Below are 72,089 nucleotides of genomic sequence, written 5' to 3'. Positions count from 1 at the left end.
CCTGTTTCACCAGTATTAGGGGTGCTGCCCAAATACCTGCAAATTACAGTAATAACACTTCCTATCTCTTCATGCCACCATGACAGAAATAGTCTTAAAAGTCTGCAAGATCCACCTCATCCTGTAGGATAAGTAACACAAAACAGTCCAAACTCGATGATATTTGGTAAATAGGAGCAGGAAAAAATAAAAAGAAAGAAAGATAAAAGAAACAACAGAACTGGAATAAAAATGAGTCAGAATAAAATTCCCAGGAGGCAGTGCTGGCTGGTGCTGGCATAATTTTAAGGAACATTCTTATTTTTAAAAAGTTGATTGATTAAAACTATTTTTAGTGCTCACACTGCACTGGATCATTCGGGTTCCTTTGCTTATGAATTGTAAAACAAAATGAGGCAGCTGCACTTCAGAAATATACACCTCCCCAGCAGCACAACAAACACGCACACCAGAAGCAATATTTCAGCCTGAAAGACACCAAGTTGGCACATGCATTTGGAGACGGGGCTGGCTGCAGAGAATTCTTGTTTAAGGGAGGATTAGCCTGAGTTACTGGAATAATTGTGTCCCATGAGTTTGCTATAAAATAACCATAAGAGGACTCCAAGCCAGTAGAAGCCCCAAAGGGGCCTTGGACAAAAGGCTGCTCTGCTGGGCTGCTGCACTTTTCTCACCCCAAAATGTGAATAATTCCTGCACAGCCAGAGGTCAGGAAGCTGATTTTGGGGTAGAGCTCCTGGATCTGGCCTCGCTAGACAATTTCTGGCTGAAGCACAGCACGTGGCAGGGAAGAGCAACGGCAGTGATTGGGTTTTACAGATCCCTGTCTCACACCGGGAAAGCCCCCAGAATAGGAGGGATTAGTGTTGCGTGGGGATGTAGCACGAGTACGTGCACCCCTTGAGCTGCTTTTATGCCTGTATCATCCTTTCAGTTTGAAGTTTAATCCCCAATAGCTGCGACTTGCTGCTGTCTCCTAACAGCACTGCAAAGCAGTGACAACAAGCTGGGAAAATGAAGCTGTCTGACAAACGAGGCCTGACAAGGACTTGGAGTTAACTGCTTTTAAAATAATTATGGCTCCAAAAGATTGGTTTGAGCAAGGTGAATTATTTAAGGTGTGTAATGAGATGGATTTTGCCTCCTTTTATTGCTGTTGAATGATCTGTGAACAAGCTTTGATCTCTGCATTACAGCTGTTACCAAGATTTGACAGGAAGGGGGGTTACCTGAGGACCACCAGCCTTTTGCGGCAGTGGCTCAGCTGCACAATACTGACTTTTCCCTGGCAGGAAAGGTACCAGCTTCTCGGTCCTTTCAGAGCAAATCCCTTCAGTGCTGCCCCGAGTGCCAAAAAACAGAAGAGGAGGTGTCTAAAAGGCACGAGGGCAACATGGGCACTGAATGTGGCCACTGTGTGGCAAGTCTCCGGCTGGCAGAAAGCTGTAATCATCACACAAACCTGTCCCAGTGGATCTCATAACTCCCAAACGAGATCAGCAATGAAATCAAGGAGATACAAACCATTGCTATACCCAAAGCTGAAGGAAAACCTCCACAGGCCAGCCCACCAGTGTGCATCACCCTGGAAACATCCCCCCTGTCTGGGTTAAATTACTGCCTGTTACTGCCCAGAGTGATGATGGCAAATGGATTGAGCACATTGTTAAAGCAGCCTTAACTGCTCCAAGATGCCCTGAGAGGAAACAAGGTTGTATTGATTAAAGTGACATAATGGACTTTGGCACAGCTTGGGAGCTGCCCTCCGAATTTTCATTTCTGTTATATGATGGAAAACACCATCTTACATGGCTGAAGTTCTGCAGCTGGAGCCCCTGACCCTGCCAAAGGAGTCGGGATTCACATGGTTGTCCTGCCTACAAGAACTCCCCCAAAGCCCTTCAGTGGTGCATTCAGATCATCCAAGAAAGCCTCTGTTCCTTCTGTTTCTACATATCATGATAAAAACCCTCTGTAATTCAAAGCCACAATAATTCCAAGGTGTTATTCCTGACGGCGCATGGAGATCCCAGGGCCAGAGATTGAGTCCCCACCTCTTCAGCCACAATAAACCCCAAACGCCCACCACAGCCCATTCAGTCACCGAATCTACTAGATCCACCAAAATGAGGGGCTCTCAGGCTCACTGCATTCCCAGCCATCATTTACCCAGCAAGAAGACAAGGACAGGAGCAGTGCTGTGCCCAGTCCCCTCTGCCTGAGTGACTCACTCGATTGAAATACATATAAGCACCTATCCAAGCAGTGACATGTGAGGGTGGGCGAACAGAGCAGGTAATTGCTTGAGGGAGATGGGCATGTGGGTGAGATGCCAAATACTGGGGGTCAGGGAGGGCAGAGAGCTGCATCTTCGGGGGTGGCTCAGTGCCATGGCAACTCTGGGCTGCAGCTTGGCTTCCCAAAATGATGCTGCTGGGAGTGAACCAGTTTACACCAATATCAGAATGAATTAGATAGGCTGGGGAGGAGAAGCAACCTTCCTTTGTGCCCTTGGTGCTGAGGAGCCAGACATGTCCCCTGCAGGGGACCATGCAGGAGACAAACACTGTGGCATCCCCCTCTGAAGAGGATCAGTGCAAAGATGAAGCTGTTCCAGGGCTGCAATCCCCCTGCAGACACATCACCTTCGCATCCCATTTGCCTTTTCCCTACACGTGTCCACAACAAAATTAACGTGGTTCCCAGACGGTGCTCAGCTAAATTGCTCCACCAGTTCCCTGCCTCAAGAGCACAACCCCTAGGAAGTCAAACACAGCTGGAATCCTGAAAATAAAGAGAAGAGGATGGCACTGTCTTCTCTGCCTCATCTACCCAGCCAGGGAAAAAAAATGCTTTACAAGAAAAAGCAAGCAAATAAATTAAACTTCACAGAAGAGCCGTGTGGTGGGTAAGAAAAATCCCCTTTTACAGATGGGAAATATCAGCAGGAAAAGAGGTTGGAGGGGTGGCTTGCGAGGGCCAGTGCTCCTGCTTGCACACCCAATTTGCACCCACGCAGTGTGGTACAAGCCAAAGAAGACAAAATCCAGCCCCAAGCCAGTGGCACAAATTAGGGTGGGTGCCAGGCAGAAATTGCACCCCACCCTGAGTCTCCCAGGTCAGAATAACTGGCATAATGTGAGTAGGGACAGCTGGACCTCAGGCTGTGTCTGCATTAGCAGGATGATAGCTAGTAATTTCCCATGAAAATACCACTTTTGTGGATGTGGATCTCACTCAAGGGAGTATCAGATCAACAGCCTTGCTCTGACCATATCCAAAGACTCCCTCAGGTTCTCAAGGGCAACAGAAAGACCAAAAGGGAAAAGATGCTGGAAGAGAAGTAACTGTACTTTTTTTGTTTTTATTCCTCTGACAGCATCAGAGCAGCCTGGGGTGTTTTCAAAAGTCTTAAATATTTCATTTATCATCAGCATTGGTCCCTATTTTAATGAGCCAAACTGCACCCAGAGAGGGACATTTCCACCAGCCTGATCTTGTCTCCCTCCCCTCAAATGTTTCATGTTAAAATTGGGTCACCCGCATTACAGTTTTGTTGCCTTTTAAAATTCAATATGCCCCATAGCCTTTATCTGGGATTTCCAAATATTTGCAGTCCAACGAGATCAGCCCGAAGGAGAAAGGTAATGACACAGCAGGGGATTTCTTGGCCCATCTCTGCCCGTTTCCAGCCACACAGCTTGTGTCTCTGCCAGGCAGGAGAACACCACCATTACAATAATAATTACTACAACAGCTAACGAGGCAGAAACTCAGGGCATGAATTATAGAAGAGCTGGGCCTCTCCCTCCAGCCAGGTATGAAGTATTTAACAGCTGAGAAGGGATGATGTGCTTTAACAACACTGCTCCAACTCCCGCTCCCAAAACCTGCCCTGACACCAGCTGCCCAACGATCCAGCAATTCTGTGCACAGTTGCATCTTCCAATGGGATGCAACCACCAGCTGCTGAGCTGCTTTGGGCTGAACTTCTGGGATTTTTGACAAAGCCAAAACACCCTTTGCATAGAGGGAGAAATAATAATAACAACAATCATCATAATCATAATATAGAATCACAGATTAGTTTGTGTTGGAAGGGACCTTAAAGATCATCTAGTTTCAATCCCCCTGCATGGGCAGGGACACCTCCCACTAGACCAGGTCGCTCCAAGCCCCATCCAACCTGCCCTTCAACACTTGCAGGGATGGGGCAGCAACATCTCTTGGGAACCTAAGCCAGTTTCTCGCCACCCTCATACTAAACAATTTTTTCCCCATATCTCATCTCAATCTTTGTCTTTTGGCTTGAAGCTGCTCTCTCTCACTGTATCATTACATGACCTGATAAAAAGTCCCTCCTCAGTATAATAATAATAATTATTATTATTATTATTGTAATGGTAATAATAATAGCAAAGCAAACAGAGGTAGGGTGAGCCAAGGACAAGAACAGCACAGCAAGGGGAGGGACCATGAGCCAGCCCAGGATGGAGCCAAGTGCTCCCCACTGCAGCAGCATCTTGCTGCCCCCAGCTAGGGTGCAATGGGATGAGTCAAGGAGCAAACCCCAGAGAGCAGCAGCAGCCAGCCCCAGCACACCAGAACAAACCCAGTCCTCTGCTCTCACACAGTGAGAATCGATTCTGTCAACATCAGGGCGGGAGGATCCGATAGGAGCGGAGGCAGCGAGGGCAGCTGGGCTGGCTCCCGTGTTTGCAGCCAGGGTTGTCACCCTGCAGGTCCCCAAGCCCCAGCTGCTTTGCAAGACCAACTCTCATGGCCTGGCAATGGGTTTGTCAGAGATTTGGTCAAAGGAAGTTAAGACTGACTGGTTTGGGTTGTTGTTAGTTTTGGTTTTTTGTTTTTTGTTTTTTTTAACAGTCTCAGCACCAATACCAGAAGCTGCCCTTCTTGCCTCCCACAGCTAATGCTGTGCCATAAACTCTGCTGCCAGTATTGATATCAATATGACACTGGTGTCTATGTAAATATCACTTGGTAACAATAATGTCAACACTGTGGTCCCCAGGGTCAATAAACAGCAATACCAAATGTCATCCAGCTGGAAAGGATTGAGTAATTGGGAAAAGATAATGCAAAGGTAAAAATCAGGGATACATGGATTGGGGTATGTAGTTTGTTTAGGGGGAGAAAGTAATTTCACTGTGTTCAGAACTCTGACAGCTCCTGGAATCAGTCCTGCTGCAACTCTTGCTCTTCACTGCTGCTGTGGCCATGGGTTGCCTGGATGTTCTCTCTGCTTTTGTACTTTAACTGGGCACAAAACCTGCCCCTGTGCTCCCCATGGCCCATGTCCAGCGGCTCCTGGGGAGGGGAAAGGTGTGGGGAATGGACACTGATCCTGCCACCCCTGCTTAGGGCTTGGAGGGTGGCTTCAGAACAACAACATGTTTCTGACTTGCCATCTCTAACATCTGCTCCCACCATGTGCTGTGCTGGAGAAGATGAAGATGTTCAAGAAGTGTGGCTGTTCCACACAAGAGACGCCCTTTTAACCTGACTGATGATGATCAGACGTTTACATTGTAACTACTCCTGCATGATATCCGTGGGCAAAGTCATCCCAGCCCAACCAGTCTCTGCTCAGGCTCTGCACAGCTGTGACTGGCCTTGGGAAGGCTTTCAGCCTCTGCCGAGCACCTTGATGCACTCACCTTGAAAGAGTTGCAGCCCAATTTTGAATTTTGCAGTGGTTCAGCCAATCCCATGGCACTGGGTTTGTCTGGATTTCCCCCCTGTCTTTGGGATGGGAGCAGCCTTGATGCAGCAGCAGCTCTGCCAGCAACCAGTTCCTGTCCCAGAGAGACACCACAGCTGAGCCCTTGGGACTTGCTCAGCTCCTGGTGCATCCTGCGCTGGGCTGTCTATGGGTCTGGGCACGGATGGAGCTGATTGAGGCAACAAGTGGCACAAATAAAGGACAATAATAACCACAACCATTATAAGCAGATGGGACTTTGGCATCTCCCATCACTTTCCATTCACTGCCTGCTCACTGTCAGCAACCTAAGAGCTCGATCTGCTACAACACTGAGTGTTGGGAACGATGGTGCCGGTGCTGGAAGCCCCCAGGGTAACATCCACATTTCCTTCTCTCTGTCAGGACAGCTGCATATTTTAATTCACCTATGAGAAGCTCAAGTCCTAATCCCAAAGAGCTCAAGTGCTCCTGCAGCCAGGGTCTTGTGATAGATTTGCATAAGCAGCAACATCCATCACGGACAGATAAAAGTCCCTCATCTCAGCGCCGCAGTTTGATGGATTGACCTGCTCTGTTAAAAGACAATCTTACTGGCAGAGCAAAGAGGGTTTGTTGTTTTGTTGTGGATTGGTTGTTTGTTTGTTTTTTTTTCCTAACTGCAGTATTGGAAAAAAAAAAAAGGGAGGAGGAAGAAAATAAAATCCCCAGCCAAACACTTCATGTTATACTTGGATCCAAGGTATATTCTTCTGATAAACAGACGCAATTATTTTTCAGAATAATTTAAGCAGCTTTGATTCAAGGGGGAGTTTAGACTGACATTTAAATGAGCTCATTTAAACTGAGCTGTTATTATCAGTTAGTGATTTTGACTTACTGCTTTAAATAACTCTGCGTGCCACGTTTGCAATGTAAGAACTCCCCAAATTACAATAATCTTGGGAGGCAAAGGACCTTAATGACTGAACGTCATGGGAGGTGCTCTGGGCTGAGGCAGGTGATGGGCTCCCTGCACACACAGTTACATTACAGTGCCAGAGCAGACACATGGCAGCATCCCAGCAGGATGCTTCTGGTCAGGGAACTGTCACAGTGTGTTTTGAGGAAATTTGGAGTTAACTCTCCTCTCTGAACCCTCTCACTCTCCCCAGAACCTTCATATCGCTGTAGGAGCATTTAGGGTGCATGGTTAAGGTTTCCTCTGACAAGCTCCAGTTTGGCTGCATGCTTCAATGCTTTCTTTCTGCTTTGCTGTCCTGGATCAGCTGATGAATGGTGGGGTCTGGATACATCCCACTAACCAAACTTGATTGAACCCCAGGGAAATACCAGAGCAGCTGAAACTTGAACCTTTGCCCCAGGTGGGAGCTGAACCTGAACTGTGGCTTCCTGGGGATTCCCCCGAGTCCAGTTAGTGAAAAGGACTTTGCTAGGAAGCTGCTGGTGTGGAGCAAAGCCAGCTGGAAATCCATCCTGAGGGTTTGTTCCTGGTAAACAAGCCATGTTTGTCTCTGATGCAGCTTTGGATGCCTGGACTAGCATTCCCCAGTGACTCCCAGGGTTGCATCAGTCCCTACCCCTTCCCTTGGGCTGACACAGGGGGACAAATATTTCTAGATGACTGAATTCATCTGAGAGCTGTGACATCCCATCTGCTCTCCCTGCAGTTTAACAGTTAAGAAGCAAATATAAATACATCCCCTCCCCTTTCCCAAAGATATTCTTTTTGGCTTTTCTGTCCAGGGACTTACCAGCCTCGTTGTTGCGGCATCCCAGAGCCTCCTGATCTTTTATGGCCTCTTTGCAAGAGTAATGTATTTACATGCATCTGACATGCAAAATAATCTTTCATCCTCTCCATGTGCTTTTCCTCCTTGGCACAACTCTCCAGTTTTATTCCCTTTTATCTGAGCCAGAGCCTGTGCTGGGATGACAAATGCAGCCCTTACTGCCAAAGGACATGAGGCATATTTTGGATGCAGCATTTCAGAGTAACAACCCATCCCTGATGCATCTAACCCAAAAACCAGGGAAATGGCCCCAGTTCTCCTCCTGGGAGCCTGCAGGATGCCCCACAGGGACTGGCTACAGAAAGTGGGGGGACAAAGCCACACACTGCAGGCAGCATTGGGATGGTACTGGCTGCATCAGACATTGCAGGTCCCTGTATTTCAGCACAGGTTGTTGGAGCTGAACCCATTAATACAGTAAAACTGAGGAGTGTGATGATTTTATAACAAACTTCTTGAGGTTATGGAATATAGAGCATCCACCCCCAGATGTGGATGGGAGGATCCAGATACTGGTACCTCCAGCTACTCAGTGCTCATCTATCACAAGTGCATTTAGTACTTACATCCACACAAAAAGTTCAACAGGAAACACCCTCTTCAGTGCCTCCAAGGGGGATAGGGAGAAACCAAGTTATTTTGGTGCACAGTGATGTACACATTGCATCATCTGTGAAAAAAACAACGTGTAAGCACCTGTTTATTATCCTCACAGTGGTGCTCAGGTCCCTTGATGTGTGGGACCTGTTGCCAGGCCCCAAGGATGGCTTTATCTCAGCCTAGACCTGTTTGATGCACCCAAGAAGGGTGTCTGAAAACACCAGATGATGCAGAAACTGCTGCCTTCCACTGGGTTGTCCTGGCTCTGGCTTGGATCACACTATTGCTCTGACTGTCCAAAAAAATGGGAAGCTAGAAAACATTTTACCCAGCTGCAGTGGCTGGGTTGGAAATGTCAACTCCTTTCTTCCTTGCAAAAATACTCTGGCCATGTGAGGGAAGCTCTAGGTTAGGAGCTGATTTCCAGGCACTTCTGTAAAAAACTTGTTCTGAAGACAAGCCAGTCTCCAGCAAAGTAAAAGCAACACACCTAAACCCCACCTCTGCTAGGGATCAAGACTGGGTGCTGCACCAGCGTCCTGGGAGAGCAGAAGCTCCAAACGCCAACAAGCCAAATCCTGGGAGCCTCAACCAATCTCCTTTTGCACCATCCTCCAGATGCTCACTCCCACCCAGCCAGGGACTGAAATCCTGCTGTGGGGACCACAGGGCCAGGGCAAGGGGATGCCCGGTTGCTCTGGGATGAGGATGCTACAACTGGAAGGGACAAAGGTCCCTAGAAGTGACTTTTGCAGCCACCTGCAGCCAGCTGTGACCTGAACAGCTGTTCAAGCCAGCCCCACCAGCATAGCCAGGCTCCTTCAAATCAGGAAAAGCCCCTCACTGCCTTAATTTTTCTCTCTGCTATCTCTTGCTTCTGCCTCCAACTGGAACATTATCAAAGTAAATAAATAGTGGATCTCAAGATGCAGCTGACAGAAGAAAAGAAAACATGCTGGCCATCCCTGTGGATCTGGGGGAACACGAGCCAGTTCTCAGCAGACTTTCAGGCCACACAAGGTTCAGACACACAGTCTCTAACCCAGACCTCCACTGCTTGTCTGTCCAGCCCAGCTCTGATGGAGAGCTAGATTGTTCTATAGCGTTAAATAAGATATTAATTTGTTTATTTGTTTATTCCAGGGCTTTTCCCTCCCCTGCCTCTTATTTTTTTTAACCCCCTGCATGTATGAACAGAGCCTGGTTTTGCATTTGCTAATGGTGCTCCATGCTGCTCAGCATGGCAGGGAGGAGCATGGGGCTCCTGGAGTGGGAACTGTGAAGCCTTCGTATCCCAACACTGCTGCTACTCATTACCCCAGCTCCTCATTACTGTAATGCTGATTAGCACATTGCTAATGAAGCAACAGGACCAGGGGGGGATGAAGGCAAAGCGAAGGAGAAGGAAACCCTAAGGGAATAGTACAGGATAGAGTAAGGAGGGGGAAAAAAATAAATAAAAAATTATCCCAGCCAGACCCACTAAGCACCATCAAGAGCTGAGTGAAGCCAAGCCCAGCACGGCTGCTGCTCTGCTCCCCCTGCCTGCACTGTGATCCAGCAGGAATGGTCCCATCCATCTCCTGCTCACAGCTGACAAGTGAAATTGCTTCATATCCTCCCCAAAATGCGTGGAATGAAATGGAGATCTATTTTAACACATATTCAAAGGACCCTGTCAAGAAGTTTAGGTCCAAAATGAGAGATCTTCTAAACAAACCAACCAACCAAAAGACTTAAAAAGCTTGATATTAATAGAAAAGTTATTGGTCTCCTGCTTTTTTTTTTTTTTTTTCTTCACACAGCAGTAAAAGAAAAGCTTTTTAAAAATTCCCCCTTCAGTGTCTGCAATCCAAACAAACCAGCATTATTGTGACGCATGAGAAACTAGCCCTAGGAGGAGCAGAGAGCAGGAGCTGCAGAGAAAGTCCTTGGAGGGCAACTCCAGGAGAGGTGATGGAAAGCTCTAAGCCCCTTGTTCCCCTGCTTTTCACCCTTGTCCCCAAGCTCTCCTACTTCAGCTTGGCAGACCCAAGTGGTCTCTCAGCCTGGACTCCCCAGAAGGATGCTCCCACACACAGATGGATGAAGAGACCCCCTGTTCCTTCCAGGGCCCTGAAGCTGTCTGAAAACCTGGCATCAAGGTAGGGAAGAGCAAAGAAATTTGAGCTTACAACCATGAGAAACGTGGGTGCAGTGTACAAACGGAGTCGTCCTTGTAGGAGCTAATGTAATGTCTGTCCTCCAGCCCCAGCTGATGAAAGGTACAAGCACTGGAGAAGCCATAAAAAACCCACTTGTCTAGCTGGGTCCCATGTTGGAAAATGAAAAGGAGTTGTAATCTACACTTTAAATGAGTTAATGTTCATGAAGTGCTCTCACATTGGCACAGGCAGTTGTCAGAGCCGACGCAACAACATGCTAATTCAGCTCTGCAATCAATGGTGCCTTTCTTAGAAGTGACTCAGTAATTATGTTGAAATAGAAATTAGTTTTTTAAAAAGATAAACAGCTGAAATTCATTACCTGCCTCTTTCATTATCTGGAGTAAATTGGTGATATTGGCAAATGCAAGAGGTCTCTAAGGGCTGCTGGTAGACAAGATGCAATGGGGAATGGCATGATCATAAAATCATTAAGGTTGAAAAAGACCTCTCAGATCATCAAGTTCAACCATCAACCCAACACCACCATGCCAAGGAAACCATGCCCTGAAGTGCCATGTCTAAATGTTTTTTTTGAACGCCTCCAGGAATGGTGACTGCACCACTTCTCTGGGCAACATGTTCCAATCTGGAACACTCTTTTCAGTGTTACCCAATCTAAACCTCCCCTGGCACAACTTGAGGTATTTTCCTCTCCAAGTTGGATTTCACTGGCATGAAGAAGACTTACAGGACCAGAGGATGCAATTATAACCAACAACTCATCAGGTGTAGGTCTGACCCAAGTTGGGCAGTGATTGTGTTCCCAGCACTGACTGATGGAAGACATGAAAGCGAGATGTGCTTGCAGGGAACAGTGAAGTTTGGGCCAAGGGACACAGGGCTGCAGCCCACCAGCTTCCCTCCTGATCCATCTCTAGGAGGACATTAATTTAGCAACATCTTGCTAACAGAAGAAAAAAAGATCAGTTAAAGCTCTTTGGAAAGATTGCAGCAAACTATGGTCTCTCCTTGAGAGATAATTACTCGTCTGGTTTCCCTGTCTAATAAACACACTTTGGTACTAACGAGGCCCCTCCTCAGCACCACTTACAGCTTTCAAAAGAGCGTGTCTACAAATTACTGGGAAAAAAGATCACAGCCCTGGGATGCACGAAGCTTCAGGGGAAAAAAAACCACAACAACAAACTCAACCTCTCAGCTTCTTCTCAGCACACAGACACAAACAGGGCAGACGGGCACCGGGCTGGGCTGAGCATCGGGGGTGCTCCAACTCACTGCATCCACCCTCGCCGTGTAGGAAACCTCAAGAGTGCTTTGCAGGGAGCTCACAAGCCTGAGTCAGGCTCTCAGCAAGGGTTATTGCCAGTGAAGCAGAAGAATCAGTTGGAAAAGCAGGACTGGGAGAGGCTCTTGAAATGGCACTCAAAGCAGAGGGTGTCTGGGGTCCCTGAGAAACACTGGCAGCCTGGGAGCACTGGGCTCTGACCCCCCTGCTGCCTGTGTTGAGGCTCCTCCCGTCCTAAGCAGGACTGCAGTGAGCCAAAGGAGAACAAATACTGACCTGGATGCTGAAACCAGCTTGTGGGGGGTCATTTGGCTGCTTGCTGCTTTTTGCTCAGGCTAAATGGTTATAAAACTCAGTGGATGTTTGCCCTGGAGAGCGAGAGTGCCCAGCCAGAGCGAGGTGAAGGCTGCTGAGAGGCTCTGGGAACTGGGCTTTAGATTTTGATAGAAATCAACTGGGTTTAAACTGGCTCCTTTTTGTGTTTGCCTCCTGTGAGTGCTGCAGGGAAGATGCTTTTTGCTCAGGGCACTTTACAATTAAGTTGCAATAACGATCAACACCATTTAGGGTTTAGTACTTGGTCAAGCACATCTGTAAACCTGTCCAGCTCTGGCCCTAACCCAGCAAAACACTTAAATGTGCCTTTTCATGCAGATTTCACCCAGGATTTTGGTTAAGGAGCAGACAGGGCAATCCATGGAGGGTGAGTCTGGTGCATCAGGAGGGGGGGATGCAATGCTGCCTGACGGCAGGGAGGGAATGGGGACACTGGTGTGTGATGGGGCAGGAGGGTCATTCCCAGGAGGTCATCCATGGTATTATTTACATGGATTTCAGAGCCAAGTCAGGACCAAGGAAGCACATGATGACTGTAATTGGTGCCAAACAGATGATTAACCTGCATTTCTCGAGTTCTGCTAGTGCACTTTTTGTCATTTCAATTTTCTTCTCCTAAAAAGTATTGCCTTGGGTTTATTTTCCAATAGGCAATGAACCCAGGGCTTTAATCTTTAATTGGGCAATTCTGAGCAATGAGAAGTTGGCATCTTGTGCAGGCAGGGCAACAGGACTGAGCGAAAAACAACCCACATCTGGTGTTTCTCCCTTTCAATAACAGAACAAAGATAAAACATGGTGTTCAAATAAAAGCTAAAGGCATCAGAGGAAGCAAAGAACTGCAGAAACATCTCCAGGCTTAGCACATAAAGTGGGAAGCAATAAATACAAACTCAAAGCAGTGATTCCCACCTGGGGCTGAACTCTTCTGGAGGTGTTCTGGGTTGTATATGCTCAACCTCCGTTTCTTGCATGAGAGAATTGTCCATCATGATGTGGATGTAAAAGCAGCTGTGAGACAGGCAGGAACTCGTCTGCAAGCACAGACAGGCTGGGAAAAATGAGAAAAGAAACTCCCACGAAGCAGCATGGGCAATCCATTTGGAAAGACTTGGAGCTGCTCTGCTGGGAGAACTTGTCACATGGATTTAGTATCAACATAATTAATGTTCAGGTGATTTAAAGTGCACACTAAACCCAGGGAAGTACCTAAGACCTTTTTTTCTAGGTGAATTCTGGGCCTTTTTAACATTTGCTGACTGAAAGAGTCAAAGATTTAGAGAGCAAGAAATGGTGCTTGAGTTGTCCTTGTAGGAGCTAATGCAAAGTTTCTCCTCCAGTCCCAAGTCAGCTCTGCTGCTTCCTGAGCAGCCCAAGAGCTTCCACTGGCCTCACTTTTCTCAAAAAGGAGGATATTTGAAAGTGCAGACACCAGACCTTCAGGCTCTTCCTAATTTCTACTTGTGTGTCTTCTCCTCTGGCGATTTTCAGAAAGCCCCAACCATCAACACAGATCCAACTGGTTATGCTGGCTGTGTCCAGTTCTACAGCTTACTACCACACACACGACATCCTTGCTGATGTTCTTTCTAAACCCATTTTTTGCCCTGAAGTCATTAGAAAGTTCCCAGTCTGTTTGCAAACAAAACCCAAACAGTACAGTAACAACACCATCCTCCACACTAAAATCAGGATACTTTAAAAAAATCGCTTGTACCTGGCTACAAGCAGCAAAAGCTCTTCAGCCTCACAAGAGAACTTGCCACCACTTCCTCTATCCATGACTTAGGTCCCATAATCCACTTTTCTCCACCTAAAATATTGCACTGTTTTTTGACACCAGACTCAGCACAACAGACTTGCTGCAGCCTTTGGTTCCCGCTGGGATATTTCCCAGCTGATGGAAACGATCCCTCTCCCTGGGGTAGGATGACATGGTTTGGAGCTGAGAGCTGTAATTTTTAGTATTGTTCCTCTCCTGCCTGTGTTGGATACCCTGGGCTTTGCTGTGGCTGTTGCAGGGCTGCGGCGACAGCGAGATCCGCTGGGCCGTGCTGAGCAGCCACACAACTTGCTCAGAAAGAAAAATATTTTCCCGTCTCCAGATTCTGCATTGAGTAAAAATAACTCTCAATTGCCCTCTCAATTAGTTGAGCGTGATGAAGGGCTGAAATGTGCATCTAATTGTGTCTTTCTTGCCTCAAATTATCTCTGAACAAGCGGCTCGGTCCCTGCCAATTCCCTAGTAACACTAGGCTGTGGGGTCTGCAGAGGGAAGGGAAACAGGGTTTAGGGGGAAAAAAAGCAGAACAAGAGCTTGCAAAGGCAGAGGAAGGGAAAGCTCAGGCCTATGGTGCCTAGAGCAGAAGTGGGGTGCAGAGCTGTGCAACCCACTTTGGAAGGAGCAAGGCTGAAAGTTCAGAAGATGCTCTAGCGCTAAGGCACCTGGAGAAATATATTTCAGTTTAAAACAAATTCAAAGAAAAAAAAACCCAAACATTTGCTCGTGGACTCGAATTCATTAATTGTAACAGAGTTAAATTTGGGAAGTGTACCGTGTAGGCCAACAAACTGCTGGAAAATATTTAACCAGAGAATCATAGAATCACAGACTGGTTTGGATTGGAAGGGACCTTAAAGATCATCCCGTTTCTATTCCCCACCATGGGCAGGGACACCTTTCACTAGACCAGGTTGCTTCAACCTGGCCTTCAATGCTTCCAGGGATGGAGCAGCTGCAGCTCCTTTGGGCGACTTGTGCCAGAGTCTCACCACCCTCACACAAAAGAATTTCTTCCTAATATACAATCTAAATCTTCCCTCTGTCAGCTCGAAACCATTCCCCCTTGTTCTATCACCCTTGCAAAAAGGCAGTTGATGGGCAAAGTCTTCAAGGCCCATCCAGGAGAGGGTCACCAACACGGAGCCTCTCTGCCAACACGTGACTCCCTGGCTCTGCTTGCCCCTTAGTGGCCCTGAGCCACTCAGAGGAGGTGACACCCACACTGGCTCCCAGGCAGCCCTACAGCAGCACTTTCTCTCTGGCTGCTGTCTCTTTTTTTTTCTTCTCTGAATGATGAATAACGAGACTAAAAATGCAAAAGAAAGTGGAATGACAGTCAATTACTGCCTTTGTGATTAACCAACCGAGAGCTCAAAACAGCACTTGGTGCCCCTTTTAAGGAAAACCATTCTGCCAGATCCCATGATGGACATTTAAACAGGAAGACAAATGATCTGCTGATTTATTTTCTTTTTTTCCCTATATAATCACAGCTTCCTAAATGTTAATGACTCCACATCACACCTGCTGGTGGTACCAGCCCTGCTCCCCTGTGTGTGAACAGACATTGCTCTCACTAGTGGAGGTGTTTGCTGAGGGAAGGAGCCCCCAGCCCTTTTCAGATAAAGGGGAGAAACTCAGCTGCTCAGCACTTGAGGCCTTCAGTGTGGGGTGACAAAGCTGGGACAAAATGCAGCCTTCCAGGAGCCAGGTCTGAGCTGGCAGCAGGACCTGGGTGCTGTGGGGGAAGTTGAGTCCCATGGCAAGTTCCTGCCAGCCTGGACCAAGGGCAACCCACCCTTTCCCTGCAAATGAACACCAGCAAAAAGGAGGAAACCCTCTCTCAGGAGAGAAGGAAGAGCTCCCAAGACAAATCTTTCCCCAACATCCAATTAAAGGTTTCATTATTAGCACATCAGGAAGCACGGGATACCTGAAGCCAAGGAGGTCTCCCTCCTACATCCAGGTCTACCAATAGCTCCACACCTTCAGATCACACACTGAACTGACACAAAGCTCATGAAACTTCCCACCCAGCACCTGCTAATCAAACACCCCGAGCCAGCACTCTGCCCACATTCCAAGAAGAACACACAGGATCTCCATTCAAAGTGAGCAAAGCATTGAAACCCCATTATTTCACTGCCAATTTCTTCTCTTTTCATTCATTTCATAAAGAAACCAGATTTTGATGAAATTAGTTTTTACCAGCCCGAGCACCTACCTGTGTCACTCTGCCTGGAGTGCATTTCCCCTCACCCAGTGCTGCTTTTTGCCTGTACAATTTTTTCTTGTCAAACATTATTTCTCTTTATCAGACCTTAGATTGGTCTTGCACAGCTCAGAAGGCTCCAACCCGTGTGTCACTTCCAATAAAACATTCTGAAGGAAGGCACCATTTAGAGATGCTTTATGAATATGTATTAAATGATTATTAGAAGCAATGACTGTGCATTCTTTAAGAGCTTATTGTAAACCGTTCTGCAATAAAATACATAAAAAATAAACTCTCAACCACTGAGGCTTTAATAACCTGCAATAAAAACACATATCAAGGCTTGTAATGCTGCTGAGCAGAACTATGTGCAGTTCTAAGGAACTAATTTAAGTCTGTTTGACACCTTCAGCCTGCAAACTTTGGAAGAGAGCTGGGGGAGCCACTCCTGCTTGTGGGTGCTCAACCCCAGGGGTTGCAGGAGCTGTACCACAGAAGGTGAGTCTTGGCTCAGGAGCTTTAGCTCAGGGATCCATTGCCCTCTGTACACATCCCTGAAACTTCAGTGACCAGCTCAAGTTCTCCATTACTCTCATTAAAAGTTCAATTTATCAACCTGCATTTAGCACAAGAGCAAATGAGGAGCTGTGCACAGCAAAACCTGAGTTTTGCACCCTGCAGTTTGCAGGCACAAAGCAGAAAACACTGCTGAGATCAACACGTGGCACAAAGCTCTCCACTGCCACCATAAATTCTTTAGAAATATTAATATTAATAATTAACAACGTTCCTCTGCATTATCTCATCCCCCTCGATACAACTTCCTTGTCTCACAGATTTGAAAGTGCATGTGAGTGACATACAATGTGAATACTTAGGGACAACATCTAAGTAAATAGATAAAAGGATCCCTCCCCTTCCTTTATCCACCTCATCATTTATTCTGTTCTCACGTTCACCACACGGTTGTTTTGCAATGACAAAGTTGCATCTTTCACAAAACACAGAAGCACAAGTCCATTTTGAATCGTGACTAAACAGTCCCTTGAAGGATTAAAAACAGGAAAAATCTGAGGTTCCCCCTCCCCCCCCCACTGTACCCAGCATATTAAATCTGAGATGAAGGCCACAGAACCAAAGAACATTTTGAAACTACAGAAAGTATGTGCCAAAGGAGAGGGGGTTGTTTTGGGCTGCAGGGGTGGTCAGAGAAGAACTTTTTTGTTTTTGTTGCTTTAGTCTGATTTGAAGAAATAGATTGAAAGAGCAAGAACAGACTTGGACTACATCCACAGCATACATCAGGGGTAGACAAGGTGCCTGCTGTGCCAAGCTAGATCAGCCATTCAAAACCTGTTCTCCCTCTTTCCAGGTTCCAGAAACCATGGGCATCACGCTCAGGCCTCCTTGGGCACCAAATTACTGGTTCAAAAAACTATGCTACCCTGTTCATTTAAAAACTAATCAGCAAGATAGATTCTTCCCTGTGCCTAAAGACAGCAGCTCTGGGAACCTCAGGGAAAAGCAGTGGGTGAAACCAGCAGCACATAGAGCAGCTGCAGAGGATCCCACTGAGTCCTCACGCTGTCCTACTTCACGTTTCATCAGCATCATCAGCAGAAGGGAATGACTTTGGTCTCCCCCTCCCTTCAGCTCTCTTATCTGCCCTTTGCATTGCTTTAATCTGTTTGCTTGTTTGTTTGCTCTGTCTCTCCAGCTGGAGACAAGAGTTTGAACTGAAAAATATTTGCATTCCAGTTCAGAGTCATCACAAAGGCCTCTGGACCTCTTCCTCCTAAGACATGGAAAATCTTTGCGTTTAAGACCCACTTGGTCGCAGAAAACCCAAAGAAACCCCTCAAAGCCACTTGTCTATGGTGCTCAGGGATTAAAATGGATATAAACCCTGCAAGGCAACAGGTCTGGGTGAAGCAATCTGAGTCTGCTGCTCCTGGTACATTTCTACCCTCCTTATTTCTTTAATTAAAATGGAACTGCTCCATTGTGGCGAAAGGAACACAAGAGCCTGGTCCCTTTTCAAGGAATCCCAAAAATATTTGCAAGGGAGCTCTGTTTTTCCTTGGTTTGCAAGAAGCTCATGCCTACTGAGCAATTTTACTAAAAATACTGGGAGTGTTTTGACATTGAATGGTGCCAGAAATACATCCCATCCGCAGCGTAAGGAGGGAAGCATATGCTGAGCTCCATTTCAAGGTCTTCTCCAAAAGCTGGGCTGGGAGGTTGGGGGTGGAGAACACGCTTTAAAATAGCATTTTGCAAACTTCCAGGAAGGTTACTGGCAATAGAACACGTAATTCTGGAAACGTCTTTGCAATTAAAAATGACTAACTGCAAGAGAAGGATTCCCCCTGTTGCCTCGTTTGGTTTTATCACCGTGGTGCCTTCCCCTGCCTGCGTTGTGCCCTGTGTCCCACACAACACCACGTCCCCATGCACTTGCACCCTCAATCTGCTGCTAAATTGCTTCTGACAACCCACCCATCACTACTTAATCAGTTGTCATCTTTAAGTGACAAATTTGTCTTTCCCCTTTCCCTCCTCCTCTGTGGTCCATCACCAACTCAATCAAAGCTCAGTGGTAAAAGTTAACACCCACATCGAGACAGAATCAGATCCAGCCAAGGGGCTTTGCCCTGTGATCTTCTGGGCACACAAAGACAGATCCTGTGTTCTAGCTCTTCCCTACATAGCACTAGAAACAACTGATTTTCATGAAAATGGAAAGTGCTTCCACGCAGAAGACCCCTCAAACCTGGTTTGTAGCTTTGCATCACATTTAGCATCTCTCCCACAGCCTCCCCCTGGTCCAGTTACAAACTACAAGGGGGGACAACCAGCTTTTGCAAACTAGTTTACACTGAAGTTTTCAAAAAGATGACCTGAAGCAAGAAGAAGCTGAAGCCCTGCAGAGAGGAGGAGTTGGTCCATGCCCCGTCTCTGCAGAAAGGCACCTCAGCTCTGAATTTGCAAAGAATGATTACAGCCCCAGACTCACTACTTCAGATTTCTGTGTCATTGTGGGATGAGGGTTTCAGTGCAACACATGGGAGGAGAAATAGCAACACTTCAACCTTCTGGGTCTCATCGATACTAAGATTTGGGAAGGAAAAAAAGGCAGGAGCAGTTGGGCTTTCATTAGGGACTCAAGTGGGGAGGAAGAGGAGAGTCTGAGAAGGGGACTTGGATTTCTCTGATGTTTCATCTAAATGGAAGGTTACAGACTGACAGCTCCAAATGAGGAACTGCCAAATGTTGGCCTCCTCCTTGTCACAGCCTAAGAAAGCATGACAGAAGCGGTGGGTGTGAATTTTAATGTTTTATTTTGCCTGATCTTAGGAGAGCTTCCCTTGTTTGCATTTGAAGTTCCTTAATAAATTATTCTGACTGCACTTTTTTCTCCCTCCAAAGAGCAACATCTGGGGTGTTACAACAATCACTCTAATTTTCAGCTACCTCAGGAGGATGGGAATGGGTAACAAAGAGCCTCCCTGAAAGACCTCGATAGCAAAAGCTATCCTTGTGTCCTGAAATTTATCAGCAGCCTTGTGGAGCACAGTTCAAATGACATTTACAGAAGTTTTGGGTTTTCGGCTTCAGCTCACCAGAACTCAAAAAGCCTTAGAAAAATTAAAAAACACTCCCAGCTCTCACTCCAGGCTGGGATGTACCCTCAGCAAGGGGCCCGAGAGGGAGGTTTGACATTAGCAACAGGACCCGGGGCTGCCAGTGCGGTCCTTGGCCTTGGCTGCTTATCAGCACCATGCCTGGTCTGCTTGGGATGTTTAATTACATGGATGGATTTTCTGTGCCAGCTTCCTCAGACTGCAGGGTTTCCAAAGTCATTAAAATCTTCAAGCATTTCCAGCAGAACTGGGGTCAATGTGCACATTCCACAGCGGGGTGGGAGCTGGTCCCCAGCTGCAGCACCCAGCTCTGTTTCCCTTGCAAAGGCAGCGGATGTCCAGAGACCTTTGCCCCATTGGGTGCTGCCCTGAGGTCTTGTGGCTTCCAGGCAGGACTCAGAGCTTCACCAAGCAACCTGCCTGCCTGTCATTTTGGCAGACGATGGGTGGCACTGTAGGTGACTGTCAGTACCCTGAGCTGTCAGCATTTCTGTAAGGAGCTGGGCTGCAGGAGCTTGAGCACCCCTTGCTCACACAGGCTTTCACAGCACACAGCCCCTCCTGTTGCCACCAACCCACATATCAAAACCAATCCCCATGTGCATCTTTACACTAAATCAATGCTTTTTTTTTTTTTTAGAGCAAAGGAATGCCTAATTTCTGCAATCACCTGGGGCCAACCAGCTGTACTGGCTGGGGCCAAACGGATCATAGAATCAGAGAGTGGTTTGGATTGGAAAGGACCTTTAAAGGTCACCTAACCCACTCCCCTGCAGCCAACTTCGTCAAGATAATACTGAAATTATACCAGCTACGTTCCAGCTCAGCAGACAGCTCCTGGCTCTCAGCAGAGCACCTGACCAGCCAGCTGTGTCCTAGGGATGAAAGCAATGACCAGTTTGAAGACCTGCTCCAGCCCTGACCTCTTGCCATTTCAACTCATCTTCATAAATGTGCCAAATGCATCCCTTGCGCTCAGACCACTTCTGGATGGAGCAAGCAGGGCCAGTTCCTCTGTCACATCACCACAGCTATTTTTTCTCCCTGTAAAGCCTTTATCTTTTCCATGGTGTTTCTCCTTTTTCTACTTTAAGAATCAATCCTACTGAACAAAAAAGCAGCAGGTCTGATTTATTGAACCAGCTTATTTCCCTGGCTCTTACTGTACACTCTGCTTCAGATGAACAATGAATAAGCTTAAAGAACAATACTTACTCTTAATTAAATGGTGCTGCAAAAAAGTATGCATTGGTCTTGGCCCATGGCCACACTGCTTAAGATTTATTAAATTTGACAGTTTAATACGCTCTGAATATCCATGCTCCTTCATAAGTAGTGCTCAGAAAACAGTTTAAATATGCTTTCAATTTAATTATACTTCATGCCTACTACCCTGGTTGCCAGCAGACTGGTGTGCCATGACCTCGCCAGCAAAGCCCTTGCTAGGAAGGGAGGGCAGTGAAGCCACCTCGGGTGGTGGAGCTTGGCACAGAGGTGTTCAAAGCAGCTCTGACACAAGCTGGCAGATCCCTGGAGCACACAGAGGCTGGCACACAGAGTGGCCACCTCCACATAACCTTGGCCAAGGCTACCGAGGTGGCCCCGCTGGCAGGGTCCTGGCAGCCCATCGAGCTGTTTCAGTGCCAGGAGCAGCCACAGTGGTGATGAAGCTCTGAAGTGAGCTGGCCCAGGGCCAACATCCTCCCACCATTGGCAGCCCCTGGTATTTCCCTGCTCAGAAATGCCTGGAGAGGAGCGGGTGCAGAGACCTTGCTCACCAGGAGGACTTGCTTTTCATGTTTCCCTGCAGCACCTCTGCTTCTGCTAAGAAAGGGAATCTAGTGCCCAGAGATATCAACACTGAGATATGGCCTTGACTCAACAGAATACAAGACACATGCCACACTTCAGTGCTTAACGTGCAGTCCCCCTGGCTGCACTCTGAGTTAAGGCTTCAGAAATTCAACCTATGTTTAAGAGAAAAAGCCCCAGAGGGTAGTCTCAGAATTCACAGAAATAAGGACTTGGAAACAATTTCTCACCACTACCTGGAGATGTCTTTGAAAGTTGACAGCAAAGCACCAAGGTTGCCAGCACTCAAATCACTGTTAGATTAATTATTCCTGCTTTTGGAAGAGGGATATCTAATTTAATCAAACACACTTCAGAAAGCACTAATTGCTGTGGAAGTGACTATCATTTATGTAAAGGGCAACTACACTCAGAGAAGCAGAAAAAGTGGCTTTTGCTTTTATCCCACCACCATCACCTTCCATTATTTCTGACAGCTACTAATGACACCGTGGACATGGAGAAACAACCCCATAGTTACAAACCATCTTCCAGGGAGCCAGAAAAATGAGGCTGAAGACATGCCACAGTATTTCCCTTTGGTTTTGTGAGCTGGTGGCAGTCATGGCAATGAGACACAGTTTGATGGGAGCCATCAAAGTGACAGTGAGCTTCTGGGATGCAGGTGGAGAGTCCTGGTGCCAGCCTGCAGGACTCGTGCACCCTGTCCCTCACAGCTGAAGACAAGCACTTAATTTTTCCTACTAATTTCTTTTCTCTGCTGTATTTACAGGTTTCTGCCATGTTCCATGGGTTCATTGCCCACCCCTGCTGCGGGCTCAGCTGCTGGCACATCCCTGCAGCACTGGCACCATCAAGCACCTCGGAGTGATGGGAGCTGCAATGGTGCTGCTGCCATCCCAAGGGCTTTGCAGCAGAGTTAATTAATGGTGGACACGTCCACAGCCGTGGCAATGCAGAGGCCACCCCACCCCTCCTCCCATTGCTGGTCACCAATGATGTTTTAAGCAAGGACATCCCCATGACATTACGAGCTCCTGCCTCATGGGCAGGGAAGGCGGTGCAGCTTAGCGTATAAGATCCAGAAACGGGGCTAAAACTGATTGAAAAAGGCTCTCCTTTTCCACCCATTAATTGTACTTGTACTACAGTGACCTTTAGGGAGAACATGGGGGTTGAAATAAGGACTGCCCAAACCAGCCCAACAAAATTCTTCCTTTTATGGCCCAGCAGCCTCACTCGGTGCTAAATCCAATATACTCTGGGAAACCGAATTGCCCAGTGTCGTCACAGCCTGGCCTTATTTAATCACTTTAAAAGCCACAGAGACAGCATTATTCTGGATTAGAGATGAATAAGACTTTTAAAACCAAACTCCAACCACCCCAATCTGCTCACAAAAAAACACATGACAATAAGCAGAAGTCAAATCGTTGCTATCGAATACACTCTAAACCAATACAACTTGCAAAGGCAGAACTGCCAAGCCATGGGAAAGCTTGTGGAGGAGACCATCTCTCCCAAAGCCACAGCATTTCTAATCACTTATAGGACAGAGAACAGGTAATTTGGGTCAATGTTTAAGACATTAAACCATTGCTACAAGCATTTGGATTTAATGAGCTTTGGGACTTAGCAGGCAAGGGATAAAGCTGCAGAAGTTTCTATACTTCCAGGGACGTTCATTCTCCATACAGTGCTACAGCTGGGAAGCCTCAGAGTAGGGCACCCTTCAACCCTTTTTGGGACTGTTCTGGTAAAATGGAACGTGGTGAATAGGGTGAAGACAAAGGGTGACTTTTTCAAACACCCAGGGGGTTCAGGAAACCAAATCTTGCTGGAGGGGACGCAGGCACTCGGAGCCCATCCCTGCAAGGCTGGGGTGCAGCAACAGAATGATCTGCCCTCAGCTCTCATATTTTCCTAGACAACCACTTAATGAGGCACACCTCGAGTGAGCCTACCCTGCACAGAGACACCATTAGGTTGGCTTTTTCTGGATACTCAAACAACTAAAATACTCAGAGCAGCCCATCCCTCAAGTTGCATATCCCCATGCTGGAACCTTTAATGGAATAATAAAACAAGTGAGTTAAAAACAAAAAAAAAAATCCTCATTTGTGGGCTTCACATGTTAATTTAGATCCCCGGAAAAAATCAGAGGGTTAAAGAGAAAATGTCATCTCTCAGAAGGGCCTCTTGGGGAGAAGCGTGGGAGAGAAATGCTGCTGCTTCCATATGGTTTTGTGCAGGGTGCCAGGAGCCAGCTCTGCTGCTGTGTGTGAGTGGCCCGGGTACCTCCATGCCACGCTACAAAGCTTGGAGAGTCACTCCAGAAACTTTCTTTGCCATGACCATGCATGCAGGGAAAGCTGAGGGAGCTCCTTCAGCCACCTCCTGCGGCTGTGTGAAACCTGTCCCTGCTGAGCTCCTGGCCAGGTTAACAAGACTGGGGACATCTGTGCTACTCTGAGATGGAGCCAACAACAACCCTTCTGGGGGTCTTCTGGCTGTTGCAAAGCCACATTTGCTGGCTCCTCCTGCTCACTTCTGATGCTGCTGGGCTTATATTCCTACTAGTGAGTTGTAAATTGCAGAAATACCCCCTGGAAAGTCAGACCCTCAAATAAGCACAATTTTCCTGTGTCTACACAAAGATGCATAAGTTGTATGATGTTTCCTCCAAGTGTGGGTTGACAAGGACAAGGGGACACTTTATGTCCCACAAGAAGTCCTGCCTTATGAGTGGGGCTGGTAGCAGCCTGTGATGTCCCAGCCAGGACCAGTAACTTGCCAAAAGACATTGGGGCATTACTGGAGCAAGGCGGGGACCAGCCATGCACCTGCTGTTCCCAGGCCACTACAGGTGACATCCAGCCTGTCCTCGTGTCACCAGTCCTGTCCCTTACTTGGGTGAGCAAGACCAGAGAGAACTTATCCAGCCCTGACAAAAGTACCTTGAGACACAATGAATTTGCACCAGGATCCCACTTGAGTTGTACCTCACAGTGCACGTAAAGTTATTTTAGACACAAAAACATCACAGGGTTTTGTTTGCTGTTACAACTGGAGGAAAATAAAGTTATTAGCTCTGTATTTTCTTAACAATTCTCTTGCACAACCATCTGAAAGCTGAAGCAGCGCTATTGGTTTTAATCTTCATGAAGACCTTTTGTACCCTGTGTTCCTCAGGCCTCCCCATGCCCTCCTACATCTGCAGATTTCCTGATTTTCATCCAGAGCCTTTGGAATTAAAATTTAAATTAAAAAACAAACAAACAAACAAAAACCAACAACAACAAAGGTAGGCTCATTGTGTCCCATCTTTTAGGGATACATTTCCAGATCCATAATTAGGAATTTCTTATTTACTTGCTGTGGGATGACTTTGAAAACCCAAACTCTTACCTCCTCTGCTGAAACTGAACATTTTGGCCAATTCTCCCTTCCTTGCCACCTTTTCCACATCTTTGTTCAAATGGACACAAGGAGCAAAGCCTCATCTTTGTGCAAGAATACAAGTCAGACTCTGAGCTCTGCTATTTCTGACATGCTACAAAATGGCATGAAAAAAATATATGGAAAAAAAAAACTCTGCAGAAAATTCCTTCTAAAACTTTGAATTCTTAAAGGAAAACCCTGAACTTCCCAGTGAAACCAAATTCAGAAAAGTATTTATTTCCCGAATCCCCCTCAGGATTTTTTTAAATTGACAGATTTGGGGAAGCACATCTATCAATTGAGAGCAAATGAACCAATTTCACTCAAAAGAGGTTGAGGTAAAAAACTCCCCCAGGTCCTGCAGTCACTGAAATTGTCTTTTACCTCAAAATCTTGGCTCAGCCTGTGCCTGCAATACCGCAGAGCGGCAGCAATTTGATTTTACAACCAACACTTGTTCTGATGCTCAGATCATCAATTTCAAAGCCCTTTAAGATTGCCAGATGATCTACATCAATATTATATATTACTGTTATCAGCAATGAGAGTAATAATGCAAAAAGCCCTATGGTCACACAAAGGAACTATCACAAGATGCCTTCTGCAGGAGGCTGGAGAGAAGTTAGTGGTGTCCTTGGCCATATGGTTGGGATATAAGCCTAAAGCTGAGGCTTGGAGAAAGCCCAGCTCCCTCAGAATTTAATCCAGCTCTCTGGGTCCCCAGTTGTGTGTAGGAGTGAATGGCTCTGGTTCTCACTGCTGCTGGGCAGTGGCATCAGGCTCCTTCCCAAAGGTTCACCACAGCATTGCAGCATGATGCTGAAGGCAAGACCTGCTCCTCTGGGTCATCCATGAAGAGAGAATCTTTTAATTCTTCAGTATAAAAGCAGAAGGTATTAAATTCCTTCTTGTAAATAATAGAAAATCTCAGGTTGGGAGGGACCTGCAAAGGTCACAGAATCACGGAATTGTTTGGGTTGGAAGGCACCTTCAAAGGCCACCTAGTCCAACCCCCCCGGAGTGAGCTGGGACATCTTCAATCAGACCAGCTTGCTCAGAGCCCTGTCCAATGTGTCCTTGAATGTTTCCAGGGATGGGGCAACTACCACCTCTCTGGACAAACTATGGCAGTGTTCCACGAGCCTCATAATAAAATATTTCTTCCTTCTGTCTAGTCTGAATCTCCCATTTTTTAGTTTAAAACCATTTAAAACCATTCCCCTGAGTCCAACTACCTTCTCCTCATAAGGAGTCTAACACTTTGGGGACAACGTTTTATCTGTCTGCACCTCACATGACCACTGCTCCAGTGAAGTAGTGGGTGATGCTGCTGTGACCACCCCATGGCCAGACAGGAGGGCAGGGTGCAAACCACAAAGCCAGCAACTTGCGCTTTAGAAAAGCTTTCTAGAGTTTGCTGTTCAGACACCCCAGTGTCCCCCTGCTGGTGAGGATCCACCCAGGGTTTCACAAAGCTGCTTTCACACCAAAGAAACAAGAAACTCCCCCCAAAGCCAAGAGCTCTAGCTGGAAGATGTGTGAGAGACTGCAGCCACCAAGCAGAGTCCTGCTTCCACCACCGAGCCCTGGGATGGCTTCATGTTAGGAGTCCTACAGCCCCCATCTCTTCTGCCTGATGGAGCCAGTACAATTAAGAGGCTTCCTCCAGCCCTTCCAGTGGACCCCCAACCCTACATTGGTGCAGGCCTTGCCATTCCAGATGACATTTACTCCCACGAATATTCCCAATATTGAGGATCAAGAGATCACCCTGGGGGCTGTGGTGATTTCTGCCTAAAACCCTTGGGTGCTCACACACTCCCATGGGTGCCTGTTCAGCCAAGCACTTCAGCACACGTGCAACACTAAGTATTTCAGGCTAAAATGTGTCACATGACAAGCTAAGTGCTTTCTGAAACCATAATCCTGCCATGCTATAGCAACAGAGACAGAAGAAGCTTTCCAATAAAGTAAATACCAGTGGTGCCAGGCTACCTCATCCCTGCTCCATCAACAAGCGACACAGATGGAGATGCAAAGATGGAAAATCACTTTTGTGAGTCATAAAGTTGGTTATTGCTGGCAAGCAGCAGCATGCTGGCAGCTGAAGGTGCCTCAGCTCCCCACGCACTGCCAGAACCCCAAGACCTGAGCTGTGTAGTTGGTGGGGGACAGCAAAAGGGGACCTGTCAGAGCAGCTTTGGCTCCGATTCCACAGCAGTGGTGCTGGAGCAAGTTCCTCCTTTGTGTGGTGCACCATCTCACTTGTTGTTCCAGGTCTGGGGTGGCAGAGAGAACACTCCACCTCTCCAGTGATCCACAAAGCCCTGCACCAGCTGCTATTTACTGCTCTTCCCCTTGGGATTTACTGCTCCTCCTCTTGAGAGGACTTGCCTGGCCATGCAACAGCACTGGGACAGTGTCCCTGTGTCTGGCAGCAACACAGCCTCCATGTTTTACCAATCCTGGCTCCCTCCCACCCATGTTGGCCACCGACACCCTTGGTAATTCCCAAGAGCTTTGGCTGTGAGAGCCTCAAGAGCCCATGCCCTGGGGAATCCAAGCATTCACAAGACCGTAAAGTGGGAGGCAGAACAGCAGCTGTAATATCTGCTCTTGCAAGTGGCTCCTGGTCCCCAGGACATGGAGGGATTGGCCATATCTCATATCCTACCAGCTCCAGCAGATGCTGGGAGCCAAACCTTGGAGACCCTCCGTGGTGGACACAGGGAGGGGCCATCTCTCAGTCACTTGTGCCCAATATTTCCTCCTATATTAAGAAACACATTCTGCAGCATCATAAGCAGTATCAAAGTGGACTTTAAACATATATATTTACTGTGTTGAACAAATACCAAGCAACCTGCTGCTGGACTAGCAATCACACTGCCACCTTGTGAGACCTTGCAGGGATAACAGACAGGCTGAGGGAGAGGAAAAATCCACACTATGAGTTTAAAGAAAAGTTCTGATAGAAAAGGATGAACTAATGCAGAAGAGGGCATGGAGGGACATGCAGAGCACAAGGGATCTGCGTCTCTCCCTCCCATGGGAAACTGTGAGCAGGTATTTCACGTCAGATGCAGCGTTCACCTCTGAGCATCCTGCCAGAAGAGCTGGGAACTGCCAAGTTTTGAGCTAATTACATGATTGAAAAGGACTAGCAAGAAGCTGTAAGTGCTGGATTCAGAGACCGCCAGGAAAGAGTTGGCATCAAAGCAGCAAGCTCTGGGCTTGCAGGCAGCAAAACCCGATGGAAACCCTCTGGGGGTAAAAAGCCCAGTCAGGATGGCTGAAAAACTCCAAGGTCTGAACACACAGGCCTTCTACTTGCTGATGAGTTTATCCTAGGACTAGGGATGCTGCCAGGGCAGAGGTGGGCAGAGGAGCAGGGTGCATACAGGTACTGCTGCCCTGCAGCTGAGATCGGAGGAAGAGACACAGGAACAGTTGCCAACAGCCTCCCCACAATGCTCAGATGTGCAGAAAGGACAAAGATTTCCAGCAAAATACCAACTATTGGGGTGGGCCACTCCGCTCACACAGCACAACCCCTGCCAGCACTTTGGCTTTGCAAAGCCTGGGGATAACCAGCCTTCCTCCAGCACCCGCCTGCCCCAGCCCCTTCGTGAGTGCCTTTCAACTGCTGAAAATGGGAGCAAAAAAAGATCAAAACCCACAGATAAAGCTATTTTATGCCCAACTTGCTGCCAAAGAACTGTTATCAGCATTCACTGCTTTTAACTCCCCTCTGCGCCTGCTTGTTCCAGATGACTGACTAAACAAAAATAATAAAAATAAAATCAAAAGAGTGAGACCAAGAAAGAAATGACCATGTTCAAATAAGCTCAGCTTGATGGCTTCAAGACTCAGCTTGAACCACAATGGGATGGCCTAGATTTCCCAGCTGATTTTTTTTCAGGTCTCGTGGACTGTAAAAGAAAAGAGAAAACCCCCCTGGACCACTTCACTCACTTTCTCTCAAAGCAGATGGACAAACTAATAAAATGAGTGGCCGGGAGAAGGAGACCAGAGCTGGCAGAGACCTGTAATGAATTCAGATTGTCATGGATTGAACATGAATTTCATTTTCTTCCCCTCTTTGCTTTAAAACCTTCAGCATAAGTGATTTTGCAGACTGTATCTGTCATTCCTCGGGATGGGGAATGCTGCATGGAGCAGCAGGAGCCTTGATGCACCCACAAGCTCCCACTGGAAGTGACACCAAGTTCACAGCAAGCGCTGCTGGGTTGGGACTCCTGAAACATGGGGCAGAGCTGCAGCAGCCACCAGGACTGTCCAGCCCAGCACTGGAGCAAACTCAACCCCACGGGGCACGTGGTGGCAGCCGGTGGGGACAGTGGCCAAATCCTGCCTGGTCCTTGGCAGCCGGGGCCAGTCCTGACTTACATGGTAAATCCCAAGGGTTCCCCCGTGTGAATTCCCCGGCACCGCGTCGGGAGCTCCCGATCCTGCTGGTTACTTGATACTTGCAACGTGGCAGAGCTAAAAATACCACCTGCATCCGAGCTCTGGGAATAGCCTGGTCAGTGCACCAAGGGGACGGTGGGCTGGCTGGGGCCTTTGGTGTTTCTCCTCCACATGCTGAGATCCACATCCCACAGTTACCCAGGGAACGCTGCCGAAGCAGTTAGCGAGGACCTGGCAGCTGCCGCACAGAAAGGGCAAGGTGGGGACGTAGGCGAGACACGGTGGCTGCTCCCATCACGGGTGTCCCCCAAAGGTGTGCAGACAAGGGCTGCTGGCTGGCACCTCAGCATCCTCCAGCTAAGCCTGCTCCAAGTCCTTTCAGGTAGCTCTTCGCACCAGAAAATGGTCCCATAACTGCTGGAGGAGGCGGTCACCAGCCTTGGGAAGTGGTTGGATCTGGATGCTTCCTCTTGGCTTCTCTTTCCTGGTTGTTAAACTAAGCACATAGCTGTTGTGGTCCACCCTCATGTGGTGAGGAGTGTGCTATGACTCCAAGGCAGTGGGTGATCTGCAGGACTTGGTTAGAGGCCACCAGCTCACAACCCCTCAATGGTATGTCAGAGAGTGAATGCTGGATGCTATCGGAGATAATGAACTTGAGCAAGTGAAGCCAACAGTTCTCCAGGCAAGCTGGGATGAAGAATTCAAAACTCCCACTTCCCCAGTAACGCCAGAGAGCTCCGTAACTTCTTCCAAAATGCGGGCAGCAGCGGGGCTGATGTCAGCAAGGTGGCCTGGGGTGTGAGGAGGGAGCACAGGCCACCAGCAGCGGAGCAGGAGCCAGACAACTCTTCCCAGAGAGCAGCTGCAGCCCTCATTTCTCTCTATCATCACATTTCTGGGATAACAGAGCTGCAAGGCAAGTCTGTCACTCTGGATGACATGTTTTATAGTGGCCTGCACTCTTCATAATAAGCCACTGTTTAGGATTTGGTCACACAACTCTTATTAAAGTGACTAATGGACAGAAACCACCCTGGGCATAAAGATAGGAATTATCTCCTCCTGGAAGTATCTCTTTCCATCCTGGGCTGTCAGGCTTTGTCTTTGCTTTACCTTTCCTTCTCACTGTCACATTCTTATTGTATTATCTTCCTCTCCCCAGCAGAGTTTCCAAATGGGGCTCTGGTATCTGCATGGATAAAAGCAGCTCCCGGCAGGCTCAGGGAATTCTTTCCACCCACTGGAATGGCAGTGGGACCCGCCAGGCGGAAAACTGCAGGTGCTGGGATTTAGCAACGTCTGCCTGAGCACTGGCTTTCATGTTGAACAACACAGGCAGCAGCCCCAGAGCAGGAGATCTTGCCAAGCATGGGGGTCCCAAAGCCAGAGACATGGGGATGGAGTCCCATCAGCTTCTGTGGACCAGCCACTTTTCTGGGTCTTTCTGTTCTTGAAGGCATTATCTCACTCAAAGTAAAAGCAGTGGGCCTTGATTTGTGTCTTTAGGCAGGCACACTGCTAACTTCTATTGAGCAGGGAGAAGAGGGAAGAATAAAGCATGATATTATACCCTTATCTCAGCAACAAGTGTCAGCAATTCTTTGTACTTGACTAGTGACATGACATTTCCTTAAAGGCTGAAGGAGATACAATTTCATTTTGCTAAACAAGCCCAAAACAGTTTTTCAGTAATCTCGATGTGTGACACTGGGCATATGAATGTGCTCAGTGGCAGAAAAGCAGCAGCAGTGATGGAGAAATCATTTCCTTCTTGGAAATGTCAGCTCAGGAGAACCTGACACTGGGGCAGGGCATGGACTTCTCTGCATTTTGGTTACAGTCCCTCCTGTGGGCCACAAACCTCAATTATGTATATAATACTGATGTATTTCGTTATTTGCCTCCTTATTTCATCTCTTCCTTGTCATGTGGGGACTGTCCTTCAGTAGCTCAGCTCCCAACACAGCAAAGGGCAGAAATTTTCTGAGGGAGCTTTTGCACAAGCAAGGTGAAAGTGGTCTTGAAACAAAAATACTGGCCAAGAGTTTCTTCTTCAGAGAAGAGCACCATTTCCCACTAAAAAAGCTGAAGCCAGCAGAAAGACAATCTCAAAGCATGGAGAGCTGGATGAAAACCCAAGGTAGACCCTACCCAGCAGCTCATCCATACTGCCAGGTCTCCATCGTCACTGTCTGGCCCATGCCCTGGCCGGCCAAGCATCTTCAGGCAGAGGTCCCAGGTAGCCACACACAAAACAACGTACAAAGCTGCAGAGCAAGAGAAGCAAAGGGCTTTGAACTTTGATGTAGGGCTTGGAAGATGCAAAGGGGTCAGAGAAGCTTGTGCCTTTGCTTGAATCTTTTGCTAGCTCCAGAAAAATGGGTGAGCAACTTCAGTGCAAGGAAAAGCACTGACAAATTAAAGACAAATGAACTCATAAGAGAAGCTGGGAGTGAACAAGTGGGTCTGACCTGATCAGGCTTTTCCTCCTGACAGCACGTGGAAGCTGCTAAGCAGCACAAAAGGTGCCAGGTTTGTAAAAGCAACTAATAGGAACAACGATGGGTAGCTAATTAAAAACTCTCACACAGCAAGATGACAATGATTATTGCTGCTGCTTTTCTATCTGCAGTTAAATAAGCTTTTACTGCTTCAAAATCATACCCAATCCAAGACCAGCTTGCAAGGTGTTCCAGAAATGTGCCCAAGGGACACAACCTCCTTCCTAAGACAGAGCATCTCTCTTGTGCCATGACTTTATTCTCCTCACAGAGGATAAGGAGGTTGCAGGTTTGGGAAAATCCTGTGGTCTGTACTGAGAATCCTCCCAGAGAAACCCAGGTTTGTGTCTCTGTCAGGAAAAGCAAAGCACCGGCTGGAGGATAAGCAGCAATGAGAACAGGCTGTTAGTGTGTGCAGCCGAGAGCGGGATGGTCTCAAACATGAGAAAAAAAGAAAAGCAAGTTAAAAACAAATCTCATGGTAACTGCAAATGGGATTCCCGGTAGATTAAAGGGGTGATGAAGTGAGACATGTCCTCATTCATCAGCCTGGGGCTGAACACAGCGTGAAAACCAGCGACCGCTCAGGGAGCACGAGGATTTGTTAGGACTGGAGCCTGAGGAGATCAGTTTTACTCTACTGACCCTTCCCTAATTACACACCTCTGAAGAGTCTCATTTTGTAAAGCTTGAGAATCAGTCTCCCACAAACATGAGCAATGCCAGGCTCATGAAATATCAATAACCATCTTGAGCCGTTCAATTTAGCACTCCTGGCTGAGCCAGGCACTGCTACACCCGACACTTGGCTGTCCCTGACCCACAGCTGCTCCAGCAGCTCGGGGGCAGCTTATCCCAGCCAGAAAAAAGGGAAGGAAAAAAAAATAGAAGTAATACCCAAGGAGCAGCAGTACTGCCTTCTCATCCCTGACAGCAACATGCTCTGAGGAACAGCTGAGAAACAGCTGAGTAATTGCCTGGAGAAGGGACGGAGGATGGGAGCGTGACAGGGGAAGCCCTGAAAGATAATCCAGGGGTGGGAACCCAGCACACATGATGTGAGCACTGCTCCCAGAGGACAACATGTCGCTGTTCTGTCACCTAAATTACATGCTTGCAGAACCTCAATGTTGATGGTCTGACTCGCACTGAGTCGTGGGTTGTTATTCTCTAATAACACGTTATTCTGAAAGCAGCCACAGAGAAATGAAGTGCTGAGGAGCAGGGTGCTGCAAAGCCACTGGTGAGCTAACCAGAACCAGTCCTCTGTTCCCGTGGTGGTCTTCTCTTTATGCAAACCAAATTTTTTTTTCCGTGCTACGAACAGTCAGAGAAGAACCATCTGCCTCCACATCCTGCAGAGGAGACCTACAGCAAGGCGACAAACATCAACCAGAGCTGCCCATCCAGCTGAGTGCTCTACTTCAGATGAAGAATCCAATAGGGATTTATTGGGTTGGGAGGGGTGTGTAAAACATAAGCCATTCCTAAATTCTTCAGGGAATCTCAACACAAAATTAACCCTTAAAAAAACAACCTTCTGCCTCTGAAAATCAGTGGTAGTTTGTGTCCAGCCCCACCTTTTAGACAAAGTTATTACTTTATCTGCTGATCATGCACCATCATACAATATCTTCATCTCATCCAGTCAAGCTCATCCTCATGACTTACAGACACAACCCTTCTTTTTACTGGTGACACTGATATTTTTCCAACATGCCTATACCTTTCCCTGCCACCATTTTGCCAACCTCTCTTAATCAAACCCTCCTGAGTCTTCCTTGCTGCAGAACAAGATCTCTTGGATCTCTTCTCATTCATCCACATCCACTAGCCACAGCAATCCCCTGGATTGCTCCCAATGGAAAGCCCTATGAGAAGCACTGTCTCTCTGCTCCCAACCTCTACCCACCAGAACTTGTTCCTCAGGGAGATACAATGACATTATTTTGCTTGCAGGGCTCACGCTTCAGTGGCCTTGGGAGAGCCCAGCGAGCAGCAGCCACCCCAGGAGCACATCAGCTCTTACCTCACCCCTCTCCATCCCACCAGACAATCCATCCACGTGCAACTTCTCTGGGCTGCGCCTGAGTTCTGTGACAACCCAGTTTGTGTCTAGACCCTGGCAATTGTGTTCTGCAATAATTATAGCTCTTCAGCAAGGTGGCTCCAATGGTGTTTAATGCCAATTACTCCAAGAGCTCGCTTTAATTAATGTTTCTTCCATGCTGCTCCTGCCATTTCACCCTCTCTACAGCTGCAAGGACCACTGCCTTCAACAATCTCCTGGTGGATACAGCTACGTGGAATAATTTTGGTTGAAAGGATTTGGAAGTCACAGAATCACACGGAGTCATCAGGATTGGAAGGAAGCTCTGAAGATCATGTGGTCCTACTCCCCTGCTGGAGCAGGATCACCTGGAGTAGATCACAGGACATCTCTAGCATATGCACCACGGGGAACATCAGGGTCCTGACATTTTTTCTTGGCACTTGCTCTTCTCAATACAACAATTACCTTCCTGCACTCTCAATTACAAGCTCTGTTTTCTATTCCAGCTACCATAAGCATCATCTATCTTCATTACAGCACCTCATAAAGAAGTTCCCAACTGAAGACCATGCCTCCACTGAGCCAAACGAGTTTCTCATCATTTGATCAATTGTCTAACAGATTCTGAGAAAAAAAAAACCCACATGTGAGCGTATCTGCTGCTTTTCTGCTCAATCAAAGGACGATTAAACATCGTTCCCTGAGCACAGCATCTGCATGGGAATGAGAAGCCCTTTCAGGAGGAACACAAATAGATTCAAAATGGGGGGTTTCAATTTGCAGCTCATCCCTGCTCAGCTTCAAAGGGTGAGCGTGGGTGGGAAACAACCCTGGAGATCCTGGATTTAGGGGAATATGCACTTGAGGGGGACCCAGTCAACACAAAGCAAGGTATGGTGGAAACAGCAGGGAAAAGACAAAAACTAGACAAATAAAATGAACATTATAGGGTAAGGAAGAGCAAAAAAACCCTCTTGGTGGAGCATGAAGGAGAGCTGAGAGGCAGCAGTTCCTGCTGGCATCAGCTGTGAAAAGCCCCCGCAGCCAGTGGGGCTGGAGAACAGCAGGTTGGTTAGGGGGTGGGTGCTGTGACCTTCAGCAGCCCCATGAACCAGACCAAGAATGTGAGGCTGGCTTAGAAACACAGCCAAATTCTTTGTGGGAACTAAGTGGATTTGCAGCCATATACACCAGAGAAAAAAATTTGGTCCTTCAAGTGTTATTCTGTTGTTTAAACTCAAATTGACATTTACTCTCTCTAATGTCAGATCTTTAAATCTAAACACTTCAACAAGATTATTTTCCAGCCTTTCATTTGCCTGCCTTGATTAAGGTTAACTGGTCCCACTGGTCCAGGCCAAACATACATGTGAGCGGTGTCAAGCGATAGAGAAATTCAAAGAGCTGCTGGTACATCAGTCAGCTGCAGAGACCAACCTTTCCTCCAAGGAGACCTGGATTTTGGGCACACAAATATCTGGAAAAAGCACGCTGGAAGAAGAGGTTAGAAAAGGGGTATGACAGTCATCAGGGCCTGAGCTGGAGAGAGGACGGGATGCACAGAGAGACGCTGCACTTCCAGTCCTCTGACAACACCAGGGGAACAGATGGCTTTGCCACTGATAACATTTTATCATCATTGGTTGTTTAAAGAAACTGTCCGAATACATTTACTGAGACTTTCAAACCTTTGATTCACAAGAATACAAAGGTATAAAAGATATGAGATTTAACCTCATGTCAGCCACAGCCAAGGACATCACATCATCTGAGATGCTTTTGCTCCTAGATGCCACAGGAGCAGCACTTCCAAAACTGTCACTATGTAACTGTAATGGATGATGGAGAGAGACTTTTTATCAGGGTCTGTAGTGATAGGAGAAAGGGTAATGGTTTTAAACTAAGAGAGGGTAGATTTAGATTAAAGAAAAATTCTTTATGATGAGGGTGGTGAGAAAGCAGCACAGGTTGCCCAGAAGGTGCCAGCTGAGTTTGCTCCTGGGGAAGGTGCAGGAGGGGCCAGGAGTGAAAGTTGCTGACAGCATTTTTTTAAATAGGCAATTTTGGGGAATTGGCTGTGATTTTACCAGCTGATTCTACCAAACAAAAACAAACTGTCTCCAGACCAACCCAGAGAAGGAGCCTTCCCATGGCTGACAATGGAGCTTGAATGAGGAACCACAACCCAGGGCCATTAACATGATTTAAGAATGTGCTTTCAATTTGGGGCCCAAATCCTGTCTGCTCCTAGCAAGTGAGAAGTCTGGCTCTTGGCATTTCTTATTTTGTCTCCTGGTAAAGCAGAGCAGGAATTACATTAATCCAAGATTCTTTATTACTCAGGTTGCTAAGGTTCCTTACAGTTTCATACCCTTCTCACCTCAAATTTCTCCAGGAAAATAGTTAAACTGAGTAATAATTAGTTTGCATGCTGCAAAAAACTCAAACTCCAAAACAAAAAAAAACCAACAAAAAACAAACTCCACTTGTTTACTTTAAGGGTTCACAAACTCTGGTGCCTCACTTAGTTCATCAGTCTGGGGGGCCACATCCTGCATTCCTTCTGCACTGGGCTCAGTCTGGAGCGATATTTGCTGGCTGGAATTCTCCCTCTCTCCTAGCACACGAGGAACCCCGCAGCCGTGCACATCCCTGCTGGCTCTTCCCAGCGTTTATCCTCCTGTCAGCCTGGGAAACTCAGCCCCGAGCAAAGTGGGCTTTTACAAATGAAAAGGGAGGTTGAAGATGACAGTGATTGTTTACTCATGCCATGGGGATGGGAAGCAGAGGGCTGGAACAATTCCCGCTGCAACGGCTGCGTCACGGGAGCAAAGTTGGAACAACATCCCTGGAGCATCCCAGGAGCTGCAGATGAAAGGATGGGGCTGCATAGCCTCCACCTCTGGAATGACTATCACCCTTCCCCATACTTTTATGATGGAGCCAAAGGAGGATTTTCAAAGCACTTTGCAACCCTCGTGCAGACACGTCAGGGTAATACAACATATAAAGGGTGGATGCAGCTTCCCGGCTGCTTTGCAACTGGAAAGTCCCTGCAAGAAGACCTGGGAGCAAGTCCTGCATCCTTCTCCTGGCACAGGTAGAGGTCTGCAAAACCACTGTGTTTATACTGCTTCTTGGACGACCATCTAGTTTCCCAAGCTAAAAAAAAAAAAAAAAAAAAGACTAAACAACTTGTATTTCATTTTTCTCCTCTGCCCTGTGACTTTGAAAGTATGCAAAACATTGCAATCTAAACGACAGGCCCCATTTTGTTATAAAAGGGGGAAAAAATGAAAAAGCAAGAGTTGAAAAAATAAATATAGTGATCCCAAATGATTTGCCAGGGGGATAAAAAAGCCATGCTGCAGCCTAGCTCAATCTCACTCTTCAGCAATTTTTCTATTTGGGGGGTGAAGAAGCAAAGCAGTTGTCAGGTACTTGTCTGATGCATTGATTTAATCAAGTTTCTGTTTCACCTTTGTGTTGTTACCATAGCTGCAAGCTGCTGACAAGGTATAAAAGAAAAAAAAGCAGTCATATATTCATAACAACCTATGAAGTTCCCATTTTATTGTTTAGAGTCCAATTAAATACATTCCCAGAAGGTTTCTAGGGAAGCTGATTTCTAATCACTCTGGAGGGGAGGTACCAACTTGCTCTCAACCTGGCAGCACAGTCAGGTAAAATGCAACCACTGGAGCACTGGAAAAATGAAATTGAGATCCCAACCCTGAAATGCCAGCCCTGGTACCTTGTCCCAAAACCTCTGTGGATCTGTGTTGAAGTTTGCTCCATGGCAATGATCTACAAGCAAAGCCTAAAAACAAAGTCACCGCCGTGTCTCTCCTTTTTGGATTGTTTGAGGCTCCCTGCCTAAAACATCCTGCTGGCTCCAAGAGGAATGTCAAATCTAGTGGGAAAAAAGGCAGGGCATTTTGGACTCAGAGGACAATATAGTTTTGATCTGGCTCAGGGGTGGGGAGAGATACAGACCATCATACACACACACACACCCATAAACATATATATACACCTCCATATGTGAATATATACATAGACGATATTCCTTAAATAATGAGGGAGTGAAAAAGTGGGAGAAAAGATCTCAAAATGAAACATCAATGTCTTTTAAATATTATTATTCTTTTTTAGTTATGCCACCATACCCCCTTCACTACAAACAGAGGCAGGAAAAGGTACCAGCACATCAACATTTGAGCCGGACTTTGACATGATTTACCTGAGTCACACCTCAGTGCCCTGGTTTGCCATTACAGCCAAGTCCCAACCCTGATTCTTCAGAGCCCCCTTCTATGCATTCCCCACACATACATTTGGTCTCTCTGAATTCAGCAAGACTATTTATGGGTGTAAATGCAAACATCAATTAATCTTAAAGGGACAGGGAGCGTTAGCACTGGCTCAGATTAAAATAAATTGAGATTTTCTTTGTGCCACTATGAATCATATTAGAAAATGAAAATGAATTTAAAAGATATTTTTTTCTTTAATTTTAGATGAAAAATCCAGCTGTGGGCAGTGGAAGGAGCCTGCCTGGCCAGCTGAGGTGAGGATGGGGTGCAGATGGGGACACGGGAGACTCGGAGCTCAGCCAGGAGCTCCCAGGGCTCCCTCCCTCCTTCCTGACTCCTTGGGAGATGTGAATTCTTGTTTCCCTTCCAGTCCCAGATCCGACCAGCAGACGACTGCCTGGCTGAAACCAGCCCAGAGAAATTAAGGAAGGAACTAAAGCAACAAAGGCCTTCCCAGCATGCCAGCTTTTAACTGAGGAGATCTCCTTAAAATAACTGTCCAGAGCCCAGTAAACAATTAGGGAACGCACAGGGAGGGGTAAAAGCAAGAAATCACCCCCCAAAAAACTGAGACAAACCCAAGGACAAGCAGCAGTTATAAGACAAATAATTCAGTGCTGATCCCACCTGTTTTTAGGTGACCACACACAGCTCCTTGCCAGCATTCTGCAAGTCCCTCTGCAACAGCCCAGCACCTCTCTTGCAGCCAGAAAAACCCAGAGAAATAAATAATGCACACAGAAAAATCCCACCTCACAACAGCAGCACCTTCATTTTGGCAGGAATTTGACCAAAGCATTGTCTACCCTCATGCTCACCAGTTTGCCTGCTTGCTCCATCACTCCATGAGGAATTCAGCACAAGCCATTACAGACCCAGCTTCGGGACCATTTCCAGATTCCCTGTACAGTTCTCAGCAACACTCTCTTATTCAGTAGTTTGAAGGTCTCATGGGAAGGCTTTTCCACTCCCAAAAAATGAATTTAACCTCACACGCCTAAATACAAATCTGAATTTTGATAAAAATTCCCATGTTATTGTACATCAGAGCCAGAGATAGTCTCATGTACTTCTTGCAAAGCCATTTATTTTCTGTATGTCTCTGCAATTGCTGATATATGAAGCTCTGATTTTCAGGTAAAGTTCAAGTTCTCCACATGGAGAGCTCAGTGTCACCACTGAGCAGAAAATTACCAAGGAACAAGGAGGGGAACGCAAAACTGTGTCATTCAAAGGCCTTTCCCCAAATGTTTCCAAGCAGAGCATTGAGGCATACACACAAATACACATTTAGCTTCATCCTTGCTCTACTACATCAATAGATTTTAACTTCAATTTAGGGAAAAATGCTGAATTTTAATTTAAGGGATTTATGAGGCCATCAAAGAGAATAAGTTGGCAGCTGGAGCCTTTGGATATTGTATTTTTTGAAATAAATTAAGATGTATAACCCATGTGAAAGGCAGAATGGTTTTATTTATTTTTTTCTTTCTTTGTTCCTTTTTACACATTTTCTCCTTACTGGGTATTTTCCAGTGGGCAGAAAATTATTAAAGCTGCTACCTGGGCCAGGACTTTTTAAACTAATTTTTTTTTTCTGTAAAGCACCCGAATATGAAAACCAGGAGACATTTGACTTTCTAACCACTCTGCCAGCACCCACCCTCATGGCAGGGACCAAGGCATGAGCACTTCATAGGGGATCATTGGGAAGAGCTGGAAAACAAACCACAGCCAAGGGCAGGTTATGATTATGAATCACTGGGGAGTGCTGTTGGCAGAGCTGTGCAAACCCTAAAAAGGAGGTTTGAAGTTTCAAAGTGTCACTTTTCTAATGAAACATCCTTAGAAGATGAACCAGGGATGGAGACAGGGGAGGAGGGAAGTGATTTAATTCAGATAAAATTGACTGCATATTGCATATGTAAGAAATTTGTGCTCTTATTCTGGGCTTTGTGACAATTTTTAGGGACTTTTATCAAGAAGTAAATAGGTTTTGGGAAGCCTCCCCACCACCTGCACTTGGCTGGGATGGGTTTCATCCTGGAGCACCGCTGTCAAGTTTTAACTCAACCAACAGCCCTCCCCTGGAAATGCTCCCCACAGTCCTAACTGTTGGCTTTTTCTAATACTTTAAATGTGATTAACTTAATTAAGAAGGCCAGTGCTGAAGGAAACACACCTTCATCACTGGTGGATCATCATAATCTCAGACCTCCTTATTTTTTTTGAGAAGCAAACAAGGGGTTTGGGGATGTATTTGAGGGATTCGGTCCAGTTTGATGCACCAGAGCTCACAGATTTTGTACCTATCGACTGCCAAAGAGCCAGGTTTTGTTGGCTGTAAATTGGAAATACTCGCATCCATGCCAGCCTAGCTAATTGTTTCACCAGTATAATTACACCTTTAAAGTTATCCCTGATCAAAGTGCAATTTTGCAAAGCATTAATTAAAGAGCCAGGGCAACCAGCTGAATAGCCTCCCCTAATTTTTATGCTCATCCACCTCCCAAACCCACTGCCCAGGAGGATTAAAGCCATAAGTTACATTTACATTTAAATCCACTACACAGAGGAGAGAGCGGGCAATAACTACATTCCAGTTGTGCCTTGGGCTCTTAATGAGCTCCCAGGGGAAAGATATCTCCCTGCTAGGGAAGCACCTGGGAGTGCACAGCATTGGTACATCCATCCTGGGGCATCACTCCTGCTGCTTGCTGAGGAGCTCAGACTGTGCAGTAGGATCAGAAAATTGGGGGAAATTGGGAGAAAAATAAGGGGGAGGGAAAATTGGGGGGGAAGAAGAATGAGGGGAAATCCATCTAGTGACCAAGACTGTGTGAGCAGTTTGTATTTTGTGGTATCTGAAACCTGGGTGCAGACCCTCCAGCTCCCCAGAGGCAGCTCAGCCTGGTATTTCTGTTGTTAGGGAAGGGATTATGATGAGTCACCCTTTAGCAAAAGTTCATGCAGAGAGGATGGAGGGGGTGGGGGGGGATGTACCAGGGAGATTTCCAAACATGGCAATGTTTATTTGAAATTCAGGATGAAGCAGATATTCTGAAAGATCTATAGAAAATATTTCCTTGTGATTAAGCTTGCTGGCTACTGGGTATCACTGACGGCCCGAGGAAACAGAACTGAGGGTGCTGCAAAGCCCAGTGCACACGGGCACAAAAATAACCCCAGCAACATTTTTCCTTCCCATAAAGAGTGTTGTCCCAACAGAAGCAGGTATTTCACAGGTTGGCCAATTACAAGGTGATTATTTGCTGTGTTTAACCAGGCCAGATGTTGTGCATCACTGAAACAGCTGCCTCCTGAGCTGCACTCACTGCACCAGGACTCGTGACCTGAGCTGAAGTCTTTCCTGTCCCACCAACACAAAGCTCCCAGCAGCAAAACTTTTGTCTCTGAGTCGTGGAAAACTCAGGTAGGTGGTACCAATCATGGCAGGTATCAAATCACAACTACAGACTCAGCATCTTTTCTGATAGGACACGCATCCCAGCTGTGGACGGGAGAGCAGGTTGGGGTGTGGAGAGAAGGGACAAAGCAGTGCATGCCAAAATATTAAAGAAATTAAGAATTAGGATTGCAAATTTCTTCTCTGCCAGGAGAAACCCCTTAATCCAAAAATGCTCTTCTAGTGCATCACCTAATGTGTGCAAATACATGAGCACTTGCAGTGTGCAAACATCAGGGAGATATTTGGGACTGAGGCTAAAGCAAGGACAGTGCCATTCCTGCATGGATTCCCTGCTGTCCCACAGATGGGCAGAGGTGGAGATGTCCATGGGGACAAGGAAGAGGCAGCAAGTCAGTCCCTGAACACTTGAACCAGGTCCAAACCTCAAAGGAGGCAGAACTTATGGAAAGAAGGGGTTCTTTGAAAAAAAATATCTGTGTTTCTACCATGGCCACGAGTCAAGGTGCTGCTTCCTGGCAGCAGAGCAGGTGCTGACCCCACCGCTTCAGAGGGCAAGAGGTGAAGCACAACACAAGCTCCTCAACCCCGGCGTGTGTGAACACGTGGCAGAGCTGCTTCCCGGGACCCGGCAATTAGTCATCCTGCAAACAGCAGTCACGTCGCAATTACACTGTGATACCTATAATTACTCCTAATTCATTTAACCAGGAAGTTCACTACCTGATGGAGAATAATTACACTTCGGCGCCGCGTGGTTAACGTACCTGGGCTACACGTGCAGTGGTGGGTGATGCTGAACGAGCTGGTGGTGCTGAAGGGCTGCTGCAACCCTGGGAAACCCACAGAAGAAAGCAAACCTCAAGATTTGCTGAGAGAACAGCAATGCTCAGCCATCATGGTGGCCTCTTGGCTGCAGGGGACCCTGCAGCACAGAAAGGCCCTGGGGAGCAGAGGCCTCAAGGCACTGCCCGTGCAGAGGAGGGTTGGGGATCAACATGTCCAGGACAGACATCTCCCACCCCAGCTGCCCTTACCTCTGCTGCAAACACGAACCTCTCATCCTGCGGCCCCTTCTCCCGTCCCCACTGCGCAGAGGCTCAGTCACTGCCTTGGAAGCTCAGTGACAAAGTTTGTTAAACACAATCTCCTCCAGTTTAACAGGAGCAGATTTCCCACACGCTGGGCACACTCACACTCCACTGCCATCTGAAATCCCATTCAGTTACAAGTGCATCTGGCTCTTCCACCGAGCAGAAGCACCGGCTGCTGCCGAGCTAATGAGGGGGGACAACAGGAGCAGCACCAGAGGGACACGGAGCTCAGTGTCCCCTCTCCCTGTGCCCAGGCACACCTGGGTGGGAGCAAACCATCACACCAGGTTTTGCTGCCGCAAAACACCAGTGTGTGCTACTGGTTTGCTTGGGGAAGGAGACGGTTTCATGTATTCAACTCACTGTGTAAAAATGCAAAAAAACCTTCAAAAGCCAAACCCCTCCAGCTCCTCCTCCCTGACCATAGACCAGGAGTAAAAATGCCACCTTGTGTAAAATCTCCACTTTCAGCCTCAGATAGAAAAAATGTCAGCACAGGCAGTAGCATCCAATCAGGCAGCCACGATGGCTCTGTAGCTTTGGCAGTGGCTTCCTAACTGAGATCCCCTCCTAAAAGGGCTCAGGGAAGCCCCAGAGGGGCTCAGCAGGACCTCAGTGACTTCAAGTCTTTCCTCTGCAGGACTTTCTACCAGAGAAGTATTTTCTGACCCAGCCCCATGCACTGCAAGGGTGGGGGGCTGTGTATAACTGGTGCCAGACCCCCTGACCCCACTGCCATGCTCGGGGTGCAGGTGATGGGGGTCCCGCTGGGGTGGGAGTGGGACGGGCAGCCTGACCGGTATTCCAAGCAGCAGGAGGAGGAATTCCTCCCATCAAGACTGATGGCAATGTGCCAAACCTCCTATGGAGCAGCTGTCCCTGCATGAGATACCTTCCCCCTGCAAAGCCACAGCTTGAAGCACGCATGCAGCTAGGGACAGGGTGGCACGGAACGACAGGACAAGGGGAACAGTTTCAAGCTGGAGGAGGGGAGATTTAGGTCAGACATTAGGAAGAAATTGTTCACTGTGAGGGTGGTGAGACACTGGCCCAGGTTGTCCAGAGAAGCTGTGGCTGCCCCATCCCTGGAAATGTTCAAGGCCAGGTTGGATGGGGCTTGGAGCAATCTGGTCTAGTGTAAGGTGTCCCTGGGACTAGATGATCTTTACGGTCCTTTCCAACCCCAACTAGTCTGGGATTTAATGATTAGTGCTCATTAGGAGAACAGAGCTCTGCAGATGCAGTGCAGCCCTTTGCTGCCGAGTGATCACGCTTGACAAGGGCTGCACAGACTTTTTGGGCTTGCTCCATTGTTTGTGGCAATGGAGGGATGCAGCTGGAGATCCCAGTACGCAGAAGAACCCCCTGCTCCTGCCTCTCCAAGAATTTCTTTGCCATTCAAAGGAGAAGTTGGGACCTCAAGGCTGCTGGGCTGAGGCTGCTACATCCCCCCCAAGCACATACCTTGGGGGACCACCATAGGGAGTAGCAATGCTCAGAAAATGGAGGGGAGGAGGCTTCACACCAGCTGACCATCACACGTGCCACAGGGACAGAAACATCAGTTGAGCCCTGTCAGCTGGAGAGGAGTCATGCTGACATATGCATCTCATATTAAAGGAAAGATTAGAAGAGTAGGAGGGGGGCAATATGAAACCTTCATGACAGTGCACATTTGACCTTGATATTTTCACTGTCGCAGCCAAGGATTAAACTGTTCTATCAGGTTCCTCTGCCTGGGAGAGCTCCAATGTCTGGAGCCTGAGCTGCAAGAGGGTGTAGGATGTCTGTGCAGATGTCAGCAGCAATGAGGAGAAAAACCTCTCTGGGCCAGGGTCCCAGCAGTGCCTGCTACAGCTCCCATGGTGAAAGATTTTCTTCTGGGAAAGTCAGACCTGAAGGATGTGTTGTACATCCTAACACCCAGCTCCTCTGCTTCCTACACAGCCCAGTCCTGCTGTTCTGTGGAACTGAAACAGGAAGATCTAGGGATGGCTCTAACTGAGCCTGAATCAGAGTGAGGAAAAGACCTTTCCAGCTCAGCCTTCCCCTGAGGCTGCCTTGGAAAACCTGGACCCACTCACCTGACCCATCTATGTGCAGGTGGGAGTCTTAAGCTCAGGCATATGCTGAAGTTTCTCCTTGCTTACCCGTTGAAGCACAACCAATAAAACCTCCTCAATAAAACACATGTGCACCCCTTAGATCTTTATGGATGGACACACAGACACTGAGGCACAAGCCTTCTACTCCTCTCTCTCCTTCAGACCCCCCATTTTAGAGCCAAATTTGACATGTACAACTGGGAGCAAGTGCTAAGAGACAGGGCAAAGGTGGCAGTGAGGGTGGGAGCAGCTGCTGCTAATGCCCAGGGTTGTCAGAGGTTTATTCCAGGCTCAGTGATCACCCTCCGTGTCATTGCTCATTTCATGCCTCTTGCCTCCTTCCCGATGCCTTATTTTACCAGCAGAGATGGGAAATGAAGGAAAACCAGTAGCTTTCCATAACTAGCTGCCAGGCTGCTAAAGTGAGGATGCTCCATTTAAGAGCATTGTGTTCAGAACACTTTCCTTTTAGCTCAGTTTCACAAAAATGGAAGTTTTCTCCTCTTGTAAATTCATTTAAAAATAGACCCACTACCCATTAATGCAACTAGGCTCAAAATGAGATTCTCTTAAGTGTTGCCTTATAAGTCCGTATTTTCAAGAAGTTTATAGCTCAGCAGTGAACACACACAGTCTCAACTGGATTTTTCTCCCTTTCCCCCAACTCTTCCATTAACCACTTCTAAGCTGTGTAAGAGGCAGAAGCAGGGACCTGTTTCCTCCAGCTCCATGCCCTGGAGCACCCAGCATAAGGGCTGGTACATCCCCCGCAACCTCAACCCTCCCCCCACACCAAAGAATTCTTAAAATTCTCATAATTTATTTCTTTTTCATTCTCCTGGAGGGCAGCAGGAGCAGGTTTTTCTAAGGCATTTTTCTGGCACTTCCCAGCTTTCCACAGCACACTGGAAAAAACAGAAGGCATCAAATTGACAGCCTTGGAAACCAAAGCTCTTCTGTCATACAGTAACTGCCTTTAGGGCTTTTTCTATCACAGAAATGCTAGATCAGGCATTTTCGGTCCTCTACAGTCTGCAAGATGCCAACACAAAAGTACAAAGCTGATACACATTGTATTTACAGGTCTAGTTGGATAGACATTCCCCCCAGATATGCACACCAGATCCACACCCAGTCTGACCTGCTGGCGGGGCTGGAAGTGCAGGGACTGGGGGTTAATTATCACCAAATCACACCCAAAGTGATCTCTGTGCATCGCAGCTGCAGAGATGCCACATCCAGACTCATTCCTGAAAAATGACTCTAAAACTGCTGCATTCTCAGCAAGATACACGTGCGTGGGGGTGTTTGGTGTCTAGCCCTGGCTCTGGGGAAAAAAGGAACCTTTCTGCTGTGTTCTAACCCCTTTAGCCATGCAGGGAGTGGTGGAGCAGCAATAAAAGTCTTTGACGCCCCGTGCTGGAGTGATGTGCTGTGGGACAGCAGGCACGATGCCAGGCCAGGGGACACAGGGATGTCAGCATGAACACAGCCCTTGGCAGCACCGTGTACCCAGGAAAACCCTGTTCAGCTGCAAGCCCAGATTAGGTCAGCAGGGCTGGCAATTTGGGAGTGGAAATGCAGATTTTGTCACTTCTGAACAGAGATTCAATGAGAAACGTCAGAAGATGCAGCACCCCGGCAAAGTAACTTGGCCAAACTGCATCTCCTCAGACTCTGGCCCTGGAGAGGATTGGTGTGGGGCTGCTCAGGGTTTTGATGACTCTTGGGGAATGTGATGACCCTTGACCAATGCCCAGGCTATGCAGTTACTAGTGACACCAACCTTTGGTCCCAGCCAAGCGAAGCAGGTCCCAAAGCTGCACCTAAACCCTGCTGCACTCTTTAGCCCTCTCCATTCACATTCCTTAGTTTTAAATACCCTTAAGAGATTTAATTGTTCCCAACAACCTTTAGGTGGAAAGCAGGATTTAGATCTACTGGTGACAGTGGCCTCTGAACAACAAACCCCTAACTTACAACCTGCACCATCATTTTAAACACTCATTTCTGCATCCATATTCACAGAGAGGCCCCTGCATTACTCACTGACATGACAAATAACATGGAAAAGCACCAAAGGAGACATTCCTGACTGCCAGATATCTGATTTACCTTTGAAAATGCAAAAAGATGTACTTCAGCAGTAAGCACAGCTATTGAATGAGGTCTCACACCCGAGTGAGGAGAGGCTGGCTGGCTTTGGCTTCATGTCTAATGCAAAGTGACACTGTAAATGTCTTTTTCCACATCAAAAATGCTCCTTGTATTCTAATGGGGACAGAGCAGGTTTGTCTGGCCTTGTTTCAGACTTGACTGCGACTAGGGTTTGAACTTGGAGGGTTTGACAAAAGTGGAGCAGGGAAAAAGACAGGAGAGGGGGTGAAAGAAGAGGAGGTGAAAAGGCAAAACTCTGTGCAAAAGCCAGGGTTGTTCAGTGCAAAGGGTTTGGCAGTGGCCCAGCAGGCACAGGCTAGCAAAAGCATCACAGCAACACAAAGGAGAAAGCACGTACCTACTCACAGCTCCTGGGCTTGTCCTCAGGGGGAGGGAAGTGCTACCTTTCTAGGAGGAAGCACCCAAACCCAGCATCTCAATGGCCTGTTTACTGCCACACATCAACTTCACCTTTTTATTTTGGCCAGTACCAGTGGGAAGCTCCAAAACCAAAGCATCAACATAACCAGATCCCTAACCTGCCATTACCAAACACCTCATAAATCCTCTGTACCAGTGATGCACCCTCAGCACATGGATCCCACAAGGAATGGGACCCACCTGGCACCGAACACCAGAGCCCAAAGCTGGCACCTGGCTCCTGTCCCCAAACTGAACCATTCCCTCCCTCTCCAGCTTTTCACCAAGGAAGACTTTGGTAGGATGTGTGCGAGATGATGAGTCAATAGAATCTGATTATAAGATTAATCTTGAAGAACGTGCTCATTAACCCTGCTGCTCACAATGACTGGATGCGTCGCCAACTTTCTGACAAAGAAACACAGGGATTAATTTAGTGACTAACTACATGGAGAATTGCATTACTCCAGTATGCTCCCTGGATCCCAGGGTGTAAACATCCCTAACAGCACAAGAATTTTCCTTCTGAAAAAGAGGCACGAGCTGAGCCAAACTTGTGCCATATCCTTTTTAAAATGTTTTATTCTGGTTGCTTTTCATTTTCAAAGCCACTCATTCAATGATTCCTGAGAACTGGGGTTTAACTGAATTTAATTTGGGGTTAAATTCTCAGATGGTTTTATGCAAATTCTTATTTTCACTGCCTACTTCTGGCTGACCATTGCATTGTGTATCTGGGTATTACGAAGTAGCCAATACACTCCACCCCTGAGATGGCAGCACTTCAGCATCTCTGAAGGCTTTGGGAAGTGATGTGAAGTTTCTGGAAAGCAGGAATGCCAAATTTGGAGCCAGGGGACCTGGCTGGGGCTTCCCCAGGGCCAGATAACACCAAATGCAATGTCCACACCAGGATATTAACCTCACTTAGGGCAGGTGGCTTTGGCTTTGCTGCTATAGGAAATCAGAAAGAAAACTTCATTACGGCAGAACAGATCCCTCATATCAGAGTCAACTTTTAAAATGCCAATTTGCTTTTTCTTGCCTTTATTTTTAATTCTCAGGTACCATGGCAAGTCAATAGGTCAAAGCTGCAAAGTAAGCTGCTTCAAGTCCAATATTCAATTGTTATTAGATAACTCAGTCCCCGCTTGGCCGCGGCATGTCAGTGCCCTGCCAGGTTATGCACGGCACCTAAGGCCTGAAATGACATTTCACAGGGGGCAGAAAACTCCACTGCAGGTAGCCAGGAGCTGGATTGATGGGTTTGGGTAAGATATTGCCAACCTATGAAGGCAGAGAGAGGAAGAAGAATATAAAAGCACTTGTTTTGACACTTCCCTCCCAGCTTTTTGTCTCCTGCATCAGCCGCGGATGTTAAGAGGTATAAGCACCGTCCCATCCAATATTATATCCTGTTCTAGTTGTCATAAATCTGCCTGGCACCAACTCATTTTAGGAGCCTTATGTAACCCAGGAGATAATCTCATTTGGATTGGGAAGGTTCACATGGTACCATTGATCTCTGTTCATTAATTCTGTACCTTGAGCTGGCCACACAGGAGTGGCCTCTCCCTCACACTCAAACTGCAACGTTTTGCAGAATTTCTGCTCATCCCCTCTGGAAACAGGCAGTTTTGAGCAAAGCGTCTCTTAGATATAAGATCTTTGCTTAGATTCCCTCCACACTGAACTCCTGTTAAAAGATGTGATGGTTTAATCTCTCAACCAGAGTAACTTGGTATAAGAGGGCAGCCACAAGAAATTTTTTCATATGGCAGGACCCTGGCTGGGACACTCAAGGTTCTGGAATTGACATGTGTTGGTTTTCAACCTGCCCAACTTCTGCAAGCTGACCAAAAGGGCATCCATCACCTCTGCACTGGCTCAGGTGCTCTCCAGGAGCATAATGCTCCACACTGTGAAAGCTTTTGGGCAGCATCAAAAATTTTCTTGTGCCCTCAAAGTAAAGATAAACTCTGAGAGCCATTAAACATGGAGCACTTGGGGATTCTGCCTCCTCCCATGGAAAATATATGGCAGATACCAACAGATTTGGGCACTTCCTCTGGGTTTTTGGTCAACCACTCTTATCCAGCTCAAGATAACAAGTCTTGATCATGCAGATTCTAGGCTAGAGCACACTAGTGTCCACACCACAAAACTAGTCTTGCTTTTCCTATTTGCCTCTTGGCCCACCGTGACAATACTCTTAGTAGTGAGAGTGCTGTCCCTGAGGCAGCTGAACCATCTGAGCAGGGGCTCTGCCTGGGAAACACTTGCATGGTCTAAAATATCTACACCAATTTGGTGGGCTCACGTGTGCTGAGGCAATTCACTGTAGCACATTTTAATAAAATCAGTGAGAAGGAAATTACTGCTGCTGATAGTCCCCTGGCACTGGAGAGGGTGAAGAGGAAATAAGAACCAGTTAAAGAGTCTGTCCTAAGAAATTATAATCTACACAATAGCTTGTGGTAAACAAACACCAGGCAGAAATTAATTCTCAGGTGCAGTTAGAGAGATCTGCAAAAATGAAACCAAAGCAGCTGCAGACTTCCCCAAACCCGAACAAAAAATTCCTGAATATGTGCACAGTATAATTTCCATTGACTTATTTTATCAACTGACTCAGGAACAACCAGCATCCAACCAGTTTTACTATCTGTTCCACAGGCAGAGAAAACAAGAGAGCTAAAACTTTGGTAGCGAGGAAGGATACTGGAGAGGAACAAACCTTTGGAGAACCCCCATCCTTCCTGCACAGCAACACCAATAACACAGCGTGGTTATTTAAACTGCCTCCACACCCCCAGCACTCCTCACCTTCAGCACCACCCCAGAAGCACAAGGCTCTGCAAACACATGGCAGCATTGAGCTTTTGAGTTTCAAGAATCTTAAAGGTAATTTAAAATTGCTGCTCTTTGCTTCATGTCAAAAAGCATCATTCAAAGGCGGCGGCTGTTGGAGCTCACAGCAGCACGGGGGCTGCTGCTGGGGCTTCCTGAGCTCTTCACCAAATTTACAAGAGACACAACTTCTTAATGCATTGGAGGAAAATGGGAATAAAATGGGGATGTAGCCACCCTGAGGAGCTCAGTCCTCAGGAGGGGAAGCAGCTGGATGCAAAGCGAGGCAGGAGTGGGAGCACTGTCAACAGCTCTGCTCTTTTTAGGAAGAATTTTTACAGCAATACAAATGTTCCACTTGCCCTTTGCTCCCAGAAACGTTATTTCTTTGAAATAGGGGATAATCCAAATCTTATGCAAGTCAGTCTGTGTCTCACTGCTCACTCCAGCCCCTCCAGAGCAGGGTCCAGAGGATGCTTTTCATTTCCAGGTTCCTCCCTCGTGTTAACAACGTAACCTCCTGTTGAAGCTGAAATCAAGAGCAGCATCTCGCCAGGTGGGTCAGCAATTTCCCTCATGCTCAAAGCCACATCTCACCCTGCTTTCCTACAATGATTTAGGCATTTCTTTTTCCTAACACATGCTCCACTTTACATTCTACAGCGCCAGATATTGTAAAAACTGTTTACTTCAGTTGAAAATGCTGCCCAAGTAAAATAAACAGACAAAGGGAATATATCACCATTTACTGGTAGCTAGAAAAGGTTCATTCACTTTACAAAGCAGTTGGCTGCAGGAAAGCACTTATTAAAAAACAAACAAACCACAACAAAACCTACAGAATCCAAAACCCCTACTCATTTATCCAAGCTTTGCAGCTCTTATTTTGCTCTTTTTTCTCCCCAGCCACACAAATCTGATTTTTTTATGTACAGTACATTCCCCCCATCCCAGCTCCTCCTGAATTGCTTAGTGACGACACACAGAAAGAGAGGGAGGGGGAAAAAAAAAAAAAAGGGAACAGCTGCTCTCCAGAGAAATCCCGACACAGCTCATGCAAAGAATTTTGTGTCTGTCATGCAACCCAGCTCAATAAACAGAAAACTCATCTGGCTTGCCTCTGCTGCCTGGCAATATGTGCACTAAGTTGCTGTGTTTTCTTTACTCCTGCGAGTAATAAAGGTGGCAGCTCTTTGCTCTGCTCACAGGAAAAGCTGCCAGCTAAATAAAACACTGCTATTAAATATATATATGTATTCAGCCTGAGAATTCTTGTTTTTGTATGTGCCATTGGTTAAAGTCTACCTCCACCCTACAGCCAGCTCTTGCCAAAGAGGCAGCTGACTGCTCCATGACTGGGCATCAGCTTCCAACCTGCTCTGCTCAGCCTCTCTGCTCAGTACATTTTCATGTCGATCCACCTCATTCTTGCTGTCTGCTCTTGGTGCTTAGTTACTTAATGGGTCAAACTAAAACCTCAAAGAGACCAAAAAATCCCATCAACTCCTATGGTTCAGCATCAGACCGTAGTACTTCATAATAACCTGATCTCATAACAATGAGGAGAATAAATGAGCTGATCTGGAACACAGTGACCCAGAAGTAAAGATGCCATTCCACAAGCTCAGGAGCTCCTGCTCCCAGCCCCAAATCCCAGAGAGCTGGAAAACTGTAGCACTGCTGTTGCATCAGATATTTCAGGACCTTTGTTCATATCACATATTGATTGGGCTGGGGCAAAAGCATTTTGTCTGTAATAATTATTAAGGCAGAGAAGAAAAAAAAAAATCTCAAAGAAATATTTAAAATACATATTGTGAATGTGGAATTTCAAGCTGACTGCAAGGGGAAAGAAAAGTCTAAATCAGGATGGGATTTTTTTTCACTAGACCTTATTAGGTAAAAAGACTATTTTTAATTATTTATAAGTGCCTCCCTACGCCCCCCCTTCCAAACCCAGGGCTTCTGGGACAACATCACAAACCTTTTCTGCTGTCAGGACATGAACTCTGATGTCACAAATTCAAGATTACAGCATCACCAGCCAAGTTTAAGTCTATGAAAAAGCCAGTCTCCTTGATTCCCAGCCATTCGTATCTGTCACATTAAATAATACCCAACAGCAGGAAGACAAGGGAACAGAACTAAAAATTATTGTACCCTCACTGGATTATTTTTTTTGCACATTGTGGGCTGAAGATCTTCCTCCCTGATCTCTCACTGTCCTTTGGGAGCCAGCTCCTCAGGAGGAATGGAGAGAGCAAAGTGAGCCCAGAGTCCCTGGCTACTGCAGATGAGGAAAAGTCCAATGTTCCAAGTTCACCCTAAAAAGCTCAGTCACCTCCACAACTCACACAGAGGGGACCTGAGTTCTGGCTTGTTTTTTCCCCCCCTTTATTGCACTTTCTGTCATGACAAACCTGAAATATTCACAGTCACGTTACTTTACAGCAGCATGTCAAACTATTTATGAACAGCATGGCCCCAGAATTATTTCTTTAAGGATCTGCAGGTGGGATCTGTGAGAGTAGATGGAAGCATTGAGGGTCCCCAACAGCCCTGGGGGGTGACATCCCCTCCATGGAGCCAGGGTGTCCCCTCCATCCCAGGGGCTCTGCGGGCTCACACCTCCCAGCAAGTGTTTTCCAGCCTCATAATTCACACATACAAAAAAAGTGTGTGTGAATGTTTTTAATGTTTTCACACATATGTTTTTGACTCAGTCAAAAGCTCTGTTAACAGCCCCAACACAGGGCACAGACACCTTATGCCCTGCACAAGCTTCTGCCTTTCCAAGGAGGAGAAAAGATCATCACAGGCTTCAGTTCTAATACTGGGGTGGGATTAATCTTCCCAACCAAAATCCTGATAGAAATCCCATCTTTAAACAGTAAATTAAATAACTGTGTAGACTTCCACCTTGCAAATGTAGTGGGAAACAACTGCAACTCCTTCCATTCCAGAGCTCTGCCTTTTCCCACCTATTTATTATCCACATAAGATTAAGGCAAATACCTGCAGTATCAAATGAGGTTTTTTCATATTTTCCTGTATGAGTTACATCCAGGCAGACATAGTTCCCCTCCTCACCCCCAAAACAAGGGTGGGATTATTTGGGCACTGGCTGGAAGAGCCCTCAAAAACCCTAAAACCCACGTGCAGAGGGTGCACAATGTTGAGGCACACAGAGCTGAGGAAACCTTGTCCTGCCCCATGCAGTTAGTTTGGCATCAATTCAGGCAACAAGGACCTAATTCAAGCCTTTCCAAGAGCTTTAATGTGAAACACATTTTCCTCAAGGACATCCCTGGTGCACCAACAGCAGCCAGTGATGCTCTACACCTTTTTTCTCTATAAGCTTTAAAGTTTTTTGTCCCAGTGCCCTGCAAGGCTCGTGCCAATTAGAGACACGTTGGCAGCTACGAAGCCAATTTAATTGCTGCCATCGACTTGTTCCCAGACAAACTAATTAGTTCATGATACACCCACTCTGTGAACATATAAAATACCCCAGAATTCTCACAGCCGTGTACAAAACTATCAGTGGCTCCAGAGCAGTGTGGAGGGTGCTGCTGGTTTTCACGTGATGAATTTCTAGGGCTGAGCACACATTTCCCATCGAGTGTTTGGATGGTGTGAGCTCTACATGAAAGAGTTCACACCAAGGCCCTGCTTTTCTCCACAGCACAACCCTCAAGAGAAAACAAAAGGATAAAAGGCAATTTTGATGAAGTCAGACAATTTTGCAGTAATAAAATCCGTTTCTACATTTCCTTTGATGGATGTGAACTGCAGCTCAGTACTCATCCCACTGTAAAAAAGCTCCATCTATCTCCAAATACAGTTTCATCACTTATTTGCATCATGGGGCTGTCAGTCCATGGGGAAGCTCTCCTCTGCCTCTCCTTGCAGCTGGCTGCAGAGGGACAACATGATCACCAGGCTACCCTGGACCTGAGCTTCAGCAGGAAAAATATTTGCATCCCCCCTATGCCAACACAGCCCTGACCTTCAGAAACTTCTTTCATCCTTTGTTCAGTGATGCCATCTCAGGAAGCCAGTACAGACTCCCTGCCCACACAGGGCTGCACAAGCTTGGGACACAGGGGATATTCTTCTTTCCCCCCTCCCAGGTTTCCTGTGTGGTCCAACTACAGAAATGCAGTAGATTTGGGATGCTGCATGGTCTCATTACAAATCTAACAGCATAAATGCTAAAATCTCTGCAGATGCAGGATGCGTTGCATAAAATTAGGTTTGGACAGTTAACTTCATTTACTGAAGGTGGGAGCAGTGATTTGTACAGCAAAGGGACAAAAAAAGGGAGAAAACTCTTAAAAACAAACATGCAGTGTAATAGCTCTAATCCCACCAGCTCCTGCATTTCAAGTAGATTGAAGTTCCTTCCTTTTGGATGTCTAATAATGTCACAGCTACTTAAAAGCCAACTTCCAGGTGGGGTTTTTACATAAAACAAGTACTGCTCAGTATTTCTAATGATCTCTTAATTGGAGTTGGAGCCTGTTCCCTGCTGCTGCGAGTGGGAGGGTGTTGTTGCATGTTTATACAGAAGTCCTGGGATGCTGCCACTGTTTAGATTGGAGCCCTATTGGGAGGTTTCTCCTGGAAACACCCCATATATGGATTGCACAAGGAGACCAAAAAACAAGAAGGGAGCAGTATTTTGAACTCGGCAGCCACAAGCATCCCTGCCATTGCTGCCTGGTATCCTGATGGGCTTCCCGAGCTGGGAACAGGGCAAAGCCTACAAGGTCCAGCTCACTGGAACAGGGCATGGAGGACAATTGCCAAGGAAGAAGCAGGAGAGAAATTAGAGGAATTCTCTGCTGTTTTCTAGCAAATCTCTCCTGTGATGTCTCAGTGTCCTGACTGACCTCCAACTCAGAAGTGAGATCTGGCAATTACTGTTTGCAGAGGAAAAGGGAGCTGGGAGCAACTCACTGCTACTGGGAAGAGCAAGAGGGCCTGAGTGGGGTCGAAAAGGTGTTCTTCCTCTCCTCTCATCTGGTCATTTGATTACTTAACAGTTCATTGCAATAAAATATGCAGACAACCCATCACAAGTTCGATGACATTACTTAAATCTCCTTTTTTTGCCACTTTTACTCTTCCTGATGGAAAGGAACACTGTTCCCTCTGATAAAAACCTGTCACCTGATTCCCAAATACTGAGTTTGTTCTTGAAAGTCAAGGCTTGCAATTCCTTGGACTGTGATCAAGCAGTTGGTCACCCTTCAGTTCTCCTGCACTGCTCTGGGTCGCATCTTTGAAAGGAAAAGTCAGCATCTGCCACTCTGGTTTCTAAAGCAACCCTTCCATGTAGACAGAATTTGCCCTTTTTAATGTGTCATTGGTTTGAAAGGAGCTCAAGCTGAATTAACTCCAACCACAGCTTCCTTAAACAACATCATCCTAAATGACATCAGGGCCAAGTCACCAAAACCCATCCCAGAGGTCCCTGTCCTTGAACACAGCCAAAACGTGGAGGGCATGTGGGCAGGAGGGCTTGCACAGGCAGCTCCTGCTGATGCCTCCTTTGGTTTCCTTGGAAAAGGAGCTGGAGCACCAGCCAAGAGGCTCTGTCCCCAGCCTGCTCAGTGCTGGGCTCTGCAAGCACAACACCAACCTTCAGAAAAGCCCCATCACCATCTTCTTCAACATCCATGGCTCCTGCTCTGCTGCAAATCACCTTCTGATAACAAGCTGCTGAAATACCAAAGTTTTCTAAATCTTCACTTTATCCCTGTTCTCCCCTGGAACTATAAATAACCCTTGGCATTTCTGGTGGTACAGTCTGCCTTGTTGAAATTTGATTTAAATGTAAAATTGGCCGGACTCCTTGTTAAATTATCTTTATTCATCTTTACAGATGTCCTCCCCTCTGAACACTGTCTAAACTTGAAGCTGAGAGCAGAGACACGGAGTGAAGTCATTAGAAAAGATTTCTTGATAAACTTCAGGCACATGGGAGGTTTGGTGCACTTTTCACCTTCCATAGAAAAATGCCTGGACATCTCCATGCTCCCTCCAAACCCTTTCCCGCAGCCAGTCCTGCTCTTCCCTCACACAAGGTCTGCTGTGGAGAGAAAGGACAAACCTTGCATGTGGTTTGATAGAGATTTAACAGATTTTGGAGGCATTTTCAAGCTTTCCTTTGAACTCTTTTTACTTTGAAAGCTTTCTCCTTCCTGCTGTCGTATCTGACAGCCAGAGGTTTTCGGGCATCCAACAGAAGCTTTCCCAGTACAGAGCTCTCTCTGAAACTCTTCTTCATTCTCTACAAACCCTGTCCAGGCTGAACTTTAATGTTTCCAGAGATGGAACATCTACTGCTTCTCTGGGCAACCTGGGCCAGTGTTCCAGGTGATGTGACTTGACTTTGCTGTGGCTTTTGGGGTGTCCCCAGCACCCACAGCCAGGTAGACACTATGTCAGCCACCAGTGGGGTTCAGGTAGCTCCTAAGCACATCTACAGATCCTGTTGCAACATCCCTTCTCTTCCCCAAAACACGACCAGAAACAAGAGCACCCATTTGTGTGCCTTTCTTGGCAAACAAAATAAAAATAAATTGCCCGCATTTCTGGCAGAGTTTTATTAGCAGCAGAGTTTATTGGTGCTCCTGCTGCTGTGACACCTTGAAGCTCTCCAGGCTCCATCCATAGGTTGAGTAACCTTCACATACCCCAGGAAAACCACGGACTGTGATTAATGCCTGGGCCTGGGACTGCAGAGCACAGCTCTGCTCCCTGCACCACTGCTTCCCACCTCAGATTAATCACTGACTCTCTCAAGTCTCCAATCTGCCATGAAAGGACAGTAGGACTCCCCCATCCCTAGGGTGCTGTGAAGATAAATACATAAAAAATTGAGAGATATGGTGTCAGTGAGGATTATATAAATAGCTCTTGGGCTCTTTGCTGCTCCAAGCTTGACCTTAGACACAGAATAACTGCAGCCAATGCATGTTGTTACGGGTGCAGTAGTGGCTGAATGTATTTATTTCAAAGGACCTTCTGAGTTTTAAATCACAATCTCTGCTCCTCACATACATCAAAGCCACCTCTCTTGGTTGGAGGGGACACGTGGCCTCAGTGAAGATACATACATCCCCTTTCTTTCTCCATACATCAGCCCTACTACAACTTTCCTTACACATGAGCACAGATACCAACTTTCTTCAAGCATCCAAGTGTCTCTGCCTCACCTCATATCTGATCAATAAGAAGATATGGGCACCAACTGCCTTATTCCAGCAGCGTCCAGGACTAAAACCCCAGAAATCTCACATCTGTAACCCAGGCTCCAATTATTTTTTCAAATATCATGGTGCAACAAACTTACCCAATTAATTTTAAATATTAGCTCCAGTAGAATATCTGTATATTATATACATATAGAATACATGTGCATATAATGTATTTATAATTTTTATATATTAAAATCTCTGCCCAGTGAGGTATTTTATTTTGATGTATTTTAATAAAAATCTCTGCCAAGACACCTGGCTTGTTTCTGTGCATGCTCAAGGCTTTGGGGAGACCAAGGGTGCTGTAGGGTCTCACGGGAACCCACCCAGATGGCAACTGGAGGCAACTGGCAGCACTGCCAGCACCATGGACTGGCAGGATATTCTCTGGAGTCAGCAATCAAAACCAGATGCAGCCCTGAACCACAGCCTCGAGCCAGGACCATTCTCCTCTCAGCTCTGAATACTCATCTGCCACCACATCGAGGAAGACAATAGAAGAAAAAGATCAGATAAAAAGTGGTTTAATTTTTATAAGGCACTCAACCAGCCAATTCACGTTTTGGATCAGGTGTTAATTGCTGCTCTAAGTGTCTGGCACAAACGGTGCCGGAGCAAATATTGCAAATGTCACATCATTTTTGTTTAGCAGGAGGAACGTGCTCCACTCCTGTTGGAGGAACCCAGCTGAGCTATTCTGTCACCAGACTTGTTGAGAGGAAAAAAAAAAACAAAACTCTGAATTTAGAAACCATAAAGAGCAGGGGACTAAAATGACGTGTCGGGAAAACCAGCTCAAAGGACTCCAAGGAAAGATGTTCATAAAAGAGGTGCATAAAATTCATCCCTGCCTCTGAAACAAAAGGAAGAGGTCTTGGTCACTCTTCTCAAGTGTATTTGCCTCCTTCCCACTACTTAGTTTGGGGACAGCACAACAAGGTTGGTCAGAGCTTTGGTGGAGCATCAACAGGCATGGACCACTAAACCACCTGCTGGAGAAACCTCCTGGACACCACCCAGCAGCTGACCAACTGAAACCAGGGTTCAGCTAGTCCTGGACTGCAGGGGCAGAGCAAAGAAACAAAAATCCCAGGTTTTCCAATATTTCACATCAAACAAATACCTTGTTCTCCAGATATTTCATATAACCTAACCCCTGCCCCACCAGAAATAGCACAGTGACCTGCTTCTTCTCACAGTCTTGATATAAGTCTGAGTAGATCACTTTACAGGACTTTTGGAGGAGAAAGAGGGACTCCATAAAAAGCTTGTCAGAGCAAAGGTTTGGGTTGGACATCTCCTCCTGCTCACCCATGCTTAGAGCAGGTCTTACAGATCAGTTAAATCATCCAAGCCAGGTCCTGGCAGCAGCAGAGGACCAACACCAAACCAGCTGCAGGAGGGGAGTAAGAGCAAATGAACCATTTGCTGCACCAAATCCCGGGAGAGTTTAAAGGGTTTTCTCCAGCAGACTGGAAATACTCAGGAACTGGCCTAGAGAAACCCATCTGTGGCCACTGCTACACGTGGCAGCCATTTCAGGGCTCCTGCCACCTGGCACAGGACCAGTTCTGGAGGATGAAGGACATCCCAGGCATCCCCATCCCTTCAACCATGGCAGCTCATGATTTTAGGTCTGAAAAAAGTACAACCAGCCCCTGTGTATCAGCCAAAATAGCCTCTGCAGCCAAGATACAGAAGAAAACACAACTCCTATTTCAATTATGCCACTTTCAGTCCAGAATTATGGACAAAAAATTAAACTTTTGGGGTATTTTAGATCTACAGAGCAGGAGATCCCAGAGCAGCAGCAGGTGACTGGGAAGCTCGTGCCAGAGAAGAGCAGAGACACACTCTGACCTCCTCCACTTGGCCCCTTCCTTGTCCTTAACTATTCTTAAGGCAAAAATCCCCAAATTCATACAAAAGAAAAAAAAAAAGGAGAAGGAGAAATGTTATGCTCAAGCCCTGAATTAATACTTAAAAGCAACTTCCCCCAGCCTGAAACTGCTGTCAGGGAGCCCAGGGAGAGCACTGCTGGCCAGTGTAGCAACAAAGCAGTATAAAAACCCACCTGACTGCCCTGTCTCACTGGGGAGGGGTTTTCCCACAAGCTGGTTGGCTTTTCAGAGGTGATGCTTTCTCAGGCGGGTGGGACCTCGGGGGCCACTTGGCTCACTGCTGCTCAGAGCTGCCCAACTCTCTCCATTGCTTTTAATTAAAAAAGGGAAGCTGGGATTTAGCTGCCTGCTCTTCCACCAGCTCCAATCTGGATTTCAAGCTAAAGGAGATAAAAAAAAAAAACAACTTAAAAAAAATGAAATCATTTCAGCCATAGAGAGCCTGTAACAGTGTTTGATAGAATAAGTAAAAACAGAGAAGAGAGCAAGGTTTGAGGTTTTCTTGCTTATCCAAGGCCACCACAAGCCTGTTCCCTGCTGCCTGTCTCTTACCCATCAAAAAGACACTTGCACCATCAGATGTGATCATGTTGGTGTGTTTGGTAAAACATCACCCTCCTCAATCCCATCTTGTCTCACAATCTGTCCATAATCCAGACTGGTTCCAAATGTTTCCAGAAATCAGCTCTTCCCTCAGCTCTTTGGAGGAAGATGGGCAGCTTGTGCTGTGTTCCCCTTAGTATCTCCTCCAAGCAATTTCTCTTCCATTAATGCTATTTACATCCTCTGTTGTCCCTATATTTCTCTTAAAGGTTCAGCATCAAGTCCCTCATAACAAAGTGCCTCAATCTCACTCACTGAGGATCCGTAGTTTTAATTTTTCCATTAAAAGCCAGGAGTGCAAAATGTAATTAATTAATATGAAACAGGAGATCAAAGAGCTTGCTGGATCTGCTCCTGACCATCAGCATCAGGGAAAGGGATGACCCAGTGCAACCCAGACAGGATTTGGTCTGTCATTTACTCTCACGCCTACGCAGCTACTTTTAATTATTTCCACAGAGCTTAAAAAGAGTGATTTCTGTGGCCACTGTTCATATGCCAAGTCCATCCATCTATTCTAACATGAATCTTACTCTCCTGTGTAAGAAGCATGAATCTTCTATTAATAAAAAACCATGAACCAAAACAATCCCCCCCCCAAACCATCCAATTACATTAATGCATGGGAAAAAAAGGCAACTGATGCTTTATAGAAGAGTTTACAGAGGGTGTGATGGCTGTGATGGGAGGGGACTGACTCAGGAAGGGACTGAGCCAGAAGCTATGGGGAGTCCTCTGGTTTTTTTAAGGATTTGTCATTTTTGATCTTTGGGTGAGGACAGTGGGAGAGGAATGGGGGCAGAGAGAGTGATTTCAAGATAAAAAAGAAAAAAAATTAAATGAAGTCCTGGGGAAAGGACAAATCTAATAAAAATATTCAGTGTATGTTCATTTTATGTTTACAGATTGGGTTTTGAGCCACTCTTGTTTTAAATTCAGAATCATAAAAAGGCTTTAAACCCCCCTGAATGGAATCACCCTGGGGAAAAAAAAAAAAAAGAGGGATTAGAGCCTAGAAGTACACAGATATGGATTATTTCACACTTCTGCAGACAGAAGAGAAATCATCCTATTACCCTAGAGCAAGATCAATGCAACAAGGCTCCCAAAAGTGAGTCCAGCACCGAAGCTGGTGGGAGGAGAGGAGGGTGCAGAGATGTGGGGCCATGGTCCCTACACTGCTCCCTCCTGCAAACCTGGGAGCATCCCTGGAATGGGGTGGATCAGCTCTCCAAAGCACCCCAGGCAAAGCCCAGAAAAATACAAGGTGCTGCCAGAAAGTTTTAGGACTACCTTTTTTTTTTTAAAAAAAAACCCCACACAACACAAAACCAAAAAAAAACCTGGCTCATTTTCCTAATTAAATGCAAAGAATTGAACAAGGGGTAATTAGTATGTGGAACAGCAAAGCTGCAATTTAGGCATTCAGAAGGGAGCGTGTAACAAGTGGCAGTTCCACCCCAGAGCCACGTGTCTCAGCAGATATTTATTTTCCTTCTTGCTTTGATCTCGCTCGTTGGGAGGATTTGGCTACAAAACTGGAACAAGGAAAAAATGAAGCAGAGATCAGCTGCTCTGGTTAACAACTCCCTCTCCCAGCCTGCCTTCAGATCCCTCTTCCCTGCCCCTGAGAGCGAGCTGAACAAACAAAGCCCAAATTGGGGGTCAAAAGGTCTGTTTGGTTCTGGCAGCTGAGGCAGCACCAAGATGTTTTACAAAGTCAATGCTGAGCAATAAATAATGAATGGGAAATAGGGCTGGAGTAAATAGATTTATACCCTCAGCACCAATGAACTCCACGAGACACGTGCTGGGGAAGGCTGGAGCACTCAATAATTAGTACTTAGGGCCCAAACACAGCAGGAACCCTCAAACTGGTTAATCCTCCATAATCCCACTTTAATCCAGTGGGAACCTTTGCCTCTTTCCACTGGCTGGGCCATATGAGAGGTTCCTGCCTGCTCCTTGCTAGGAAACCCTTGATTCTTAATTGCAGCATGGACTTAAATGTCATGGTGCCCCCCAACATCCTGAGATGAGGGTTACTTCACCTCAATTTCACTGCAGAAATCGCTGAAAAAGGCAAAGATGGGCTTAAAAGCTCCAGTCTGGCAGGATGGGCATTGGAAGCAGCATCTCTTTGCTGTTCAGCCAGGTCCCCACCATACCTCTGGCACCACTATTTTCTCCCCAGAAAAAGTGGTCTGACTTTGACACTCAAAGTTGGCTCTGTCCCAGCCCTGTCCAAGTTGAGACAATGGCTCTTCTCATTCATGAAGCCACTTCTCAAAGCTTCTGCTGTGAGACACATGACCAAGAGCCAGAGAAAACCCTGGGTGGGAAGGTGACCTGCACTTCACCCGTCAGAGAAACACCAAGATCAAGATCTGGACGCTAACACCAGCAACACCCGGGTGCCCCTCGGAGAGACAACCAACTTGGATTTTCCAGTCGGCACCTTCCCGAACCAATATCCATCATGGGGGGAAGATCTGTGGGGCCAAACAGTGGGACCACATGGTGGTGGGCAGAGTTTGACAAAATCCTCTCTTGCAGAAAGCAAATGAAGTGGATGAGCAGAGAGGTGACAGTGGGGGACAGGCTCTGCCTGTCGCATCTGTTCTCTAAACATCAATTAGACAAATCATGGTGCCATCAATTAAAGGGCAGCTGCACAGTTTCTCTTGCTTTTCCTTCCCATTAGCTCCTCGGGCTGGAGCTTAGCGCGGCCTTTCTTAAGCACTGATAAACCTCTGGCCAGTGTGTTGTCCTCTGCAGCTGCCAACCTTGAGACATGCTTCACATCCTCACCTACTCGGTGCTTAAAAGACACAAGCAGTACAGACATACCCAGAACACATCTCAGGCACCTGTTGTCCTCCAAACCCTCCAAATTATATGTCTGCCATCAGCAGCAGGAGAGGCTGAGGAGTGTCCCTGCAAACCCAAGAACGCTCTTCCTAAGGTTTTGTTGGACAAGCAGTGTGGCCACACTGAAGGTAAAAGCCTAGTGAGAAACCACAGACAGCCTCTGCCTGCCACCAGGAAGGAGTTACGTGAGGTTAGCACCAAAAGCACAAGGAGACAGAGGAGTGACCAACTGTACTGAAGCTGTGGCGCACCCTGCACACCATCCTGATGATACTGGTGACAGAAAACACAGACATCCTCGCCCATCACCTCCAAGAGCAGGCTGGTGGCTTTCCTCCAGTGGGGCTTCCCTGTCCCCCAGCACACATCCAACAGGTACAAGCCCCTCATCTCCACCACAGCCTTTCTGGCCAGAAATAAAGCTGATGCACATGCCATGGGTGACCAATCAATGCTATTGATTAAATTATGAGGGAAACCAGCAGGACCCAGCAGCAGCAGGAATTGCTAATCTCATTTTGAAGGAAGCTACAGCACATTACCACCTCTTTTTGTTGTTGTTGCTGCTGAGTATGCTGATGGCTTCCTCTCCCTTCTGCTGGCCGAGCCCTCACAATCAAATTGGGCAACAACTCACTGTCAAAAATGAAGGAAGAGAGAATATTTTTGTCCCTTCAGGACACAGAGGCTGGGGAACAATGCAGCAACAACAAGCGCCTGGGAGAAAACATCCCAAACCTCCTGGGAATCAGGACAGGACAACCAGTGCTCAGAGACATCAAAGGTCAACAGCTGGCCTCAGGGAAAGGACCATAGCAGGTCAAGCTCATGCAAGAGTTAAGCTAAAAAATTATAGTAATAATTTAAAAAGAAGCTGGTGTCGCAAACAGGCTCCAGCTTTCACAGCACTCCCTCCAGAGCTGGAATCTCCATCCTGTTGAGAATTGTTCCCAGCAGCTCTCGCAAGCCTGTGATGGGCAGAGGAAGCTGCTGGTTTCATTATTTGGCTTCTTTTCTGCTGTCCCTCTTGGGTAGGCTGGAAAGCCACCACCTTTCTGCAGTCCCTGGGACAACCTCGGGAACACAGAGCAACCTCCAGCAGCACCAGCACTGCAGGGCCAACAGGAGCCTGGCATGCACTGGAATTCCTAAGGATTCCGGTCAATGTCCATAATTTTATGAGAATAATCTTCTTGAGGCTTTTCTTTTTCAGTGTAACTTCTGAAATCAGGTGTCTGCCTACAAATCAGTTTTCTTTCCTTTGCCAAAAAACTCTAGCCCAGGTCATTTTCTTCATGCAAAAACATATGCAGGGCAGGCTAAGCCAGAAAGCCAAAGCAGAACATCTTAATATCTCAAGGGAGGTTTTTTATGGGGTGAGCTTTTGAGGGAAGAAAGAATTTGAGATTTTTATGGGTTTTTTTTTTTAGATTACAGGGGTTGGGCTTGATAGTATTAAAGGTCTTTTCCAACTAAAATGTTTCTATGACATAAGATTTCAGTCATGAAGGAAATCCATGTAACATTTAAAGTCTCTTAAAATGGGAAAGCTTTAAATTCAGTATAATATTTAGTAACTTCACATTTGCTTTTTCTCTCTCTACTGATTGTGAGTAATAAAACCAGATGGTTCAACCAGCCTTGGTCCCTGCCACGTTCAGTGGCTGATCCCCACGTCAGGGCATCCTGCTGCAACATCTGGGCTGCTCCCCAAAATCCAACAAACAGCCACAGTCATTAGTTTAGCTGGGGCAAAGGTCTGCATAAAAATAAACAGTTCATGAAAACATTTCTGTTAGCATTTGTGTTTATGGCTTCTCTCATTAAATAAATGCTGGTTCTGTAACACACGAGGATGTGCTGCTAATTCAGACACTGGTGGCACAGAAATGTGTTGAAGGATTTTGCAGTTAGTTTTGTTTGATTAGAGAAAGTCCTACACAAAAATCAGTTCCTGGAGTCCATCAGCAGGTTTGCCCTCATCAAGGAGTAAAAAACTCCACACCCTTCATCCCACCCATTTGGCATCAGTAAATTTGAAATGAAAGACTGCAACACCCTCAGCATTTAAATGTTCTCTGAAGTACATGCAAAGTTCTTTTTAAATTATATTTTCTGCATTTCAGAGACAGGCTTTGTGCTCCAACTCGTTCGTATGTTTTGACAGAAGTTGAAATTAAAAACTTATAGAATCTGTATCATGCCAATCAAAATTGTCCTTACTGATGCCCTTGATCCACAAATTCAATTTGGCTTATCTGCAGGAGGTTTTTCTTCTAGGGGTAAGGAACTGAAAATCCTCATGGATTAGGGACCAGATCACATCATGTGTGAGTTGAGAGCCCAGTGAAGGACCTCAGCCCTTCTAAGGTTCATCTCTGGTTTGTTCCACAAAAGCCCAGGATCAGGACCCTGCATGCCTGCTGTCCATCGGTCCTTCCCAGCCACCCTCTCTGCTTGGCCTCTGCCTCCCATCCTTGTTCAGAGTCATCCCTTAGGATGCTCCTGCCCTCCATCAGGACATGGTGCTTTGCCTTTCAGCTTTTCCCATCCTATCTACTTGCCTTTTGGGCCACCACTCTGAGCTCCAAGTGTCCCTCATTTTCTCCTGTTCTTGCTTTTACCTCCCAGGCCCAGACTTCTCCTTCTCCAACAAGTCACGTCTGCTTCAGAAGAGCTTGGAGCTCTCAAACACCTTCCCCAGGTGCCACATCCAGATGTCACCTCTACAGCAACCAGATTTTGCAGAGGAGGAGACAACACATCACTGTCTATCTGCAGCAGACTTGTCAGTACAATCAATAAAGCTTTGGAGACACATTCAGCTTTTTATCACAGTAGCTCCAAGTTCCTTAAGACTCTTACAGAGGGTCTAGAATCCAGGAAGATTCAGTAAGTGATTATTCCAAGATAATACAGAAATTCTGTGCAAAGGCAGGATTCAAAATTCAAGACTTTTGACACCCACTGCTTTATTATTTCTGGCACTGAAACCTTGTAGATTTTTCATAATCCATCTCCCTTTATCCTCCTCCCATTTTTGCAAGTCAAAGTAAACTGTGATTAGCTCAGGGTTTCATTTCAAATTTAATTTTTATTTTTTTTTTAAAAAGCTGTACTGTAAAACAGGATTACTAGAAATTTTAAAACCCAGAAGAGGAGCAAAAAATAATATATCTATAAACCACACAGTTCTGTTTTGAGATGTCTTAACTGAAAAATCTGATTATCCTCTGGCTTTTCCCCAGGCAAACGCCTCAGAAGCACCAAGTCCAAGTCACAGCCTCCCCCAGAGCTGCCCACCCTGCTTCTTTCCTTTCAACATTTCCACCCATTTTCTTCTCACAAGTCCACCAGCAAGGAAAGCAAATATTCATTTCAGTGAAATTCTGAGTCAATGGTGTTTTGTTAAACACAACCATATTGTATCATTATTAGAGAAGACAAGGAGGTGGTAATTACTTCAAATAAGGAAAGAAAGGAGTGAAAAGTCCACCAGTTCCAAGGAGAGTTTCTATAAGGCCTGATGCAGAGCAGGATAATCTAGGCAGAGAGGCAAGACATCATCTGGCAGGAAACCATTTGGGCTTCCCAGATACTTCACAAAAAAAAAAAGCAATCAGAACACACTCCCCCTTCCCAATTTTATGTAAAAGCAATAAAAATCAAACATCTGGGCTGGCTGAGCACTGGGATTTGTGTGATATTGTGTAACGTGGGAACACCACCAAAACTAATCAACAAAATTATCTCCCTGTAAATTGCTGCAGCTCAGCTACAATGCTTTCATGTATTTTGCAGTTTTACCATTTTCCTCAGTTATCTAAGTTGAATAAGAAGCAAATATCTTTGTAATCCAAAGCTGTAGTTACACTGGGGGGGGGCAAAAAACCCCCACACCAGCAGAGACCTGAACCTCTCTCCACCCCACTGTTGCATTTTAAGATGTGAATAGTACACTTGGAACATTTCCTTCCAACATCCTGTCTGCATGCAATTCACATTTAAAAAATAAAATACAAACATTAGCATTGCCACCCCATGAATACTAATGGAGCACCTCCCACCTTCTGCAGCAAGCAGGGAATTTTTCTGAGGAATTGCCATTTTTGCAAGTTTGCAAGGGAAAAGGTGACAACCCGAGGAGAAGCTTCCTGAAGAGCCTGGACCTGATCTTGAGGGGGATTAAGTCACAGTTATTGCTTTATATCTCCCAGATTCCTCTTGAATTCAGGATGGCAGCCTGTGACTCTGTTGGAACTGTGGTGCAGACTGACATCCTAAAGTCAAGAGGAATCTGGGAGATGCAAAAGTCTTGGCATTGCACTAACACACTTCACCTGCTCGTGACTGCAAAGTGAAGTCCCCAGAACTGTGAATTAAATGTCTTTTTTTTCCCCTCTGTAAAGGTGTTTCCTCCATGTCCTGCCTCAGTCCCTGCATAACTCACCCTGCCAACCCACAGCCATGGACCAGAGATCATTCCTCCTCTGCTGGCTTCAACCAATCCATCAACCTGTCCTCTGGAAAACACCAGGAGCCTCACCCCAGCAGCAGCTGCATCCCCTGGGCAGGGTGATGGATAATCCTGTCCTGGAAAACATGTTGGAAAGCTGTGACACTGATCCAAGGGTTGCCCTAGTAAGGGCCCACGCAGCTTCCCAGGTTTCACCTGCCTTAGGGTGGCTGCACTGAACACTTCACATTTTCTGGTATGTTGCCAGGGGTCCTTTCCCCAGGTCCAGTGACTGACAGCCCAGGGATAGACCTGCCACAAAATAATTCTTCCATGGGGCTGGAGCAAGGGCTGCAGGTGGCATTCAATTGCTGCAAGATGAATAGGTGGGCTTCATCAGCCTTGGACTGATGCTGTGGAGACAGGCTGAGAGAGTTGGGGTTGTTCAGCCTGCAGAAGAGAAGGCTCCAGGAAAAGACCTTAGAGAAAATGCCAGTACCTGAAGGGGCTTGGAGCAACCTGGGCTGGTGGGAGGTGTCCCTGCCCATGGCAGAGAGTGGGACCAGATGGTCCCTTCCAACCCAAACCAGTCTGGGATTCTGTGGTCAGAAAAGCAAAGCTTTGTATGCATGACCTCTTCTGGCTTTACTTGTTTCTTAAAAAATTAAAAATAAATCCTAACTTGAAATCAGAGTATTAGAGTGGGGAGAGAAGGACAGGAGAGAGAACAGAGATTTTCCAGGAAATGGGCCTGAATCAGACCTACTTTCTGAGCCACCTTCACTTTACCACAGGAGCTTTGCTGCCATGTGCACTCCTGATTCTCACACTGTGTCCTCTGTCACAAAACTAACTCAGGCAGACAGCTCAAGGACTTGCATGGCTGAGATCTGCAGGAGAGAGAAGATATTTGGGGAGAGAGGGGAGACAATGCCACTCCTTTGCTTCCCTTCCAATTTTGCCATGTTCCCAGACATTCTCTGCTCTGCTAGTCTTGCCATGACTTTCCATAGAGGACAGGCATGAATGCAGAGGGACTCTACAAAAAGAGCTCCACAAACCACATTAGATTTAAAAAGAAAATACCTGCCTTTCAATCAAGCTAGCCTGAATAGCTAAATAATAAAATCTCCTTTCAAGATGATGTGATCAAAAGTGACATAAGAGAAATAAAGGGGGGAGGAAAAATAAAGCTTAAAAAAAAAAAGGAGAGAAATGGGTTGTCTTAGCAACTGGCATACCTTCCCAGAACTCCAAGCTTATTGGATGAAATAAGTATTTTCTAATTAAATTCATAAAAGGTAGCATTTATACGAGAGTGACCACTTAACATTTTGCTGTAGAAATAGTTCTTTTCTTGCCACTGAAGGATTTACAGACAGTCTGGCTTTGATCTAAATGCAACACTCACATCCGCTTTCATTGAACCAGGACTTCTATCTTTTTTCTTTTTTTTTTTTTAATTTTCTTTTCCTTCAACTTTAAACAATAGTAGTAGAAACCGTGAATAAAGCCTAAATCAGTCCCTCAGATTAAGAACTGGCTGCAAACAGCCTCTCACATGCAAGGATATAATTCCACTTTAATTAGCCCGGATTTACAACACTCCAGCTGAGATGAAATCACGCTCACTAAACTGAAACCTGAACCTCACTGAAAACATCAGCATTTCTACCCAGCTGGACAGGCTGAGGACTTCACACCAATGAGCCAACTGGCAACCTACAGTCCTGCCCATCAGCCTCTCGTCCAAGGTCAAGGATGGCAGAACTGGAACAACAGCCTTGGAGAAAGGCTGCCAGGTTTAATAAATCTTTCTCAAAACTGAAGTTTCTTCTCCAGGCACTGCCTGGAAGCCAGCAATGGACTAGTGGGAGCTGCAGAGAGGAGGGGAATGGTAAGATTGTGTTGCCTCATGTGGTTTTCCATGCAAATTTTGAAGGCTCAGAAAAAAAGGAAGAGCAAGAAGTAGCAGTCAGGTTGGGATATCAAACTATCAAATCCAAGTCCTACTTTGGATGGGTTTGCATGCACTGGTCTCTGGCATTCCAAGATGGTTCAATCTGCAGCATGGATGGATGCTAGGAAAGGGCAGCTGCCTGGGAGAGAGAGAAAACGGCTTCAACACATCTCTAAGTCTTTGAACTCTAGGACCTATTGAGATAAACAGTCTAAATTAAGCAGCAAAACATTCCAGGCTCCCTAGCAAAGCCATCCATTTCAGAGCAGCCCTTGGAAAACAACGTGTCTACCAGAGATGGCCAGAGGACATCAACACTTTGCACGGTGACTCCAAGTGGCCTTCCAGGGATGTGAGCACAGCCCCTTCTCCTTACAGCCAGCCCACTGCCCTTTCCTAGGGCAGCACCTGGAAAGATGGGAAGCCAACAGCCAGGAGTGGTGGAGGGGACATCACCTGCTTTGTCCAATGCCCCTTCACCTGCCAGTCACTGGGTGGGCTGCAAGGACTTCATTCTCCTCTCCCTGCACCACACTCATTTCATGCTGCCAAGAGCCTTCCCCTCCCCTTTCAGAAAAACAGTATTCCCTGCAACATCCTGTATTACAACACACTCTGTTTATTTATGATCTCTCAAAGACTCAATTAGCTTCAGTTTACTCATCTGTGAGATGGGTACAAGATCTCGTATCTATTTCAGAGCTACCATCAATCACTAGATAAATTATTCATCGTTTTACAAGGTATCATTAGCCTTGCTCTTTCATACCTGGGAATACACCTGCACATGGAAGGCTGGAGATGATCACCAGGAACACTTGAGGGCTTTTATCTTGGTGAGAGCCATCCTGGGAGAAAAGTCCTCTGCTATCCTGATTTTATTAAGGATCCAAAGTCTAATCATGGAATAAAAACGTGGCATTTTTCAGCACTACTAGCCCTGTGTTTTTTCTCCCATTATCTTGTGTCTCAATCCTTCCACCTCAATTCCTGAGAATCATAGAATCCTAGGGGTTGGAAGGGACCTCGAAGGATCATCTAGTCCAACCCCCCTGCCAGAGCAGGGTCACCCAGAGCACATCACACAGGAATGCGTCCAGGTGGGTTTTGAATGTCTCCAGTGAAGAAGACTCCACAGCCTCTCTGGGCAGCCTGTTCCAGTGCTCTGTCACTCTCACAGTAAAAAAAAATTTGCTGATATTCACCTTAAACCTCCTATGCTCTGATTTGTATCCATTACTCCTTGTCCTATCACTTGTCATCACTGAAAAAAGCTTAACTCCATCTTCTTGACACTCACCCTTTACGTATTTGTAAACATTGATGAGGTCACCCCTCAGTCTCCTTTTCTCCAAACTAAAGGGACCCAGCTCTCTCAGCCTTTGCTCATAAGGGAGATGTTTGATTTATTCACACTCCCAAAGTGCTACCAAGAAAAGACAAAAAAGAAAGATTTTTGAAAGTAAAATGAAAGATACTGTGAGAGGGGAAAAATATCATCACGCCCAAAGCCCATGATGGGAAGTGACTTGGCTTTAACAGATGAGTCAATATTGCCTGGTGAAAAATAGACCTTCTGATGGATTTTAGTGTCTGTTCTGCCTTGAATAGCAAAAGCACTTAAGTGCTTACGCAGGCTGCTGCTCCCTTCAGTGACAATTTACAGCCAGGGAGAGTGGCTGGAAGATACCTGGCATGAGCAGATAAACTGCCAGGCCCATAAGATACTAATCATCTATTATACTCCTTTCCATTCCTTGCCAATGAGACAGTGCTGATCCAGAGGAGATCTTTGTCCTGTTGCATTCAGCCCATAAATTGAAGGAAAAAACACCTTTTTTCTTTTTTTATTTCCACTGTACAGTACTGGATCTTCTCAACTGCTCCATTTTTGTTCAAACACCAAATTTTCCAGCTGAAAACCAGCTTTTAGATGGCTGGAAAACTGTTGACCAAACTTACCACTGCAAGCAATACTAGATATGTGACCCAGAAGCAAACCTCTGGAGAGGATTGCAGTTAGAGCCACGGTCTCTCCTAATGAATTTACCCTAAATAACGAGCTGATGGTGCCAGGCTTTGCTGGCCGCCTCAAAGGACAGTAGCCACCAGGAAAATGCACAGAGACACATTCTTCAGTAATGAAATGCATCTCATTTACCATGGGTACCAGAAAGATGGCATTAAACAGGAATACAAATTGGGGATTTTTTTCCTCTACCTGCCTCTCACACAGTTTGTACAGGGCTGTGCTGCCTGAGCTTCAGTCCTAGCACAGGGAATTGATACACCTACAATAAACCAAAGACATATATATACTGATGATATTATTATTATTATTATTATTATTATTATTATTATTATTATTATTATTATTATTATTATTTTTATTTTTATTATTATTATTATTATCATTATCATTATCATTATCATTATTATTATTATTATTATTAATTATTATTATTATTTTACAGAGAATCACAGTCAAGCAGACATGCAGACAAACCCAGAGTCAGTCCTGAACACTGACCATCCTAGCAGTGACATCCTCACTTGACCCCTGCTGTCCCTCCCAGAGGAGCCAGATCCTTGCATCAGTGCTTCCCACCACCACAATTAGTCCTTCAGCTACAGCAGCAACATCAGGTTTAGCTGATTTTCAGATGAAAATCCCTTTATGAGGTGAAAAGGGTGTTGGGGGTGCCCAACATGCTGAGCACACACAGGACTCAAAAAATCCCTCTGAAAGGAGTGCCCAGAAAATCCCAGGAACCGGAATCCTGACCTCTTCTAAAAACATCTCTCTATGAGGAGATTCAAACCCTGCTCCTGGCTGCACTCAGAGATATTGTCCATCTAGGGATCAGCAGTGCC

This window comes from Apus apus, chromosome 14 (assembly GCF_020740795.1).
Source record: "Apus apus isolate bApuApu2 chromosome 14, bApuApu2.pri.cur, whole genome shotgun sequence".
In the NCBI taxonomy this organism is placed as follows: domain Eukaryota; kingdom Metazoa; phylum Chordata; class Aves; order Apodiformes; family Apodidae; genus Apus; species Apus apus.
Note: the sequence above shows the minus strand (reverse complement) of the source record.